Source organism: Henckelia pumila, chromosome 4 (genome assembly GCF_033568475.1).
Source record: "Henckelia pumila isolate YLH828 chromosome 4, ASM3356847v2, whole genome shotgun sequence".
In the NCBI taxonomy this organism is placed as follows: domain Eukaryota; kingdom Viridiplantae; phylum Streptophyta; class Magnoliopsida; order Lamiales; family Gesneriaceae; genus Henckelia; species Henckelia pumila.
Window position 1 is genome coordinate 181,756,873 of NC_133123.1, and position 72,089 is coordinate 181,828,961.

The 72,089-nt window shown below is 38.9% G+C and overlaps 2 long non-coding RNA genes across 2 annotated transcripts; both read left to right on the forward strand.

The window, feature by feature from the left end:
• Positions 1-30,795: 30,795 nt before the first annotated feature.
• On the forward strand, positions 30,796-32,118 carry LOC140860069 (uncharacterized). Its single transcript, XR_012143587.1, has 3 exons — positions 30,796-30,900; positions 31,286-31,376; positions 31,983-32,118. It is a non-coding gene; the product is annotated as an uncharacterized lncRNA (long non-coding RNA).
• A 3,227-nt stretch (positions 32,119-35,345) lies between these two features.
• Positions 35,346-36,671, forward strand: LOC140859945 (uncharacterized). Its single transcript, XR_012143561.1, has 3 exons — positions 35,346-35,454; positions 35,839-35,929; positions 36,536-36,671. It is a non-coding gene; the product is annotated as an uncharacterized lncRNA (long non-coding RNA).
• The last annotated feature ends 35,418 nt before the right edge of the window (positions 36,672-72,089 follow it).

Here is a 72,089-nt window from a genome sequence, read left to right on the forward strand (position 1 = left end):
ACCTGCGTCCGTCGTTAGCCCGCTGATGGCAATGGCCCCATAACTTGGGCACAACTCCGCTACTACCTTAGAAATGACTAGTTAACTCTTGGACCAGCCTAGGTGGCTAGAAACACCCTTAAACACCAACTAAAAGGAGAGTAGTGATGAGGCTCTCGAACCCCCTATATTTAGCCCACGATCAAGCGATCCGATCCCCCAATTCGGATCGTTCGATCTCGCCAGATCTCCATGTATCACAATACTTTGCCATCTGTTTGAACAAAATATCAGAAGGTCCGATCCCTGACTTCGGATCGTCCAATCTAGCCATGAAATCACTATGATGACCTCCTTTCTGACTTCATCTAGGACACTTGGCGGAAAAGGCTTCGGATCGTCCGATCTTCCCTTTGCCTCCAAACTCCAAAAGAGCAACTGAACTTACGCCGATCGGATCCTCTGATCCTGGTTTTGATCATTCGATCTTCCCGAGGTCTTGAGATCCTCCGGACCATTTTCGAGTATTTTGAATCCATTTTTCAACTTATTATACCCATTAGGAAATCGTTAATCATGTTTTACTCACTCTAACATGATTACAACATTAATCGCCAATTAATTATAAATTTTGGATTCTGGTCACTACATTCTCCCCTATTTGAAAAAAGATTTCGTCCTCGAAATCTAGAAAAATTCTTGAAAATGTAACACACCCCCTTTTTCAACCATCAGCCTTGAGAAGCAAAAAGAAGAGAAGAAGAAACCCACACCATTTTTTAGTTCTTGGAGCTCTGATCCGGCTTTATCCGACCGTTAGATTTTAAAGATATAACGCATATTTGGAATTCTAGCGTCGAGGGTTACATTATATGTAAGTTTGATAAGATTCTACCAAGTTCCAAATTTTGGGTTATGTTAGATTCGAGATTTTAATGTATAGATATGTTCTTGAGCTTATAGAGATGGTGTATCTAAGAGGACACAAATCCTCTACGGTTGGCTAATAACAGTATTCGGTACTGTTAGAGCAAAACGGTGACGTTTTGCTTGTGAGATATCAATTTATTTATTTACCTTTACTTTTGCTTTCCTTCTTTGTTTATTCCTTATTTTTTTTTTTAGGTTCTTTACCTATTTAAAAAAAAAAGTTTCAAAAGTAAATAAAAAATAAAAATTTATTCACACACAAAAGTAACAAATTAAAATTCATGAATAATTGATAAATTAACAAATTGATATATAAATTATTATAAATTACTTGAATATTGGTATATCCAAATAAACAATCAATTTTATTTTTGAATAAAATTGCTTTGTATCCACATATTTTTAATAAATAAATTCAATTAGTCATTTTATTTTTCAAAATTATTTTATGAATAAAAGTGTAAAAATAAACTTAAGTTTTTAAAATTATATTATGATAGATAATTGTTTTAGTCTTTGGATAACTATTATAGATTTACACAATATATTCTCAAAATATTTATAAAAATATAAAAAAATATATTTTTTCCTGCTATTTATATTGAAATTGTTATAATTATATAGTTATAAAATCATAGTCATAAATAAATCATATATACGTCTAAAATATATTTTAATAAACTGAAAAATACAATAAAATAAATATTTTTTATTTATATTTAAAACACAATCATGTACCAATTATTTATTTCTAAATGGTTCGTGTAAGAAACCGAATTTACAAACATTACAGTGTTTTTAAAATTTGACTGAAATGATATATAGGCTAAACTAGCTCAAGAATAGGCCTATTATCCTTGAATTGGTTTAAAACCGGTTCGATCAATTCACATTTTTTTAAAATAATTTCTAATTTAAAATCTTTAAAAATTAAAATATATATTATTATATTATAATTTATATATTCAACATTATTTCAATCTGTTGAACCAAACGTTCTGTTGAACTGTATTTTAAGAATTTAGAATTTTGATTATTAATCCAATTATAAAAACACTCACATTAATATAAATAAAGTGCAATATATTTAAATAGCATAAAAAGGAAGAAAGTAAACGATATTGTCAAATTACTGAAGGAAGTAACGTGAGTGCAATTGCATGAAGATGAAAAGCGCTTTTAGTGTTCAGCAAAAAGAAGAAAAACAGTGTTAAAAACAAAAGAAAAAAAAATTTAACTGCTCGCAAGTAAAACGGTGACGTTTTTATTAAACAACAGCAAATGCTGTTATTAGGTAACAGTAGAGGATCCCGGTCCGCATCTAAGAGGGTTTGGGAAAATACCATCGTTTGAGCATGTTTTTTTTTTTTTATTTTTATTTTTGGAAGCATTTTCGAAATTGTCCAGATTTTGGTTGAAGAGATTTCGAAATTATGGTGCATTATTTGTGATGTTTTGGAGTTGTTATTGAGTTGATTTTGATGTTGAGATTTTGGGAATATCCGATTTTTAGCCGTTATGCTGACGGTTTGATTTTTGAAAGAGTTTTTGATTTATTGTTGAACCGAGACAATTTGAGAAATGATTTTGGTATTTTATTATCCATTTCAGATTTGATTGGAGTTGATTTCGGTTCAAGTTTGCAAAATTTGAATTGTTGAGAAATTTGGTCGAGGTTTGTTTGGTTTTATGTATTTTAGAATGCCAAGTTGATCGAATGAATTTTTATTTGAGTTTGGTTGTATTGTTGCAGCTTTCAGAATTCGAGAGTTGCATTTGGAAGATTCGAAGGTATGATCAAACTATGAAAAGAATGGGTTTGAATCCTCGAGATGGAATGAGATTTCTCGAGCCCCTTAAACCACACTCTTACTTGATTATATATTATTTGATTATTTGATTCGATTCATAAGATTGATTGAATAGCATGAGTTTATGTTCATTGATTATTGCATGATGATTATCGATATTTGCATTCATGCTATTTATATGAATCGAAGATTTGATATATGAGATGAAATGATCAGATTGATCAGAGTTTTGGATATATTTGAATTGCATCATCTCATTCATATTGAGTCAGATTCCTTTGAGATTTGATGGTAGAATTGCCTTTATTGTAGCGAACGTTTGGGTCCATATTTGAGTGGCATGGGATGCAGAGCAGCTCCTATGGTCAGAATACTCTATATAGTAGCGCCAAAGTCTAGATGATACAACTACAAGATCCTTATGATCATTTGGAGCCAATTCCGTCAATCTGTGACACATTCAAATTTAGTGGAGTAACACCTAATGCAGTGTGACTGCGGTTATTCCCATTTTCCCTACAAGGAGGAGCAACTAAGTGACTTGATGATCTACCTGCTGGCTCTATTACCACATGGACAGAGCTTGTTCAAGCCTTTTTGAACAAGTACTTTCCACCTACTAAGATGGCGCAACTCTTTTATGATATTATCTCCTTCAAGCAGAAAGATTAAGAGTCTCTAAATGCAGCTTGGATCCATTTCAAGAAGATTTTGAGGATGTGTCCTTAGCATAATCTCACACAAAGCCAACAGACGCAGACATTTTATAATGGAGCCGACCCATCTGTGCATTCTATGCTGGATGTTGTAGCTAATGGAATTTTATTCAGAAAAAATCCAGAAGACGCATGGGAAATCATAGGGAATATGGCAGAGAGTAATATGGGATGGCCAGATTTCAAGAAGGAAAACAAAGCAGGAGTTTTGGAGGTTGATGCATTGACATTACTGACTACAAAGATTAAATCTCTTACTCATCAAATTTCATAGATGTAGTCCGCCCCTGTTAGTCAAGTTCAGGGGAATATGCTAGAGGAACAACATATATTTGAAGTTGATGTAGCAAATTATGCAGGAAATCAAGGAAGGCAGCAGTATAACCACTACATCAACACATATAATTTGAGATGGAAAAATCATCTTGATTTTTCATGGAAGGCCTCAAAAAATTCTGCAACACTTCTAAACCAGATGAGAAAAATCCCAGTTTTGAAGAAATTATGATGAATTATGTTGCTGGAACCAAAACAAGGCTGCAAAATCAAGAAGAAATATTGCAGAAATTGGAAACTCGGATGAGCCAAATAGCCACCCAGATTTCGACCAGAGCACCGGGAACGTTGCCTAGCAACACTGAAAAGAACCCGAGAGATATGAATGCTATCATGGTGGTTACAAGATTGCAAGCTGAAGGACTTGAAAAAGTGTTGAGGGAGAGGACACCATGAGGCCTAGAACTGATGAGAAACAATAGGACAAGCAAATTTTTGCAGATTTGTCTCCTACAGGTAAGAGAGGAAAGTCTACTAATTTTGATGTTAATGTGAATATTGATTTAAGTAAACTTTCTTTTCCCCAGAGAGCAAAACAACTGCAATTGGATAATCAATTTTTGAAATTCTTGGAAATTTTCAAAAGCTTCATATAAATATTCTGTTTGCAGATGCTTTGGCTCAAATGACCATTTATGCTAAGTTTTTAAAATAAATTTTATTAAACAAAAAAACTGGTTGATTTTGAAACTATTAAGTTTTCATAAAAATGCTCTGCTATTTTACAAAATAAACTTCCTCCGAAGCTTAAAGATCCGGGTATTTTTCAATTCCTTAGACTATAGGAAATTCTTTCTTTAGTAAGGCATTGTGTGATCTGGGAACTAGTATAAATCTGATGTCTTATTCATGTTTTCAAAAACTTGAAATTGGTGAAGTTAGACCAACCACAATTTTCCTATAGTTGGCAAATAGATCAATTAAATATCCTAGGGAAATTGTAGAAGATGTGTTGGTAAAGGTAAACAAGTTTATTTTTTCGATGGAGTTTGTTGTACTTGATACGGAAGAGAATCGTGAGTGATGTAGCCAAAAAAATATTTGTACCCAACAAGTTTCTTCCGCAAAATCCGAATTATAAAAAATTCCTTGTATGTTCTCAGTCGAAATCTTCAATGGGTTGTTTCTACGTCACAAAACAAAGTCAGAAGAGCCGGAAGGGTTTTTGGCGAAGGGTCCGATACTCAAGTCAGTGATTACTCAAGAAATAATAATCAAAAGTATAGCATTATAGTGCTAAAGAAAGTGTGTACCTTAATAATGAGGTGACTTGAGCTATTTATAGATTTTCGGAGAGTTTGACGGGTTTGAGCCTCTCATGGGCTTTTGTAGAATCAGGGCCTGCTTAAATTAAATATAAATAATACTTAAATAAGATTGTACCTCTAAAATATTTGGAATGGACCTTTATGACTGGGCCAGGCCCAGTGAAAGTTTTAGACGTAACCCATCATAGGCCCTCCACTCTCGGGCATGTCGCGTGTGTCGAGAGGACCGAGAGTGGGAAATTTTTTTAGAATATTTTTACAAATTTAGTTGCGGACAACGAATAATGTTTGTTCGAAATTTTTCCTCACAAATATGAAGATACCATGATGGAGTAAGTGTAGTAGAACTGTGAGGCAATGGAATTGCAAATAGTAGAAATTAAAGTCCTGACAGAATAATAATTATAGAATTGCAGTAGAACTCTGGCTGCTACTGTCATTATAAACTTAACATCGGAGTATGTTCATCACAACTTACTAACTCAATAATGTTTTTGAATTTTTTTATTGTTGTATTCGCACGAACGTGTTCCAAAATTAATCAGAGGAAGGATAATCAACGGATTTATATGGCAGGTACAAATCACTTTATCTTGGTGTACATTTCCTCTCTCCTCTCACCTATTATCCCACGTTACTTTTGTGCTTGGTGAATATTTATCAATATGTATATGTGCTATCTTCCATCCCTGTCCATGGGTTATCATCTTCTTGATCGTGACGACGAGTGGTCGGCGGCAAACGGGAGAGGCGGCGGTGGTGGGGTGGTGATGCTGAGGAGTCGAGTGCCAGCCATGGGACCTCTGTCGGCAAGGGACATGCAATAAATGCATGTCTATTAGTCAGCAAAGTTAGAGTACGTGGATTAAGGTAAGAGGTGCCAACATTGACGAATTGGATGCAAATTCACTTTTGAATTTGCATTCTCCACGCGTTTATACAGGGGGAAGAGCTCTATAAATAGAGCCCTTCCCTCCTCATTCTGAATATCCCATTCTCAAGTTCTCTTATCTGATTCTTGAGTGTTCTTCATCTCCCTTGTTTATTTCTATATATATTTGTGAGATAGGTTTTTCTCCTGTATAAAAGAGTGAGCGTCTTTTTGAAAACACAGAGAGAGGTTGTAATTCTCCAAATATTATAGTGGAATCTTTTGGTCTTGCCCGTGGTTTTTACCCTAATAATTTTTGGGGGTTTTCCACGTAAATCTTGGTGTCTATTTATTCTTCAATTTCCATAGTTTCTATCTCGTAATGCCACAGCTGGGACCAACAAGTGGTATCAGAGCCTTGGCATAAAATTTCTTAAAATTCTGAGTATGCTCTGTGGTTGCAGCTGTGACTGATCTTCCACATCAGAAAAGATTTTTTGAGATTTTATAAGGCAGGATTATTGTAGTCAAGATGACGGCAAAATACGAGATAGAAAAGTTCAATGGGAGCAATTTTTTGCTGTGGAAATTGAAGGTGCAAGCAATTCTAACAAAGGAGCGTTGCTTGGCAGCTATTGGAGATAGACCGGCGGATGTCATGGACGATCAAAAGTGGAATGAGATGAATCACAATGCTGTTGCCAATTTGCACTTGGCAATAGCGGATGAAGTTTTGTCAAGTATCTCGGAAATAAAAAGCGCAAGAGTTATTTGGGATACTCTGACAAAATTTTACGAGGTCAAGTCACTACACAACAAAATTTTCTTAAAGAGAAAGCTTTATACTCTTCGGATGGCGGAATCCTCATCGATGACCGAACATATCAACACACTGAATACTCTATTTTCCCGGCTAACCTCTATGGGGCATAAAATAGAGGAAAAAGAACGTGCGGATCTTCTACTTCAGAGTCTACCAGATTCATACGATCAGCTCATCATCAATGTTACCAACAATGTTCTTTCGGATAATTTAAATTTTGACGATGTCTTAACTGCGGTTCTTGGAGAAGAGAGTCGTCGAAGGAACAAGGAAGATAGGTTGGCAACGTCGAAGCAAGCAGAGGCTTTACCGATGACGAGAGGAAGATTGACGGAGCGTGACTCCAGTGGGAGCCACAGATATGGTAGATCCAAGTCAAGAAGTAAGAATAAGAATATTTACTGCTTTAAATGTGGCGGTAAAGGGCACTTCAAAAGAGAGTGTACGAAGAGCATCGAAAAGGGATCTCAAGGAAATGTGGCCAGTACTTCAGGCGGTGGTGAAATATTATTCAGCAAAGCAGCAACAGTTGCGGAAGGCAGACACAAATTTTGTGATGCATGGATTATGGATTCAGGAGCGACGTGGCATATGACGTCAAGGAGAGAATGGTTCGACCAGTATGAACCAGTCTCAGGAGGATCTGTATTCATGGGAAACAATCATGCCTTGGAAATCGCTGGGGTCGGTACCATTAAAATCAAAATGTTTGATGGTACTATTCGCACCATATAGGAGGTACGACATGTGAAGGGCCTGACAAAGAATCTTTTGTCTTTGGGGCAATTGGATGATATTGGGTGCAAAACCCATATCGAGAAAGGGATCATGAAGATTGTGAAAGGCGCGCTTGTGGTTATGAAGGCGGAAAAGGTTGATGCAAATCTGTATGTATTATTGGGAAAAACACACAAAGAGGCGGAACTAGCTGTTGCATCAATTGGTTCGGGGGAAGAATCAACAATGTTGTGGCATAGAAATCTTGGACATATGTCAGAACGAGGAATGAAGATTCTCTCAGAACGGAAGCTGTTGCCGGGACTTACAAAAGTGACTCTACCCTTTTGTGAGCATTGTGTTACCAGTAAACAACATAGATTGAAGTTTGGCACGTCTACTGCCAAAAGCAAAGGCATATTGGAGCTGATTCATTCTGATGTTTGGCAAGCACCGGTGGTGTCCCTAGGAGGAGCGAGATACTTTGTCTCGTTTATTGATGATTTCTCTAGGAGATGTTGGGTGTATCTAATCAAGAAGAAATCAGATGTTTTCGAAATCTTCAAAGTTTTCAAAGCGCGAGTTGAACTTGATTCTGATAAGAAAATCAAGTGTTTAAGGACTGACAATGGAGGAGAATATACCAGTGATGAGTTTGATGCATTTTGTCAGCATGAGGGCATCAAACGACAGTTCACGACGGCTTACACGCCTCAACAGAATGGAGTGGCAGAGCGGATGAACAGAACTTTGTTGGACAGAACAAGGGCCATGTTGAGTACTGCGGGTCTACCAAAGTCATTTTGGGTAGAAGCAGTTAAAACCGCTTCTTACATCATCAATTGTTCTCCTTCAGTGGCGATTGATTTGAAGACTCCGATGGAGGTGTGGACTGGCAAGCCAGCTGATTATTCTCGATTACATACATTTGGAAGTCCGGTGTACGTGTTGTACAATGTACAAGAAAGATCAAAGTTGGATTCCAAATCCAGAAAGTGCATCTTTTTGGGCTATGCTGATGGAGTAAAGGGGTTTCGCTTGTGGGATCCTACTGTCCACAAGCTTATCATCAGCAAAGATGTTATCTTTGAGGAAGATAAAGTGAAGGGAGACAAAGGCACACTGAATTCAGAAACTACTATCATTCAGGTGGAAAATAAGACCGACAAAGATCAAGTTTCTTGTGAAGCAGTACCAGAGCACGAGGAACAAGAACCAGTTGAGTCAGAGGTTTCCAAAGTGAGGCAGTCAACTCGAGAGAGAAGACCACCAGGTTGGATTTCAGATTATGTCACTGAAAGTAACATTGCATATTGTCTGTTAACAGAGGATGGTGAGCCATCGAGTTTCCATGAGGCTACTCAAAGCTCGGATGTATCCCTGTGGATGACAGCGATACAGGAAGAATTGGAAGCATTGGACAGAAATAAAACTTGGGATCTTGTTACACTACCACGAGGGAGGAAAGCTATAGGTAACAGATGGGTCTATAAGATCAAGCGTGATGGCAATAACCAAGTGGAGCGGTATCGTGCGAGATTGGTTGTTAAAGGGTATGCTCAGAAAGAAGGTATTGACTTCAATGAGATATTTTCTCCTGTGGTTCGACTTTCAACAGTCAGAGTAGTATTGGCATTGTGTGCGGTGTTTGACCTACATCTGGAACAACTAGATGTGAAAACAACATTTCTTCATGGCGATCTTGAAGAAGAAATCTATATGCTCCAGCCAGAAGGTTTTGCAGAAAAAGGCAAAGAGAACTTGGTTTGCAGGTTGAATAAATCTCTGTACGGTCTCAAACAGGCGCCGAGGTGTTGGTACAAGAGATTTGATTCCTATATCATGAGCCTTGGGTACAACAGACTCAGTGCAGACCCTTGTACGTATTTCAAGAGGTTTGGTGATGATGATTATATCATTTTGCTGTTGTACGTGGACGACATGTTGGTAGCAGGCCCCAACAAAGATCGGGTCCAAGAATTGAAGGCACAGTTGGCTAGGGAGTTTGATATGAAGGACTTGGGACCAGCAAACAAGATTCTAGGGATGCAAGTTCACTGAGACAGAAGTAAAAGGAAGATTTGTCTTTTCCAAAAAAATTATTTGAAGAAAGTCTTGCAGCGCTTCAACATGCAAGATAGTAAGACAGTTTCAACCCCTCTTCCTATTAACTTTAAGTTATCTTCTGAGATGTGTCCTAGCAGTGAAGCAGAGAAGAGGGAGATGTCTCGAGTACCGTATGCATCAGCAGTGGGAAGTTTAATGTTCGCTATGATTTGTACTAGACCAGACATTGCACAAGCAGTGGGAGCAGTCAGTCGGTATATGGCGAATCCTGGACAAGAGCATTGGAGCACGGTTAAGAGGATCCTTAGATACATTAAGGGTACCTCGGATGCTGCATTATGTTTTGGAGGATCTGATTTTACACTCAGGGGCTATGTGGATTCAGATTACGCAGGTGATCCAGATAAAAGAAAATCAACTACTGGTTATGTGTTTACAGTTGCAGGAGGTGCAGTCAGCTGGGTTTCAAAATTGCAAATAGTTGTGGCGTTATCTACAACGGAAGCAGAATACATGGCAGCTACTCAAGCTTGCAAGGAGGCAATATGGATTAAAAGGTTATTGGAGGAGCTTGGACACAAACAAGAAAAGATTCCTCTGTTTTGTGACAGTCAGAGTGCCTTGCACATTGCAAGGAATCCGGCCTTTCATTCCAGGACGAAACACATTGGAGTTCAATTTCACTTTGTACGAGAAGTAGTAGAGGAAGGAAGTGTGGACATGCTGAAGATCCATACGAAGGATAACATAGCTGATTTTCTGACCAAGCCAGTAAGCACAGAGAAATTTGAGTGGTGTAGATCCTCAAGTGGCCTCGCAGGAACGTAAGCAGTGGAAATGACAAGATTGAAAGGATGTGTGGAGATGTGTTTGATTCTCAATCAAATCTCCAAGTGGGAGAAATGTCGGCAAGGGACATGCAATAAATGCATGTCTATTAGTCAGCAAAGTTAGAGTGCGTGGATTAAGGTAAGAGGTGCCAACATTGACGAATTGGATGCAAATTCACTTTTGAATTTGCATTCTCCACGCGTTTATACAGGGGGAAGAGCTCTATAAATAGAGCCCTTCCCTCCTCATTCTGAATATCCCATTCTCAAGTTCTCTTATCTGATTCTTGAGTGTTCTTCATCTCCCTTGTTTATTTCTATATATATTTGTGAGATAGGTTTTTCTCCTGTATAAAAGAGTGAGCGTCTTTTTGGAAACATAGAGAGAGGTTGTAATTCTCCAAATATTATAGTGGAATCTTTTGGTCTTGCCCGTGGTTTTTACTCTAATAATTTTTGGGGGTTTTCCACGTAAATCTTGGTGTCTATTTATTCTTCAATTTCCATAGTTTCTATCTCGTAATGCCATAGCTGGGACCAACAACCTCATCCACTTCTTGTGGAGGCGCCCTGATCTGGACTCGAGAAAGGCTGGAAGAGGCAACGTTGAGGTATGACAACGGTGTTTTGGGCGGTTCACGGATGGAGATGGAGGTGTGTCTCGATTTACAGCCTTGAATTTACTTTCTCGAAAGCTTTTTTATCTGTAACCGAGAAGAAAACGGCGGCCCAAGTGGTGATCGGTGTTGAAGGGGTGGTTGCGTTGCTGATGGAGGTACAATGGGGCGCCAAGGATTAGCCATGGCTGCGTTTCTGGGTGGGAAACGAGGCCAGATCTGAGAGCGTAGATGGTGGCGCAGCCGTTTTCCATGCGAGGATGGCGGCGCGAGCATGTTGTCTCCAGGCTAGGATGGCGGTGCGGCCTTGTTGTCTTCGTGCAAGGATGGGGGTGATCAAAGAGCGAAGGTGACGAGCTTTGTGAGGCTAGTGGTCGCCCATGCCGGAGGTTGTGCGGCGGCCGACCGATGATGGAGATAGATACATATACATACATATATGTGTATACAAATAAATATATATATTATTACATATACATAAAGTGTTTGATTTTATTATTTTTATTTATTTAATTAATTTATGTGCAATAAATTTGAAAAATTTACCAACATTCGACTTGATAATGCGCAAAGAAATAATATTCCAAAAATTTATTATTTTTATATGTTCAAAAATTATTGCAGGTTTCCCTTTACGAGGTAAGGTACTCTCAGTATTTGTTGCTAACCGAGATACTTATCCCCCATCGCTAGCGAAGTCTGGCGATGATAGTGAAATTGACGAGTGTTTATCTCCCGTGAGTGATTTGAAAACGTTTGTATCATGTGAAAAACCTGTTTTAAAAATTGGCAGTGACTCAAATTCTAGTGATAATAGAGGTTCTCGAGGGTATTCGGGGGGAGTGATCGAGCGTATTTTGGATGATTTGGAGACTTTAAGTCAATGCCAAAAACTGGGATTATCATCTAGATATATTCTTAAAATTTCCAAAAATAGAGATTCAGACCACAAACCGCCTCCGGGTTATTTTACTGTATATTTGGAGTACTTTAATTTTGGTTTCTCGCTTCCTCCTCATGCCCTTCTTATAGAGATTGTTGGTAGTCTTGGGGTGAGCTTTAATCAATTAACACCAAGTGCAATCCTCATCTTTACCTGCTTCCTTCGTAGATTGAACGAAATTAAAAATCCCCCAACTATAGAGTTGCTTTATTTGCTTTTCTCGGTGCGTCGTTCCATGCCGGGTTCCTATATTTATTTTCAACCTCGGGGAGATTCTAAGTTTCTATCTCGGTATCCATCTTCGAATAACAGTTGGAAAACAAAGTTTTTTTTTTATGTCTGGGATTGTGATTTGGGGATTCCCATAGTGTGGAATCCGGGCCATAGGAGAATTAATTTTAGCAAAAACCACCATGAATTACAACTTGAATGTCGCTCCTTAGGTATTTTCAAAAAGATAATTGATCTAAAAAGTTTGCTTCCTGCCGGTATTTACCTTTTCATTTTCTTGCATGCTATTGTATTTTAGCTCCCATTGAATGTACCTTGCTCGGTGTAATTTGAGAATTTATTGCATTTATTTATGTATTATTCTCCTTGGTTCTTTGTAGGGAAAAAAATAAACTTGGCGGAGATCCGGGCGTGCATAGAGAAAAATGAGAAGGATACGTAAAAAATGCTAAGAAAAGATTCAACAAAGGTGCGGGCTATCGCTGGTTCTCAAGAGCTTCCATGGAGGAGGAAGTCTCCCGGGAATTATAATCGTGCTCACCGTTTTGGCCCACAATCCAAAAGATCTGATGGGTATGATAGAAAGAATGGTGGCAAAATGATAGGTGCTGCAGCCGGATCCAACATTGATGCACGTATGAGGGAGGTCGATGATATAAGAAATCCAAATAGAAAACGTGAAGACAAAATAGTAGTCCATCTTGACGCTCTCGAGGGTCGCCACTTGTTCGTGGAAGGAGTGAAGCATAAAAATAATTCTGGATCCTTTTGGGATTTGAAGGATCCGAAGATTGGTTGGAGAATGGGAGCTGACTTGATTGGAGATCATGATAGGTTGCATTTAATGCCTCAACCTACCGAAGTGTTAACTCGTTCTCTTGATTCGACCGCCTTCCAGGTATATTATTTTTTCTTGTTATTTATTTTGATTCTTACATAGTATATAATCCTCTTTACTTGTGGGTGTTTGCAGATTTTATTTCTTGCCCATACTTTTCAATTTCGAGAAGATAAATCTCAAAATTCCGATAAGAGATTGGATGAAAAAGTGGCATTATTAAGGGGAGAGTATAAAAGACTTGGCGAGGAAGACGCTAATGCTTGAGATGATTTCCTCAAGTCGCAAAAATAGCTTGAAGAAAAATCCAAAAGGTATGATGCCTTGTATAAGGACATGGAGCAACTGATGCAATCATAGATGGTTCGCATGTTGGACAAGCCATTAAGGGAGCTAAAGATCCATTGATGATGACATAAGGACCAATCACGAGGGGACGGAGCAAGAGGTTCAAAGATGTGCTTCAAAAGTTGATGGTTAATTATCAAGCAAGCAAAGGATTGTCTGGAGTTCATTTTTGGGGAAGTTGTATGTGTTGGAAGCATGTAAAAGCCTAGAATAAATCATGGAGATAACTAAATGAAGCTACAACAAGTACGAGGCGCGCTCGAGCGAATCCCAATCTCCCTTGAGATATAAAATCAATTCCAAAAACTACGTCATTGAGGCGCGCTCGAGCGAACATATTTCTCGCTCGAGCGCAAGAGCTATTTCCAGAACCTAAGACTTTTGGGCGTGTGATATTTGCATTTTGTGTGCATTATTTCATGTTATTTTTATGTCTATTTTGTGTGCATTCATTTTGTTTTATGCTTGTGTTTATGTGTTTTAGTTTTGTGTGTGTATTTCACTCCTCAGGTTAATTTTGTAGGAAAATGAATTGTTGAAGAGTGAATTACGGAGCAGCTTTGCTAAAAAAATCAAATTTAATTTTAGAGAGATCCAAATCCGATTTCCATTGTTCCGAATGAATTTCAAAATGTTTTTAAGCTACTGTCTAAATTTCAGCTCGATCCGATGGCTAGATCTCGAGATATGAATTTTTCAAAATCGTCGCACGTAGCAGAAAATACATGGCGCGCGCGCGAGTCGGAGGTCCAGAATTCTGTGTTTTTGTTCAACGCGCATGCGCGCGTGTTTCGGCGTCAGATTTATGCAAAAAGTCCTTGTATTGGAATGAATTTAATTGGTAAGCATTCCGGACCATATATATAGAAGATATAACATATTTTTGAGGGATCCGAAGTACCAGAACGCAGACAACGCAAAAGAAGTGGCTACAAGGTTTGGGAGAGAAGATTTCTATTTTCTTTTATTCTTATTTATTTATTTTATTTTTTAATTCTAGTTTCATTTATTGAGTAGTTTATTTTCAACCAAGACGGCGTGAATGGGCCGAACAAATTCATGTAAAAACTTGGATGTTTGTTTGAGATTTTTCAGACTTGATTTTATTTTATTGATTGTCAGATTTATATTTGTCTTGTGAATAAGCTAATCAACTGTTTGCTTGAATGTTAATCGATTCCAAGTCGATAGAGGAGGTTTTGATTTTGATTACTCTGATAATTAACACATGGTAAAACCGACTAGAAAAAGAATTCGGTTTCAGTGTGCGGTTTGGGTATAAACTGAATTTTCACAAATATTTAATGCATTCAAATTTGATTAGAATTACGAAAGATTAATCCGTCAATATTTGAATAGGTTTGATTGTTCTAGAAATAGACATTTGAACAAGATAGGAGAATTCCCGTGATCTAAGATTAAATCTGAGTCCTGAATCAACTACATGTTACATGATTTGTTTGGTACCTACATGTGTCTTGGTTTTCTTGTTTTAATTATTTTTATCTTCAGTTAATTTTATTCTTATTTTTTTAGAAGTTTTTATTTTAAATTCTTATTTAATTAAATCAAATTGCTTTTATGATTTTTTTCTAGATTAAGCTAAATAATTAATTCTTGAGAATTGACTACAGTCCCTGTGGGATCGATACTTGGACTCTCAGTCCACTTTACTATTACTTGACCTGGTGCGCTTGCCAGTAGATTTTTATCAAACCGATTTAGCCGGTCAAGTTTTTGGCGCCGTTGCCGGGGGATTGTTTAGTTAATATTAGGATAGATTATTTGCTTGAGACTAGACTTTTTTTTTTCCTTTCTATATTTTTGTTATTTTTAATTTTAATTTTGATTTTTTATTTTGTTTGTGAGGTACTTGGAGATGGATTATCGATAGGTGTTCACAAGATTTGGCCAACAATACTCAGAGCCATTCTATGCTGTTTGGGGGAGATTCAATGAATTGACGAACAATTTTCGATGTCATCAGTTTTCGAGCTACACCCTAACTCAGATTTTTTATGGTGGTTTGGATGAGATAACAAGACATTGGGTAGATGATGGTGCTTTTGCAACTGGCATTCACTTGTTCAACAGAGATGAAAATAGTGCGATGCACTTGTTAAATGATATGGCAGATTTCGAATACCATTGGCATTGTGATCCTTCACTGCAGGGTTGGAGTCACCAATATTCTCCAGATATCAACTCTAAAAATTTTGCGAACCAACCGCCTGAGCATCAAGAAGAGTGTATAGGGCATTATGAGGATCATGTGGCTCAGTTGGAGAACATTGTGCGACAACAGACAGAGATAAATCAGTTCTTCGGAAGCCGCATCAAACCTTTGAGTATTTTGGATGAACAGATTGCGCTTCTTAGAGAACATATTTCTGAAATCTGCCAAGAGAATGAAGAAATTGAGCCAGATCAAGAAGAACTATCAATTGAGGAATCATCTTGTGATGATGAGCCAACAGTGAAATTGGAGGAGGAAGACACATACAAGGCTACAGATTTTACCTCGTCAATGGTCGTTCCATGTACACCGTTAGAAGATTCTTTCTTGCCATTGACGCCACCTCCAACATATTCCATTCTCTATGAGCTTCAGCCTAGATTCGGAGTCTCCTTACAAAAGAAAAAGTTCATACCGAGTGTTGTTGGACCGACGAGCTTCCCATGCATATATCACGTCAAACTTGAGGGTGTACACAATCAAGACCCATACGTAGAGTCGCATGATTCTTACTATGGGCGGCAGCCGCTCTTTGATGGTTGCTAATGCATATGCGGGCATTAGACTATAAATTTAGCGCTGACTGGGAGGCAACCCAGTGTTCTTTCCCTTTTTTTATTTTATTTTTGGTTTTTGGTTTTTTTTATTTAATTTTTACTTCTTTTCCATTCCAGTTTGCCAAGCCTGTCGATATACACAGTCTGGTGCTACCGTCCTAGCTGATACTGTCAAGAAGGAAGAGGATGAATCGAAAACCAGGGGGAATAAAAATAACTGAAGATAAAAATAATTAAAACGAGACAACCAAGAAGTTTTTATTTTAAATTTTTATTTTATTTAAATCAAATTGCTTTTATGATTTTGTCTAGATTAAGTTAAATAATTAATTCTTGAGAATTGACTGCAGTTCTTGTGAGATCGATACTTGGACTCTCAGTCCATTTTACTATTACTTGACTTGGTGCACTTGCCAGTAGATTTTTATCAAACCGATTTAGCCGGTCAGCATGCTTGAGCGCGAGTCGCCGAAGGCCACACATTCGATGTGTGTGTGTGTGCGCGGAATTTTATTCTATTTTGATATTTTTACTTGTTAAGCATTTTAATTATTTTGGAAACTTTTATTTGAAATCTTGTGATATCTTTGATTTTATTTTGCATTATTTGGGATGTAATATAAATACAATACATTCATTATTTTTAATTATAGCTCAAGTTCATTTCAGATTTTGATATTTTATAAATTAAAATTCTCTTTAGAATTTTGTTCAAAGCTTTGATTTGTTTTCAAATAAAACTTATCAAAGTTTAATTACTTTGTGGCATTTGTCGATTGATTATCTTCGCGGATTGTCAGAAACAAGTTTTCTGAAGGTTCTGTTGTAATTAATTGTTATCTTGTGAATTTTTGTTTCTAGTTTCATTGTAAGCTAGAGGTGGATTTTTCAAAATTCTTATTTGTTTCGAAGATCAAAAAATTACATTGATTTTCTTTTGTTATTTAATTAAGGATACGATTCTTATAGTCGTGTTTGTTCTTCATGCAGTTAGAAATCATATCAAGTGGTATCAAAGAGAAAAGTTTAGATTTAAGTAAATTTTTCACTATCTTTATCCTTTAATCTTATTAATCTTTGTGTTCGTCGTTCTTCATTTTTATCCGTTCTTCGTTCGTTGTTCCTGTCAATTTGTTCCCAAATTTCTTGTATTGCGCTACAAGCTATTTCGAAAAAAAAAAGAATGAAAAGGACCAAAAAATTTTTTAGTAAAAAAAAAGAATAGAGAATCAAATACCTTGTGGCATAATTATTGAGTTTGTGTTAATTTTTGGGCATCAATTCTTATCAAAATTTCCGAAATCCCTTTCCACTGGTTTTTGTCAATATTCAAGAGTCACTCTTCAAGTGTCAATAAGTTTTTGGACTTGTGAGTTTGAAACACTTCAACAAAAGAAAAGCTTTCTACATAAAATTGAGTGAAAAAAGAGAGTGATCGAGTGGATTCTTTGGAGTGACTTGTAAGGTTTTGTGTGAGAAAGATTTTTGTTACTAACCATTTTCTTGCAGGTACAATGAATCCTATTAAAGAAGTAGGTGATAGCTCGAGCCAAGGATTTTCTAAGGCTCAAGCGGAGGAGTTTTCTAGGATAATGAGGGTAGCGATGAGGGCAGAGTTGGAATCGGTGAATGAGAGAATTAGGAAGCTTGAAGTTGGTAGGTGTGGAGATAAAAAAAATAGAATTTTTGAGAAAGAAGATGATGGCGGTGATGATGATGAGAGATTTGGTGATAATTGGGGTAGGAATAGGCGAGGGCAAGAGATGGAAAGAAATATAAGAGGATAGGTGCGTGAGAGATATGTTGATGGGGGTAGAGAGGATGAAAATATTAGTGAGATTAAGATGAAAATTTCTTCGTTTTATGGGAAATTTGATCCGGAAGCTTATTTGGAGTGGGAGATGAGGGTGGAATCGGTGTTCGATTTCCGCAACTACACTGATTTAAAAAAAGTTAAGTTGGCGGTGGTTGAGTTTTTGGATTATGCTTTATTTGGTGGGATCAACTAGTTATTTCTAGGAGGAGAAATCGTGAGAGACCTATTGAGACGTTGGATGAGATGAAGCAAATCATGAGAAAGGGATTTATGCTTAATCTATTATCATGACATGTTTAAGCGATTACAGAATTTGAAGCAAGGTTCGAGGAGTGTAGAAGATTACTTCAAGGAGTATGAAGTTACAATTATTCGAGCAAACATTGAGGAGGATCATGAAGCAATTGGAGCTTCGACGTTGTGTGGACCTTGCGGAGATAGTGCAATTGGCTATGAAAGTGGAGCAACAGCTCATGAGGCGGGGCATGGGGAGAAATCCTTCAGCTGGAGGTTCTTCGACTCCTTGGTGTCCAAACGTTGTTAAACGAGAGGATGTCAAGCCGGTGTCTATGCCAAAAGTCGACACCAAACCAGAGACACCAAAACAAGGGGTAAAAGGTAAATCTAAAACTCCTATTAATCATTCTAAAGATATTAAATGATTTAGATGTCAAGGTGTTGGCCATATTGTTAGCCAATGCCCAAATAAGAAGTTGATGATTATGAATGTTTGTGGTGAAATTGAATCGGAGAGTGAGGAGGATGTGAAAAATTATGATGATATGCCTGCGTTGGAGGATGCTGATGATGATGGATATGGGGTTGTTGTTGGAGAGTTGTTGGTGACTAAGAAAATTTAAATGTGCAACAAAAAGAAGAGGAGAAAATCAAAGAGAGAATTTGTTTCATACTAAATGCTTTGTGAATAAAAAAGTGTGTAGTGTTATTATTTATGGTGGAAGTTGCACGAATGTGGCGAGTTGTGAACTTGTTGAGAAGTTGAGTTTGCCTACTTTAAAGCATCCTCAACCTTATCGACTACAGTGGTTCAATGATAGTTCGGAGGTGAAAGTGTCAAAACAAGTATTGGTGTCATTCTCTATTGGCAAGTATGTGGATGAGGTATTGTGTGAGTGGTGCCTATGCAAGTTTGTCATATTTTATTGGGTAGACTATGATAATTTGATATGAGGGTGGTACATGATGGCTTCAAAAACCGTTATTCTTTTACTTTGAAAAATGAGCCTATTGTATTGTTGTCTATGACTCGAAAACAAGTGTTGGAGGATCATTTGAAAAAGAAAAAGAGAGAAGAGACCGAACAAAAAAGTGATCAAAAAAGTGAGATGACATTAAAAAAAATAATGAGAAGGAAAAGATGAAAAAGAGAATGAAAGAAAAAAAGATGAAAAAAGAATTGAGAAAAAAGAGGCTAAAAAAATATACATGGCCCAAAGAGTGAGTTGCGAGAGATTTTACATACACTTACTCCACTTGTGTTTATATTTTATAATTAGGTATTCCTAAACACTAGTGATATAGTCGTAAATCCCGAGCAACGTTGTTTCCCTTTTGTAGAAATTTGAAGAATTATTTTCGGAGGACTTACCTCAAGGATTACCACCTTTGAGGGGAATCGAACATCAAATTGATCTTTTACCCGGAAGTGTGTTGCCAAATCGTCCAGCTTATAGAAGCAACCCGAAGGAGACTAAAGAGCTACAACGGAAAGAAAGTGAGCTTTTAGATAAAGGATTTGTGCGTGAGTCTATGTCACCCTATGCCATGCCTGTTTTTTAGTTCCTAAGAAATATGGGTCATGGAGAATGTGTGTGGATTGTAGAGCCATAAATAACATTACCATCAAGTATAGGCATCCCATACCTAGGCTAGATGATTTGTTAAATGAGTTGCATGGTTCTAGCATATTTAGTAAAATTGATCTTAAAAGTGGTTGCCATAAAATTAGGATGAGAGAGGGTGATGAGTGAAAAACTGCTTTTAAAACAAAATATGGTTTGTATGAGTGGTTAGTTATGCCTTTTGGACTGACTAATGCACCTAATAATTTTATGAGACTGATGAATCATGTCTTGCGTGCCCATATTGGAAAATTTGTTGTGGTTTATTTTTGATGATATATATATTGGTGTATAGCAAAAATTTGGATGATCATGTGTAACATTTGAGAATTGTGCTAATCACACTAAAAGCTGAACATTTGCATGCTAACTTGAAAAATTGTGTGTTTTGTACAAAAGAACTTGTGTTTCTTGGTTATGTTGCGAGTGCTCAAGGTGTAAAGGTTGATGAGGAGAAGGTAAGCACCATTCAAGATTGGCCGAAGCCTACTTCTATTGATCAAGTTCGGAGTTTTCATGGTCTTGCGAGTTTTTATAGGAGATTTGTGAAATATTTCAGCACTTTGGCGGCACCTATGACTGCGGTGATCAAGAAGAACATTCCATTCCATTGGGGCGAGGAGCAAGAGAAGTCTTTCAATATTATTAAGCAAAAATTAATTAATTCTCATTTACTTGTATTAACTTATTTTTCTAATACTTCTGAAATTGAATGTGATGCGATGCGTCAGGTGTAGGGATTGGAGGTGTCCTGATGCAAAGTGAACGACCGATTGCATACTTCAGTGAGAAGCTTAATGGGTTATCTTTGAATTATCCTACCTACGGAAAAGAGTTTTATGCGTTGGTGAGGGTACTCGATACATGACAACAATACTTGAGGCCAAATGAATTCGTGATTTATACGGATCATGAATCTTTAAAGCATCTCAATGGACAACAAAAGTTGAACAAGCGACATGCCTAGTGGGTAGAGTTTGTGTAGACTTTTTTCTACGTTATCAAGTACAAGCAAGGTAAAGAGAATGTGGTAGCGGATGCTCTATCATGAGGGTATGTCCTTTTGTTTACTTTAGATTAAAATTTTTTGGGTTTTGAGCATGTGAAAGAGTCATATGCTAGTGATGTTGATTTTGGTGAGATCTACGAGTCGTGTTTGTGTGGTCCAAATGATAAATTTTATATGCATGATGATTATTTGTTTAAGAAGATAAGGTGTGTATTCCTAAGTCTTCAATTCGTGAATTTCTTGTTAGAGAATCACATGGGGGTGGTTTTATATGACACTTTTGCAAGGCTAAAACATATCAAACTTTGCATGAACACTTTTATTGGCCACATATGAAGCATGATGTTGAGAAAATTTTTTGAAAGGTGTGTAACTTGTAGGAAAGCTAAGTCTAGACAACAACCACATGAATTGTATACTCCACTTCCTGTTCCTAGTCAACTGTGGGTAGATATCTCTATGGATTTTGTTCTTGGACTACTGAGATCTAAGAAGGAGAGGGACTCTATTTATGTTGTGGTTGATAGATTTTAAAAACTGGCTCATTTAATTGTGTGTCATAAATCTGACGATGCTTCTCATGTTGCAGATTTATTCTTTAATGAAATTGTTAGATTGCATGGCATTCCTAGGAGCATTGTGTCTGATAGGGATACTCATTTCTTGAGCTACTTTTGGAAAACATTATGGTGCAAACTTGGTAATAAATTGCTATTTTCTACTACATGTCATCCTCGAACGGATGGTCAAACTGAAGTCATTAATAGAACGTTAGGAACTTTGTTGCGTACTATAATCAAAAATAATTTGAAGAGTTGGGAGGAATGTTTGCCTTTTGTTGAGTTTGCGTATAATCGTAGTGTACATTCACCTTTTAAAATTGTGTATGGTTTTAATCCTTTAACTTCATTAGATTTGATGTCTTTGCCTATGAGTGAAAGGGTTAACATGGATGGTAAGAAAAAGGAGGAGTTTGTGAGAAATTTGCATGAAAAAGTGAAGGAGAATATTGAGAAGAAGGACTTGCAATATACCAAGCAAGCCAATTTGTGTTTGAACCGGGTGATTGGGTATGGTTGCATCTGTAGAAGGAGCGTTTTTCGGAAAAGTGGCGTTTGAAGCTTCTACTTAGAGGCGATGGACCATTTCAAGTTCTTGAAAGGATCAATGATAATGTCTACAAGCTAGATCTGCCAGGTGAATACAATGTGAGTACAACTTTTAATGTTTATGAATTTTTGTTGTTTGATGCAGGTAATCGAGATTTGAGGACAAATTCTTTTCAAGAATGGGAGGATGATGTGATCATGGATGGTTCGCATGTTGGAAAAGCCATTAAGGAAGCTAAAGATCCATTGGTGATGCCGCAAGGACCAATCACAAGGGGATGGAGCAAGAGGTTCAAAGATACGTGATAAATGCATTTTGTGTGCATTATTTCACGTTATTTTTATGTCTATTTTGTGTGCATTCATATTTTTTTATGTTTGAGTTTATGTGTTTTAGTTTATGTGTGTGTATTTCACTCCTCGGGTTAATTTTGTAGAAAAATAAATTGTTGAAGAATGAATTACGGAGCAGTTATGGTCAAAAATTTATTTTTAATGATAGAGAGATCTAAATCCGATCTCTACCGTTCAAAATCAATTTCAAGATGTTTTAAAACTGCTGTCCAAATTTCGGCTCGATCCGACGGCTAGAACTTAATATATTATTTTTTCAAAAAAACTGCGCGATGACACATATGTATGCACGGACCCATGAACGGAGGAGGCATGGGGTCCGGACATGTCGCGAGGAAAAAAATAATTTGAGGTAGAGGGCACCCGGAGGTGGGCACGGACCCTTATCCAGGGTCCGTGCATGTCGCAGAATCAGAAAAATAAGATTTTTGAAAATTAAAATTCTTAACTTTCCGGACTTTATTTTATGGGCTTTCAAAGACATATAAATAAGAGATAAAATATCATATGAGGGGCTTCGAAGACACACGCAAAGATCAAGGCGGCTAGGGTGAGATTGAAGATTTGAAGAACGCTCCATCTTAGTTTCTTCTTTCTTCTTCTTTATTTTGTTTGAATATTGTTTTTAATTATTGAGTAGTTTTTCTTCAACCAAGACGGCGAGATTGGGCCGAATAAATTTTTGTTAAACTGTGGATTTTAATTTGGGATTTTTAGATCTTTCTTTGAATTATTGATTATTGGATTTAAATTCTTTCTTGTGAATAACTTGATCAATTATTTACTTACTTGTTAATTAATTCCGAGTCGAAAGGTTAGGAATTGATTTTGACCACTTCAATAATTGACATATGGTTAAATCGACTAGAAATAGTATTCGGTTTCAGTATGCGGCTTCAGATGAAAACTGGATTCTCATAATTCCTAATGCATATGAATTTGATTAGAATTATGAAAATTAATCCGTCAATATTTGAATAGGTTTAACTGTTCTAGAAATAGACTGTTAAATAAATTAGGAGAATTCGCCTTGATTTAAGATTAAATTTGGATCCTGGATTTGCCACTTGTTTGCATGATTTGTTTGGTACCAGCGTGTGTCTTGGTTGTCTCGTTTTAATTGAATTTATTCTTCTTATATTTAATTCTTATTTTATTTTAGTAATTAAATTTTTATTTAATTCTTAGTCCTCTTATTTTATTATTCTGTCTAGATTAAGCTAAATAATTAATTCTTGAGAATTGACAACAGTTCCTGTGAGATCGATACTTGGACTCTCTGTCCAATTTACTATTACTTGACCTAGTGCACTTGCTAGTTGATACGAATTAAGCAGTCAATGCGCTTCAAAAGTTAATGGTTAATTATCAAGCGAGCAAAGGATTGCTTGGAGTTAATTTTCGGGGAATTTGTATTGTGTTGGAAGCATGTGAAAGCCTAGAAGAAATCATGGAGATAATTAAAAGAGGCTGCAAAAAGTACGAGACGCGCTCGAGCGAATCCCAATCTCGCTCGAGCGAGAAAATCAATTCCAAAAACTACGTCATTGAGGCGCGCTCAAGCAAACATATTTCTCGCTCGAGCGCGAGAGCTGTTTCCAGAACCTGAGATTTTGGGCGCGCTCGAGCGAATGCATTTCTTTCTTGAGCGCGAGTCACCGAAGGCCACATATTCTATGTGTGTGTGGGCGCAGGATTTTATTCTATTTTGATATTTTTACTTGTTTTAAGTGTTTTAATTATTTTGGAAACTTTTATTTGATATATTGTGATATCTTTGATTTTATTTTGCATTATTTGGGATGTAATATAAATACAATACATTCATTATTTTTAATGATAGTTCAAGTTCAATTCATATTTTGATATTTTAATTCTCTTTAAAATTTTGTTCAAAGCTTTTATTTGTTTTCAAATCAATCTTATCAAACTTTAATTACTTTGTGCCACTTCTAGATTGATTATCTTTGTGGATTTTCAGAAACAAGTTTTCTGAAGGTTCCGTTGTAATTAATTGTTATCTCGTGAATTTTTGTTGCTAGTTTCATTGTAAGCTAGATGTGAATGTTTCAAAATTCTTACTTGTTTCAAAGATAAAAAAAATTACATTAATTTTATTTTGTTATTTAATTAAGGAAACGATTTGTTATATTCGTGTTTGTTCTTCATGAAATTAGAAATCATATCAGCAACTTAGGGGGAAATATTCCCATGAATCAAAGATCGGTGAAAATTTTCTCAATTCATCTGTAGGCAAGAATATCTTGATAAATACTGAAGAAAAAACGATTGAAGGCTATCGAGAGTCCTCAGCTTTTAAAGATGAAGTAATTCAGCGAGCGATTGTTATTCATGATGACGTTGTGGTGGATTGTTGCAAAGAACTACAAAAAAACTAAACTAGTTTCGGAGAAAATTAATATGATGATTCACCCTAATATTCTAGAGCCTAATAGTGTAGAAATTGAAGATGGCTCGGGCCTTCCCTTATGAGATTCATTAGGAGGTTTGGGTAAAAAGGAGATGATCGAATCTTTGCGCTTGAATTTCTAGTTGGAGTAATCAATAACGACAAAAGGTGCGTGCCGTAGCTGAGTGGAGACTACTCTTTGGATCCGTTGAACAATTTAGTTTTTACTATTTCTTGCCACTTTTGGAAAAAAAATTTTATTTGTAATAATGACTTTGGAGTCTTCGACTTGGTTTGCTCTTTTTGCGTGTGTAAGCAGTTGGTGATGGTACAAAAGAAGAACAACTATTCTTTTTTCTATATATATATATATATATATATATATATATAGAAATTTTCAGCTGCCCAACCAATGATGCCCAACTCATCCCCGACAACTAAAACCCGATCGGGGATGAGGTGGGAAAATATTGTTGGGTAGCTGAAAATTCCTCTATATATATATATATATATTCAATTCTGTCGATTATCATATATCTTTGCGTTTTGGAGTCTCTATTGTATACTTGTTTGATTAATAAAATACTATCGCTTTAATATTAGAGTACTTGGGAGAGGATCAGTCTCCCAAGATTTTGTCTCATAGGAAAGTCCTAAACCCACTTGATATGTGGTGAGGTATCCCGAGACTTTTAATATTTTTTCGTCCTGACCTCTTACAGCGTCATAAGTTAAAATATCCCGTGGGGCTGGCCAAACCTCTTATTTTTTATGAGCTTTTTTATGACTGTTAGGGTTTATGACATTTAAGTCATGATTAAGCGTTAGTATAGGAGAGGAGATATGATATGCTTTTGACAAAGTATTCTATTTGTATAACAAAATAATCATATTAGTTAAAAACTTCACCACAAAATTGTAATAGAAAAACTTAAAGAAAATTTGCTAATAACAAAAAAGGTAAATATAGCCTATTATTGGCGAGAGTTGCAGTTTATGCATAAAACTTCTTCATGTTGGCCACGTTCTAAGGTCTAAGAAGTATTCTTCCATCTGAATGTTGGAGGCAATATGTTCCCATCTTTACAATCTCAATTATTTTGTACGGGCCTTCCCATTTTGGGTCCAATTTACCCACAGACTTCAAGATATCAGATTTTCTCAAGATCAGGTCTCCTACTTGAAAGGACCTTGGTTTGACTCTGTCATTGTATGCTTTAGTCATGCAAGCTTGATATCTTTCAGCTCGTGTTGAAGCTTCATCTGTTAGTTCATCCACCAATTCCAATGAAACTCGGAGGGCTTTGGTCATTCCCAGATGAAGTGTATTGTGTTACTCTCCATGATTGTTCTCCTATTTCTGCAGGAGCCACAACTTCCGCTCTGTAGGCTAGGTTGAAAGAAGATTCTCCAGTTTAAGAACGTGGAGTGGTTCGATGTAAGGCCCTAAAATATGAATTTTTTAATTTTCGGAATTAGAGATTTAATTTCCGAGTCGAAAATATTTAATTTGAGAATTTATGTATATTAAAACTTAAATCCAGAATTATTAAATTAAAATAATAAAATATTTAAATTGATTATTTTTGGAAATTAAGATTTTAATTATGAGTTTTGATATAAAAAGGATGTAATTACAAACAAAGAATTGATAAAGGACTGAATTGCAAATAGTAAGAAGTTGAGGGACCAAAGTGCAATTTCCCTTGCAAGTGGGAAATCACACGTGTGTGTGCATGTGTATTAGTGTAAATACATGTCATTCACATCAGATTCAGCAAAAGAGAAGCCGTGGGAAAGGAAAATAAAATGGTTTCTTCATTTCAAAGTTCGGATTAAATTTGATCTGCTCGGTAGAATTCAAGATTGATTGTATATTTGCAATCACGACTTCGAAAGCTATACTTTGACGTAAGTTTGATGAAGTTATATGATGTTTTAATTTTTAAGATGTTGTTAGAATTAAGATTTGATTGTATAAACGTGTTCTACTATATACGGCGATAGCATATCTAAGACGGATCGAGAAAAGATCGTCGTTTGAACATGTTTACGAATTTTTGAAGATTTTTGGAAATTTTAAAATTATGAGCTGCTGATTTTCGAGATTATGTTATGGAATTTACGATGATATTGGTTTTAGATGATAGAAATGATGATGTTTATGTGTTAGCAATTATCGATTTTGAATCGTTACGCCGTCGGTTTAAATTTCGGTCACTTATTATAGTGAGATTGAAAGTTGATATTTGAAAATGTATAAACTTCATTTCAGATTGGATTCGAAGTTATCGAGTTCGAATCGAAGAATTAAAGTCGGAAAGAAGTTGAATCAAGAATTGAATCAACTAGAAGTTGAACTATCAAGATTTAACTAGCAAAGAAGAATGAGCAGAATTTTGAAGAGTAAAACTTGAAGGATTCAAGAAGTTTAGATCAAGATGAGAGGTATGAATAGACATTAGACAATAGAGAAACGATAACTCGAGATCAAATACGACTTCGAGTTTCCTAAATCACATACGTGCATGAATTCCTTGTTATGATTTGATGTCTTGATTTAGATGAATATACTATTTCTTGAATGGTATATATGATGATATATCTTGATGCATATAGATTACTTATGCATTTATATTCTATGATGATATATCTTGATGCATATATAGTAATTATGCATTTATATGATTGTGGTAAAATGCTTATAGATTGTGTTTGCATTCATGTTGAGCCACAATCCCTTCGAGCCTTTGAAAGCAGACTAGAAAGATTATATTGGACGTTTGGACTTATATACGAGTGGCTAGTAGACAGATTGACTCCTATTGCCAGAGTTCCCAGTATAATGTTGAAAGTCCGAGAATAAGAGCGCAACGCCACCTCGAGCGGGAGAGTAGATGGGAGATTTGTTGGCTTTTTATTCCCTGGGATCCCAAAGAAAAGAATTTCAGAGATAAGAATTTCAGAGATGAGCTTGAGATATTGAAATCCCTTTTCTTCCTAATCGCATTGCATTTATGTGGTAGACTAGAGATTTCTATGGTGTTAGATTATGTTTATGAAGATGCTAGAAGATTGTGATATGTATTCAAGAAATAAAGATTGATTATGAGATTACTATGATTGCCTTTTTGATTAGCTATGGCATAATATGCATGAATTGCTATTATAATTCAAGAGTCTTCAAAGCATGAGATTTTGCATGCTATGATGAATTTCTTTATATGTATGCCGTTCATATTGAGATATATTTTTCACCGGAGTTATCCGGTTATTTCATTGTTTTTGTATGTGTGCATTGCAATAGGTGGGGCAGAAATGAGTCAGACAGGACTTGGATAGCTCGAGATTGAAAGATATAGAAGTGGAGACTCGGGTTAAGAACTAGAAATGTATATTTGTTGTCAAACTCATGTGTAGCATGTATTAGAATGAATTGAGAATTAGAAAACCAGATTTGAGTTATTGTTTTGTATTTCAAGAATCCTGTATAAAATGAGAATGTTCAAAACTTTATGTTTATAATGAATGAGATGAGTTTAGATCATTTTAGAATGGATTTGATGTGTTTTAAGGTTCAAATACACCTTAGAACTACATTTGACATCAAAAAGATCAGATTTAGCATTTTTGGGCAGTGCAGGGCTCACCCGAGCGCACTCAGGCACGCTCGAGCGAGGCCGAGCAAGCTCGACCAGAACTTGGATTGCTCAAGCACACATAGGCGCGCTCGAGCGAGGCCACCTGTAACGACCCACTGTATCAAGACGAGTCTTTTCAGCGTGCTTTTGTCCTCACTCACATGCACCCTGAGAAACTTCCCAGGGGATCACCCATCCTATAATTTCCCCAAGTCAAGCACGCTTAACTTTAGAGTTCTTATGTGATGAGCTTCCGAAAAGAAGATGCACCTTCTTGATATGAATAGTACATATGAAATCTTTTAAGCCCTCCTCAACCATGTAGTCCCATACCTACACAGTCTCAGAATCCCCTCTCATTCCAGCACGGGATCGGTTCATTCATGTCTCCCTCCGCCTAGAAGCCTACCAGGAGCCGCTCATTGTCCGTGCAACCTCTTGACACCGGCGATCACTCCCTGCCTCTTCAGCCCCGGGCGTCACATCCCCACCAGCTTCCGCTTGGTTCGTCCCCGAACCATACCGTACTAAGAGAGATCGGCTCTGATACCATTTGCAATGACCCATGTATCAAGACGGGTCTTTTCAACGTGCTTTTGTCCTCACTCACACGCACCCTGAGAAACTTCCCAGGGGATCACCCATCCTATAATTTCCTCAAGTCAAGCACGCTTAACTTTGGAGTTCTTATGTGATGAGCTTCCGAAAAGAAGATGCACCTTCTTGATATGAATAGTACATATGAAATCTTTTAAGCCCTCCTCAACCATATTGTCCCATACCTACACAGTCTCAGAATCCCCTCTCATTCCGGCACGGGATTGGTTCATTCATGTCTCCCTCCGCCTAGAAGCCTACCAGGAGCCACTCATTGTCCGTGCAACCTCTTGACACCGGCGATCACTCCCTGCCTCTTCAGCCCCGGGCATCACACCACCTTTTTAAAAAAAATAAAAAGCCCTTTTTTGTAATGGACTGGACCCGCACTCTTTGCACTCTGGCCACATCAGGCCTCAGCTCTGGTCCGGCCCAGCCATATTCAACTCGTGGGCCTTCTCCCACCTGAAAAAGGGAGTTTCATGCCCTCCACAGGGATGATAAGAATTTGCACTTGAGCCTGGTATCCCTAGGGAGGGCATGAAACTCCATTTTCAGGTGGGAGAAGGCCCATGAGTTGAATATGGCTGGGCCGGCCTAGAGCTGAGGCCCGATGTGGCCAGAGTGCAGAGGGTGCGGGCCCAGTCCATTACAAATTTTTTTTTTATGTATTAATCTTTTGAATACTTGATCAGATTGGTTAATTTTAATTCATGTTTCTTAAATATCGGATTGATATTAATTGTGTTTAAGAATTGAGATTAGCACCCAAGGCCTCCACAACAGGTGGTATCAGAGCGTAAGTTTCTTGGACTGAGATAGAAGTGTGTGAGCGAGGTAGATCGAGTCGCATGCATTTATTGTATTGCATAGATTAATGCATTACTTGATGTTACATGAATTACATGAGAGTATGATCTACTGTTTAAAGAAATGCACGTCTTATTGATTTAAGAATTACATGCTTAGTTGATTAAGTGTTTACATGATTATGTGAATACTTTATAAGCATGTTTATTTTTGATGCATGAGGTTATTAAACTAAGATTATAAGTGTGCTATACTGAGTGTATGTATAATTTTTGCGTTTCTTATATATTTTGTTATAAAGAAAGATAGGTTTTTCGGGTGAATTAAGCACCCCAGACTGAACAGAACAGATTTCTCAGGTGAAGTAAAAACCTCAGATTGAACAGAAAAGTATACCATTGAACCAATGGATGCTATGCTCACACCGATGGAGGTATGTTAATTACTTGGCAAGTGTTTAGAACAGAATTTTATCAGCGGTTCCTTTCCGCAGCAGATAGAGAAGATGAGAAACCAGACTATGCCTAGAAAGAAGAATATGCCAATAAGAAGCAGAGCAATTTGAGTATCAAGGAATACGTTACTAGATTCTTATGCTTGCTATGATTTGTTCCTCGAGTTGCTGATGATAAAGAAGCTCAAGTTGAGCTGTTTATTAATGGCATGAACCCAGAGATTTATGCCTGGGTAAATGTTTGCAACCGAAGATTTTGTGGAAGCCATAGACAGGGCGAAGAGAACTGAAGCTGGTTTTATGAATCGGAAGGAAAATTTAGACATGCCACAGTACGTGAGACAATCACAAACTCAGCCGTAATTTCCACAACAGAGCAGATATGAGGTAAGATGTAACACCCCGATTTTATCTTAATCGACTTTATTTGAGATAATCGGAGATTCCAGAGTTCAAGAGCCAACTTGATTTTGATCATGGTCCTTTTTGCAAATTTCGGATTTTTCAGGGACTAAAGTGCAAATATTGAGATTATTAGATATTTAAGCTTGAGTTGACTTACCTTTTCACTTCATCCCCTTCCCCAACACGCCTCCTCCCTCTCTAGATGCCATGGACGTCTCCTTGAGCTCCCAGATTTCACCCCGAGCACGATCCGTCCGTTAGAATTTATTTCTGAAGGCAGATTAGCGATCACGGCTGCGAGAGCTTCGTTCTACCGTAAGTATTTCTCCGATCGGATATGTTTTGTTTTTCGGAGGTTGTTAGAATCGATTTAGATTCTAGTATGTTGTTCTTGGCGGAGTTCTGATCGTTTATTATCTGTCAGTTTTGAATTAGAGCGACGTTCGGATTTGTTATGATTTTTGGAAGCCATTTTCGAAAACTTGGATTTTGAGATTGATGGGTTGCCTTGTTATTGTTGTTTTGGGCATTGATATGAGGTTATATCGTTATTGAACTGCTGTCTGCATTTTCGGTTTGATCAGATTATAGCCGTTATGCCGTCGGTTTGAGTTTTGGATTGTTTACCGGTTCGAATTGTTGAGCCAAGCCTTTGTTTGAGTTGTATGTTAATCTCGAGCCTTTATTACTTCTTGCACAGATTGATTTGAGGCCAGTGGAATTGCGAGATTTCAGCTTTGTTCGACTTGGAGATTGTAGCAGGTTTGGAGCATCGAAGTTGTTGAAAAGAGGTATAAGATGACTTAGATTGGAATGGAACGTGTGACTCGAATCCGACTTGATTCGAGTGTTCCGAAGAATCACATACTTGCATGTTATTTGATTATTTGAATTATTTGAGTTATGTTTTGAATTTCATTCATCTTGAACATGAATCCTTGATTTGAGTAGCGGGCAGGACGGCCCTTTTGATGATAGACGTTTTGGGGATTATATTATGAGTGGACTGGGTGTAGCCGTTTCACCTAGTGCTAGCATACTCCTTATAGTCGCACCAAAGTCTAGAGGATGGAGATACGTAGCACCACCTCGATCGGGAGAGTCGGTGAGTCGTTTACGTGATCTCGTCCTCGGGATCCCAAAAGCAAAAGCAGAAATGTTTTGATTATCCGACTTGATAATCCCAGATTTTAAAGACATGCATTGCATTTATTCATATGAATTGAGTTTTAGACATTCTTGTGGAATTTCATGGTTGTTTTATGAATATCTAGAAGATGATGCATTTCGTTTGAGATGTTTTTATGATATTGCATGTTTGTCTCTTTTACTGGGAATATTATTCTCACCGGATTATCCGGCTGTTGTCTTGTCTTTGTATGTGTGCTTGGCAACAGGTGGGGCAGGACCGAGTCAGAGATCGCATGGCTAGGTGGATGAGTTGATAGAGTGAGGCCTTGTTATTGTAGAAGTCGAATTTGAAATCGAACTTAGATTGTATTCGAACTCGATTTGTATTTTGGATTTTGGAACTTAGAATTGATGCATGTTCTACTCTTTCTTGTAATTGAATACTTCGTTGTTGGAAAAGTGTTAGTTGGATCATGTCGGAGCCTTTCCGGGTGTTAGATTGCACTTTTGGAGCCTTATTTTGAGCTAAAACAGCAGGCCATGCGCGCCCGCGCGTTCTGCTCCCTTTCTCGGAGGCCCGGGCAGGGCTGTATGCGCGCCCGTGCCTCGGGTGGCGCGCCCGCGCGTCACCCTGTGTAAAAAAAAAAAAAACTTTGCTTTTAATCTTAGATCTTGTATGCGTAATTATTGTTTATTCTGAGATTAGATGATTAGAATCGAGGTCTCACATTAAGTGGTATCAGAGCGATAAGATTCTTTGGACTGAATTTAGAAGTGAGCGGGGTAGATCGAGTCCGCATGAATTGATTCTCGCATGTGGTTGAGTTTTTTAAATTGATTTATTTAAATACCATGCGAGCATGCTTTGTTGTTGAGAATTACTTGATTTACATGATTGTGTGATTTGAAATATGAAGCATGAATTATTTGAGATATGAACTGTATTTCACCTGTATCCGGAAGTCTGAGAGGTTGCAATGGCACCGAATTGCAGCGATTGAGATATCTTGTGTCCTAACCTTTGATTATCAGATGGGTCCTCGAAGAGTTATTAATACGAATCCACCGCCAGTTATTCCTACAACTGAGCAAGCTAGTACTGAAACGGTAGAGATGGATGCTTCAGCGACGCCTATGGAAACCTTGCTGAAAAGGTTTCAGTCATTCAATCCGCCATTGTTGATGGGTTCAGAAAATCCAGTTGACTGTGAGAGTTGGTTGGATGATATCGATCAGTTGTTCGATTCCATCGATTACACAGATGACCGTCGAATCAGGTTAGTCATTCATCAGCTTCGTGGGGTTGCTAAGAGTTGGTGGATCATGACAAAGAAAGCAATGGAGAATAGAGGTACGGAAGTTACTTGGACTCTTTTCAAATCGGAATTTTTTAAGCGGTTGTTCCCTATCTCGTATCGCAAAGATAAGGGAGCAGAGTTTGCCAACCTGAGGCAAGGGAATCTGAACATTGAAGAGTACGTGGCTAAGTTCGATAGTCTGTTGCGTTTTGCACCGCTAATTGCCGGAGATGAAGAAGCTAAGGCAGATCAGTTCATCAATGGTTTGAACCCTGACGTCTTCACGTTGGTAAATACCAACAGGCCTAATAACTTTGCGGATGCCATGAATCACGCAAAGGGAGCAGAAGCAGGTTTGTGGAGACAGAGAGGAAATCAGTTTGTGCCTCAGCAGCAGCAGGGACAGTTTCAGGCACAATCTTCTCAATACCAAAACCAACCGTTCCATTACCAGAATCAATCCTTTCAGTTTCAGAACCAACCACCGAGTTCTGAGGGTGGTAGCAGTGGAGGTAACAGGAAGGATTACTATCTCCCGAAGGGAAAGCAGTTTAAGAAGCACGGAACCAGTTCTTCGAGCTCGAGTGGTTCGAGGCAGTATGGATCGGGACAGAGTTCGGGACAGTCAGGCATGTCTTGTGCCAACTGCGGAGGTCGTCACTCCAGTGATCAGTGTAGAGGTATTTTTGGAAGGTGTCATATTTGTAACCAGGCGGGGCATTTTGCGAGAACATGTCCTCAGCGTGTTCCTCAGCAAGCTCAAAGTGGAATTTTCCCGAGACAGACAGCTCAGCCTCAGCAGCAAGCACCTACTGTCCACTCTTTCCAACCTCAGCAACAGAATGTGTAGGAAGGTAATCAGTATGCAAGCCAGCCTCCCAGACAGCAGGCACGAGTTTTTGCTCTGTCTGAGGATCCGCAGACTCAGGCTGCAACCGATAATGACAGATCAGGTAACGTTCGATATTGAGTTTCCTATTCTTATTGGACTGTTAGATACTGGCGAATCTCTTGCCTTCTTATTGAAGAATCTGTATATGTTTAACGTGCCTCTTTTAAATTGTTGAATCGTTCGAATTGATGAATACTCCAGTAGTGTTGTTAACTTCTGTTAACCGGATCTTTTAGAATAATTAGTTGAGACTAGGAATTTTTATCGTTGATTTCTTATCTTTTTGGAATGAGAATTGTACTGATCTTTCAGAGCTTTTGAGAATCGTATAGCAGATGTTTGTGCCGAGCAGTTGTATGTTTTTCTTCGATGTCTGAATTCTTTTGGATCGAATGGTCTTCTTCGATTGTATGATTTGATGATGGAATTTATGCCGATCAGCGATCTTTTCTTATCGAGATTTTGGAGATGTATTCTTATTAAGTGGAATTGCGCTATAGTCTAGACGTCGAGACAGTTGAAGACGCTCGAGACTCAATGTCTGAATCTGGACTTTGAGCTCGTAGCGATCTTATTGATTTGAAGACCTGTTCTTCTATTTGTCTTATGCGGAAATTCACGTGATCTGTTCTAATCTTAAGAGTTGGAGTAATTATTTTAGCAGACGAAACTGATTTGAAAGCAGAGGAGAGGATTAGATTGTATGAGATTTCTTACTGCGAATTTTATCTGAGGAATTGTATGCAGCAACCGATGTTTTGAGCTGTTCTTATTTTATCTACTGTCTGATTTGATTGACCTATTGTTGGAATCTGCTACCGTTTTCCGTACAGAATGACTTTCATTCAAGATTAGAGGATTGAGATCTTGTCAGAGGTCGTCAGATGTCATGTTTGGCCGAAGTCGGTTAGTTTAGACAGAGATCCTTGATGCGCTCATTCTTTCGGCAAGGACTTCGATGAGATTTTGTTGCCTGATTTCAACTTTTTCAGTTCGATATCCTCAGAACGACGGACAGCCAGATTAGACGAGTCGAACTTTGGATGTTATTCCTTGAGTTGAAACCAAAGATGATTCGATTGTGACTGAGCTTAGGAGGATTTTCTATAGAAAAGGAGTCGACTTTTGATGGACAAACTTGAAGGAGTAGTTTGGAGAACAGAGTTCGTGTTGGAACCGTGTCGATTTCGAGGACGAAATCTTTTCTTAGTGGGGGAGAATTGTAACGCCCCGATTTTATCTTAATCGACTTTATTTGAGATAATCGGAGATTCCAGAGTTCAAGAGCCGACTTGATTTTGATCAGGGTCCTTTTTGCAAATTTCGGATTTTTCAGGGACTAAAGTGCAAATATTGAGATTATTAGATATTTAAGCTTGAGTTGACTTACCTTTTCACTTCATCCCCTTTCCCAACACGCCTCCTCCCTCTCTAGACGCCATGGACGTCTCCTTGAGCTCCCAGATTTCACCCCGAGCACGATCCGTCCGTTAGAATTTATTTCTGAAGGCAGATTAGCGATCACGGCTGCGAGAGCTTCGTTCTACCGTAAGTATTTCTCCGATCGGATATGTTTGTTTTTCGGAGGTTGTTAGAATCGATTTAGATTCTAGTATGTTGTTCTTGGCGGAGTTCTGATCGTTTATTATCTGTCAGTTTTGAATTAGAGCGACGTTCGGATTTGTTATGATTTTTGGAAGCCATTTTCGAAAACTTGGATTTTGAGATTGATGGGTTGCCTTGTTATTGTTGTTTTGGGCATTGATATGAGGTTATATCGTTATTGAACTGTTGTCTGCATTTTTGGTTTGATCAGATTATAGCCGTTATGCCGTCGGTTTGAGTTTTGGATTGTTTACCGGTTCGAATTGTTGAGCCAAGCCTTTGTTTGAGTTGTATGTTAATCTCGAGCCTTTATTACTTCTTGCACAGATTGATTTGAGGCCAGTGGAATTGCGAGATTTCAGCTTTGTTCGACTTGGATATTGTAGCCGGTTTGGAGCATCGAAGTTGTTGAAAAGAGGTATAAGATGACTTAGATTGGAATGGAACGTGTGACTCGAATCCGACTTGATTCGAGTGTTCCGAAAAATCACATACTTGCATGTTATTTGATTATTTGAATTATTTGAGTTATGTTTTGAATTTCATTCATCTTGAACATGAATCCTTGATTTGAGTAGCGGGCAGGACGACCCTTTTGATGATAGACGTTTTGGGGATTATATTGTGAGTGGCCTGGGTGTAGCCGTTTCACCTAGTGCTAGCATACTCCTTATAGTCGCACCAAAGTCTAGAGGATGGAGATACGTAGCACCACCTCGATCGGGAGAGTCGGTGAGTCGTTTACGTGATCTCGTCCTCGGGATCCCAAAAGCAAAAGCAGAAATGTTTTGATTATCCGACTTGATAATCCTAGATTTTAAAGACATGCATTGCATTTATGCATATGAATTGAGTTTTAGACATTCTTGTGGAATTTCATGGTTGTTTTATGAATATCTAGAAGATGATGCATTTCGTTTGAGATGTTTTTATGATATTGCATGTTTGTCTCTTTTACTGGGAATATTATTCTCACCGGATTATTCGGCTGTTGTCTTGTCTTTGTATGTGTGCTTGGCAACAGGTGGGGCAGGACCGAGTCAGAGATCGCATGGCTAGGTGGATGAGTTGATAGAGTGAGGCCTTGTTATTGTAGAAGTCGAATTTGAAATCGAACTTAGATTGTATTCGAACTCGATTTGTATTTTGGATTTTGGAACTTAGAATTGATGCATGTTCTACTCTTTCTTGTAATTGAATACTTCGTTGTTGGAAAAGTGTTAGTTGGATCATGTCGGAGCCTTTCCAAGTGTTAGATTGCACTTTTGGAGCCTTATTTTGAGCTAAAACAGCAGGCCATGCGCGCCCGCGCGTTCTGCTCCCTTTCTCGGAGGCCTGGGCAGGGCTGTATGCGCGCCCGCGCCTCGGGTGGCGCGCCCGCGCGTCACCCTGTGTAAAAAAAAAAAAAAAACTTTGCTTTTAATCTTAGATCTTGTATGCGTAATTATTGTTTATTCTGAGATTAGATGATTAGAATCGAGGTCTCATATAAGAGGTAGTGGCAGCAGCAGCAAACATCAACTTAATCCAAAGAGTTAACAATTTAAGATGAGAGTGGTTTCTCTAGCTTTAGCGGATCGAGATAGAGTAATTTGGGTCAGAATGCAAAGCATGCTAGTGGTTTTTGCACTAATTGTGGAGGGAGACATTCTAGCAATCAGTGTAGAGAAATTTCAGGCAGATGTACTAGATACAAGAGAGACATTTTGCTCAAATGTGTCCTAATCAAAGCAGATTAAGAAGAAATCAGAATGAAGATCAATACTAGAGGCATACAGAGGATCAAACATAAGTTGCACCTAAGAATAAGATTGCAGGTAACAAACTTATTTTTCTTTAACCTGTTTAGGTTATGGGTGCAAAATATATATTACTAGCTGAATAAATTGATGTGTTATAACCTCTGTATAAGAAGAGAGAATCAATAATTTGAATTAGAGGAGTTGAGCCACAAGTTTAAAGAAATAAGATTGAACAATATTTTGTAGTACTTGGGATATCTATTTATGATAGCATTATAGATGATGATGCACTAACCAAGTACATGATAACAACATATTGGTTCCAAGAAGCGATTAAGCTAGATCAGCGAGAGCATAAAGTGCATATGAATATGATGATATGGTATGAGATTTAGAACTTAAATTTTATTTATTTCAGTACGGTGTATATTAAGTTTGACTACAGAAAAGTTCCGAAATAAGTATATTCTATGCACAAGATATATTAAGAACTATATTAGCATTGATAGATATGCCAGCAGTTAGAATTTGCAGATATGTTCCAGGTGAGATTTCAGATTTTACTTTAAGTTATGAACTGAAATTCAATAGGGAATTGATAAGATTATGAATTGAGTATTGCTATTAAGAGTTTATAAATTTGATGAATATAAGAGAATCAGTTACAGTTGAGCTTTATCTTTGATTATGCTGAAGCCATCACATCGAACTGGAGAGATGATTCTTGAATTTCTTGATATCGATTTTGGGGTTATTATTATTCAACCTCAAACGATATTGATTGGCTCTCATTTTTTTATTCATAGAGCCAGATTATAGGTTTATTGTGTGATTTTCCAGTACTTGGGAAACAGAAAGAGAATCAGATGGGCACATGACTAATTGATTACAGATTTCTGGGTCTTCTGGCTTGAATTTTCAGATAATGCACAATCAACCAGAAATTTTCAATCGAAGATGAGCAAGAATTGCTTAAGAAAATTGAAAAATCACAGAAATCAGATCAAAGCAGTTAGAATTCAATAGAGAATGTCAGATCAAGACATGAGTTGAAGCCTCGGATCTAAGTGGATGGACTCTGTTGTGAATAATGATAAGAGTGTGTCAGATGCTTCAGAAATGAGATATCAGATTCTAAAAGAGAGACACAACAATAAGTCCAATATCCATTCAATAGTTTTTTTGTCAGAAGAGAAAGAAAGCAGATGTGACAGAATTCATGCGTTTCAGAGCTTAAACATAACGAGAATTAAGTTGAAAGAGTTGTAAAGCATTGACCAGATGGGTTAAGTGATAGATTAGCGACTCCAGAATCAAAATGAGATCGTATTTCGAAAGATTATCTCACTAAACTACCAAGATAAGTAAGAATTTGTGATGCAGACTATGGTAGTTATTGTTATATTAATTAGCTTTGCTAGATAAGATGACAGATAGAGGTGACCAGTTAGCTGATATGTAGGTCAGAACTGTTATAAGATTGCGTAGTAAGCCAAGATTTATAGTTCAGATTGGAACGTTAGGTTTAATATTTATATATGATACAGACTGTCAGAAGCTTTGAGTACTCTTATATGTGATAGTACAACATATTATCCTAAGACTTATGGATAGTCATAGGAGACTAACCAGATTTCTAGGATATGCTCAGAATTGTCATGCTAGATATGGGCACTAGTTGTGTAGTGACCTGCGCCGTGATCACCTACTAAACATAAGCTTAAGCATGCATTTAACTTAAATAAACATAATCAGAGAAATAAGAGCGAAAAATATTAAAAATATACAATTTCAAGATAAATAAATCTTAATACAACCAAATCAAATATACACCAAATAAAATCTTAATCTAGAACCCCTCTGATGACCCTTGCTACCATGCCCTAGTCACCGATCAACCACTGATCTCGCTCCTGGTCCACCTGCAAACCTGCCCCGTCGAATGGGGTGTCCGAGATAAAAGCAGGGAAATGAGCGCTAACGCCCAGTACATAAAGTATTGAATATACAAGTCTATATGATGCATGCAACATGAACTATGAATGCTCTGGGTAAACTGGGATCATATCTGGAAAATCATGTTCAGTACGTAGGCGACTCCAATATGCGCACGCTTCTCCAAAGATCTAGTGGGTGCGACACATACTAAACTCGATCTTGGACTATCACCATCCTGGGTAGACCGCACACGCTGTCCCATCGGCCTAGTGGGTGTCACACGGTACCCGATCGTATAATAACAACAATCTTAGGGCTGAGCGACCCTACAAAAACTCGCTATCTTGAAAAGATAACATGCTCAACATGGTATGGAAATGCCGCATATAAATCATGAACAATATATCATGCATATCATGACAGATAATAATGCAACAAATAATTATTCAACACATAAACATGTATATTCAGCTGACTATCTCAGTCTGTACCTACGTACCTTAATTCTACTAGGCAAGCTACACCAGTTCTAAGATCCAAGCCTATAGTCCACACTACAATGGAAAGTACTCATGAATTATAACCTTATTCTAAAAGCCTTAACTACTCTATAGCATATTCCCTATTTACTATAAGGAGCCAGAGCTATACCTGCGTCCGTCGACATCCCGCTGATGACGATTGCCCCAAAACTTAGGCACCTCTCCGCCGCAATCCCGGAGCACCTCACCAACCTCCAGACCAAGCCTAGGAAAGCTGGAATCACCCCTAAACCCCTAAAATCGAGCTGGAACCGAGAGAGAGAGGATGAAATTTTGGTGTGAAATTCTGAAATTCGGAGGGCCTATTTATAGGCGGAGTTCGGACGGTCCGAACTGGGTTCGGATGGTCCGAACTGCCACTTGTCTGAGCCACTTTGACACCTGGGCTCTGCTGAGTTCGGAATGTCCGAACTGGTTCGAAAGATCCGAACTCGGTACGGATGGTCCGAACTGGTCTGCATGCTCCGAACTATTTTGGTATTTTCGAACTCATTTTGGACCTCGCGGACCCTCGGGACCTACCCTAACATTTTCGAACGTTATAGATCTGATTTTCTGCTTATTTTCACCAAATAATGACATCTTAAACATGTTTTGACACTTTTAAAATTATATATCATTTTCTAACATGTTTAAAATCACTTAATCTTGTGAAATGGAATCGGGCTACTACATTCTCCCCATACTTAAGATATTTCATCCTCAAACAATCTTAAGTACTGAATGCAGCAAAATACTGAATACGCATCTTTTTATTCAAATTGGAAAATTTACAAAATCTATCTGAAATGCAACACTTCCAAATTGCCAAGGCCTGCGCTTAACATTCGCATAAATATCCTATCGATCCTGTGCAGTCTTGATTCTTTTCTTGACCCGTCCAACAATATTAATTGCTTGTTGGACTAACTCTAATCTCTCTAACTATCTCTACCCCATTTCTCTCCAGAATATTGGAGTACGACACCGTCACTCATACAATGCCTCAAACGAAGCCATTCCACTACTGTGATGGTAACTGTTGTTGTTCGCGAAATCAATCAATGGAAATTGATCTAGCCATGCTGGACCAAAATCCAAAAAACACGCTCGCAGCGTGCCTTCAAGAGTACTAAGCGTGTGCTCTGAAGACTCCCCCTGAATTTGGAAGTAAACCTGGGGTCTCGTTCGGTGACAATGCTTAAAGGAACTCCGTGCAATCAAAATATTTCTTGGGAACACAAACTTGTCATCCTGTCAAAACTGTAGTCCTGATGCTGCCTTGGTGAGTCGGTCCACCACAACCCGGATAACATCACAATTTCCTTGAGTACACCGGTAAATGGGTCACGAATTCCATCGTGATCAACTCCCATTTTCACTCAGGAATAGATAAATTGTGAAGCAATCCCTCCAGGTTGTCGGTTCTCTGACTTGACCTGCTGATACACCAAACATCTCAAAGCCTACTGATACACACATAATTATACCTCTTGAAATAACTGTGCAAAATGTCAAGACTCAGGTAGCCTCCCCCAATAGTCTATCTGGAATAAACCTCCCAGAAAACACCAGTGCAGGTCGCGCTTCCTGTCTTGTCTTGATCAACCCAACATAGTCCCCAGCACCTGGTCACTGAATCTATGAAGAAAATCCATCATCAATAACCAATGATTCTAACACTGAGTCTCTGAAACAATTCAATTCTGGCACCATGTCAAATCACTGACTTTCTGAATCATTCCAGGAAAAATCCTAGAACTGATCATTGGAAGCCAGCACACTCTAACCCCTAGTTATGCAAATATCTGTCAATTCATCACTGCTGAATATTAAATATAAAATGCTTGAAATTAACTCTAGAAAATCCCAAATCATAATTTCACATTATTGTCAAAATACAACTTATTACCATTCTTTTATTGCAAAACAGAACTATCAAACCAACTACTCAAATACATCATACGTCAAAATCATCATGAGTGCCATCATTCTTATCTGAGTGCATCTGAGCTCCCTGCAACGCATATATCTGACCATGCATCTGAGACTGCTGACCATCTCCATGATGCCTACCATGGGTCCTCTGCTGCACTGACGCCTTAGACTGTCTACTAACCTGAGATCCCATCCTAGATTCTTGCCTGCTTTTTACACTACGCTTAGGACAATCTCTCTTGAAGTGATAAAAAATTCCACAGATGAAACAAGCTCCAGAAGCTGCTCTAAAATTCTCAGTGCAACAGCTCAAAGAACTTCTGCTGGTACTTGTAAATAGACATCGAGCCCTGCCTCAAACTCAACAGCTCACTAGCCTTTGCCTGTCGGAGTGCTGGAGAAAATTATAGCTTCTAAAAAGCTGTGCAAAAATCTGCCTAGGTAACAACTCCTTGCGATGCGATGATAGGTGCAGAATTCCACCAATTCTGTGCTCTTCCCTCCAAGAGGAAATCGAGAGTCTTCATCTTCTGCTCCTCGGTGCATCTGAACTCACGAAAACAAACCTCCATACGCCGCAACCAGATCTTTGCATCCTCCGGTGACTCTCCTCCGACCAAAGGTTTCAGACCCATCTGCATAAACCTATGCATACTAAACGTCTATGATCATCATGACGATGTTGATGATGTCCTCGACGATAATCTCGATCACCCTGATCGCCCCAGCGTCCACCTACGCTACTATGACTACTTTCGTCACCATGTTCCGCCATCTATACGATGATCAAAAGGATTAAACCCAAATCAAATATACACCAAATAAAATCTTAATATAGAACCCCTCTGATGACCCTTGCTACGAAGCCCTAGTCACCGATCTACCACTGATCTCGCTCCTGGTCCACCTGCAAAACCTTCCCCGTCGAATGGGGTGTCCAAGATAAAAGCAGGGATGTGAGCGCTAACGCCCAGTACGTAAAGTATTGAATATACAAGTCTATATGATGCATGCAACATGAACTATGAATGCTCTGGGTAAACTGGGATCATGTCTGGAAAATCATGCTCAGTACGTAGGCGCCTCCAGTATGCACACGCTTCTCCTAATATCTAGTAGGTGCCACATATACTGAAATCGATCTTGGACTATCACCGTCCTGGGTAGATCGTACACGCTGCCCCGTCGGTCCAGTGGGTGTCACACGGTACCCGTTCATATAATAACAACAACCCTAGGGCTGAGCGACCCTAGAACAACTGGCTATCTCGAAAGGATAACAGACTCAACATGGTATGCAAATGCCGCATATAAATCATGAACATTATATCATGCATATCATGACAGATAATAATGCAACACATAATTATGCAAGACATAAACATGTATATTCAGCTGGCTATCTCAGTCTGTACTTGAGTACCTTTGTTCTTGTAGTGACCCTTACCGAGATCACCTACTAATCAGAATTATAAGCATGCAATTAACTTAAATAAAACAAAATACCCGATAAATTGCGGAAGCAAATCAAACTTATGCAATCCTCAAATAATTATACAACCATATCGAATACTGTATTAATCCCAAATACATCAAAAAATAAAGATCAAGGCAATCCCAGCTGGACGTCCACTATCTATCCCTTCTTGGATCCACCCGCCTCCTCCAAATGCAAATATGCCCCATGGAATAGGGTGCCCAGATACACAAAGTACGAGACGTGAGCATAAAATGCTCAGCACGAGAGTATGAGTATACCGTATTATATGAATGCATGAATGCTAGTGAACTGCCTACTGAAACTAGAGGCCAAAGGATCAGATTACAAATACAGACTGGTCCCTGGTATTTAGCACTCTGTGCCATCGCTTCAGGAGGTGGCTCCCATAACAAATATCAGTGGATACTCCAGACCCAAATCGATAGAAGTCCATCCACTAATAGGATAGGGTAAAACCCTATAATATCCCAAGGATATAGCTCGATATGGAACATACCTGCAACATATAATCATGTCATAAAATTATGCATATAAAATCATATTAGATCATGCAATGCACATAATACATACATACTCATTCATGATATCTCAAACAGTACTTTCGTACCTCAACTAATAGCAAGCTCTACGAGCTCTAAGTCTACGCCTATAGTCTGCGCTACAAAGACAAATGATACTAATATCATTAAATTATTCTAAAATTCTTAACTAGACTATAGCATACTCCTTATTTACTATAGGGAGCCAAAGCTATACCTACGTCTGTCGTCAGCCCTTTGCTGTCGCTTGCCTCAAAACTAAGCCACAGCTCCGCTACGACGCCTGGACCACGCTGCCGCTTCCGGATTCCCAAAAGGGAGCCTAGAACGCCCTAGATCTACGATAAAAGGCTAAAGGAACGAGAGGAGAGGGAAGTTGGTGCACTCAAAAGAGAGCTCGGCACCCCTTATTTATAGACGGAGTTTGGACCGTCAGATCCACGATCGGATCCTTCGAACACGTTCGGATCCTCCGAACTCGACTTCGGAGCATCCGAAGTCCCATCAACACATCAGCTATGATTTCATCTTGCTAACGTAATCAATGACGTAATACTTGATCTCGATCGGACCGTCCGAACCTACCGACGGAGCATCCGAACATGTTCGGAGCCTCCGATCCTGGCTTCAGATCGTTTGATCTCGTTCGGAGCCTCCGATCTTCCCTTCAAAGCGTCCGACTTAGGAAATTAAATTGCATTTAATTCCTTAATCACATTACTTGGTTACGGGCTACTACATTCTCCCCCACTTAAGATATTTCGTCCTCGAAATCAGATCTTAAGTACCGAAAGTAGAAACAACATGCAGAAACATTCTTTATTTAGATGAAACTTTTTACAAAGTACAACTCAATAAAATACTGAAATAAAATCAGAATAACTCAGGATGTTCTGAACGCATCCTGCTCTCAAGCTCCCAAGTGGCTTCTTCAATGCCTCGGCGCTGCCACTACACTAGAACTAGAGGAATAACTTTATTCCACAACACCTTATCCTTATTATCTAGGATACGGAATGGTCTCTCTACATAAGTCAAATCAGTATCCACCTTAACTTCAAACAGCTACATAATATAAGACTGATCCTCCATGTATTGTCGCAACAATGATACGTGGAACACGTCATGGATACTGGACAAATACGGTGGCAAGGCTAGCCAATAATCCAAATCGCCAATGCTCTCTAAGATATCAAACGGACCAATGAATCTAGGAGACAACTTTCCTTTGAGACCAAATCCGAGAATCCTGCGGAAAGGTGAGAGTCTCAGAAACACTTTTCCCCAACATCAAACTGCAAAGGCCTACGCATAGTATTAGCATAGCTGGCCTGACGATCATGTGCAGTCTTAATCCGTTTCTTTATCTGATCAACAATATATGCGGCCTGCTGGACTAAATCTGGTCCCTCGGCCTGTATCTCCCCCATTTCTTTCCAAAAGAGTGGAGTACGACAATGTCGCCCGTACAATACCTCAAAAGGTGCCATCCCAATGCTACGATGGTAGCTATTGTTGTACGTGAACTCAATCAATGATAGATGATCCTGCCAGGCTGAACCAAAATCCATAGCACACGCCTGAAGTATATCCTCCAAGGTACGGATAGTACGCTCCGTCTGACCATCTATCTTCGGATGATAGGCAGTACTCAAACTGAGAGTAGTGCCCATGGCACACTGAACACTCCCCAAAATCTAGAAGTAAACCTGAGGTCTCGGTCGCTGACAATGCTCACAGGCACTCCATGAAGTAGAACGATCTCTTGAATGTACAACCGATCCATACGATCAATAGTGTACTCTCGGCTATAGGGAATTAAATGTGCTGACTTGGTGAGTCGGTCCACCACAACCCAGATAGAATCACAATTCCTCGAGGATACGACTAATGATAAACTCCCATTTCCATTCAAGAATAGGTAGACTGTGAAGCAAACCTCCAGGTCGTTGGTGCTCTGCCTTGACCTGCTGACATACCAAAAATTTTGGAACATACTGATACACGCTGCATTTCATTCCCTTCCACCAAAACCAAGTACGCAGATCCTTGTATATTTTTTTGCTCCCTGGATGAATACTTAACTTAGTGCGATGCGCCAGAGACAAAATCTCCCCCCGTAGATCCTTATCCTCCGGAATCACAAGTCGGCCGAACAAACACAGAAAACCATCTAACTGATAGTGAAATCCAGACGTACTACCCTCGTTGGCTAAACGAGCCAAACGCTGGGTCTTCGGATCGGACATCTGAGCATCCCGAATTAGTGAATACAAAGCTGGCTCAGATAATATCGCAAACATCTGGATACCCTGCATACCTTTCTTCTGCTTGAAGGTATATTTTGAAGAACCACAATCCTCTATCACACGAGATATCGAACAATTTTGAAGTGCGAACAATCGCACCTTGCGGCTCAAGGCATCAGCAGTGAGATTAGCAGCTCCCGGATGGTACTTAATCTCGCAATCATAGTCCTTCAGCAAGTCCATCCAAAGCCTCTGTCTCATGTTCAACTCCGCCTGAGTGAACAAATATTTGAGGCTCTTGTGGTTTGTGAAGATCTCAAATCTCTCACCATATAGATAATGATGCCAGATATTCAAAGATAACACAATAGTTGCCAACTCAAAATCATGAAATGGATAATTGTCCTCGTGGACCTTCAACTGTCTAGAAGCTTATGCGATCACATGTATATTATGAGTCAGAACACAACCTAGCTCCTGAAGAGAAGCATCTGTGTAAACCACATACCCTCCAGATCCTGACGGTAATTCCAAAACAGGCGCAAAAGTCAACCGTCGTCGAAGTTCACAAAAACTCTCCTCACTTTCTGAGGACCACTTGAAATCAACACCCTTGCAAGTAAGCTGAGTCATCGGTCGTGCCAGCTGTGAGAAATTTGCAATGAAGCGAAGATAATATCCTGCTAGACCCAAAAAACTGCGGATCTCAGCAACCGTTGTCGGCCGCTACCAGTTATGTGAGACCTCAGTGCTAAACGACTAATCTTGAATTAACTACACTAAAGCATGCAATATCCAAGACTAAAAGAAAACTGAAATATTTTTTTTAAAAGGGGGTGCGCTCGGTCTGCTAAAAAGTGCAGACCGTGCGCCTCCAACACAACAACCTGCTGTTTTTCTCGATGCGGTGTGCGCTCGGTCTGCTAAAAAGTGCCGACCGAGCGCTCCCTGCTGCAGAACAAAGAAACAGCAGAATTCAACAAGGCTCATCCCAACATTTCCAAATCAACATCATGCACTACAAATCCAATGATACAACATGCATACATCCATTACAAGGTAGTTCTAAAGTTATACAATCTCAACTAGTAGAACATTGCTTCAATATAACTTATTCAAAATAATACAACAACAAGAGTTCGAATACAATCTAAGTTCGATTACAATTCGACTCCCAAAACACCAAGTCTCACTTCTAGTCAACTCAACCCTTAGCCATGCTGCCTCTGATTCGGTCCTGCCCCACCTGTTGCCAAGCACACAAACAAAGACAAGACAACAGCCGGATAATCCGGTGAGAATAATATTCCCAGTAAAAGAGACTAACATACAATATCACATAATATATCAAAACATGATATAAAATCAAATTCCACATAATCTTCAAGTAGTTCATTTCGCTGCGGAATAAAATGATATGCATGGCTTTAAAACTTCTGGATTATCAGACTCATATAATCAAAAGGAATTCTTCTTTCTTTCTTTCTTAGGTTTGGGATCCCGAGGTTAAAATATCCAACAATCACACCGAACTCCCCTTTCGAGGTGGACGAGGTATATTTTAGTCCTCTAGACTCCAGAGCATTATAGTGAGTTAATCGACGCCCGTAGTAAATCGCCTACCAAGGCCACTCAACTATAATCTCCAGATCATCTAATTCAAAATGAATAATCAATCGGCTCAATATGAATGCATATGAAATCTCATGCATTCAAATATCAATTCAATCAAGTTCAAATAAGGATAGAAACATGCAAGTATGTGATTTCTATTAGGACACTCGAATCAATCCGGATTCGAGTTAATCGTCCTTATTCCATTCCAAAATCGTCTTATACCTTCTCGTCATTTCACAATCTTCAATCTGTAAAACAACAATTCTCAATTCAATATCTATTCAAGTTCTAAGGTCGGTAAGTAAGAAAGTCGATACTATACCGGCTCAAATCTTCCAAACTGATCAAAGTTGCAGTCTCGCAACTCCACGGACTTCGAATAAATCTAACAGAAGAAGTCACAAGATCAATATCGATAGTGAAACCTCATCAAACTCGGTATAATCAAATCAATAGAAATGATATCCCGAAACTCAAACTGACGGTATAACGACTATATTCTGACAAATCGAAAACGCAGACATCATAATATCAATCCAAACAAATCATATCAATCATCATTCAAACATTCAAACTCAAATCCAACACATCTCAAAATCCATAATTTCGAAATATGCTTCCAAAAATAAAAATAATTCCGAACGACACTCAAATTCAAAACCGACTGAGAATAAACGATCAGAACTCTGTCAAGAACAATATACTCGAAACTCAATCGATTCTAACAACATCCGAAAAACAAAACGTATCTGATCGGAGAGAAACTTACGATAGAATGAAGCTCTCGCTGCAGTGATCGCTAAACTACCTTCAGAAATAATTTCCAACAGACGGATCGAGCTCGGGGTGAAATTCCAAAGCTTGGAATCTCAAATGGCGTCTTCAATGGAGGAGAGGCGATGGAGAGGATGAAGATGAAGTGTTCCAAAAGTCAAAATCCCTTATAAATATCTAACAAAACCAACATTTGCATTTTAGTCCCTGAAAATTCCGAAAATTGCAAAATAGTACCTATCAATAAAAAGTCCGATCTCGAATTCTGAAATCACTGATTATCTCAAATAAAGTCAATTAAGATAGAAACGGGGCATTACAATTCTCCCCCACTAAGAATAGATTTCGTCCTCGAAATCAGTAATATCAACTCATAAGAAAGAAATAAGAATTCAAGAACAGAATTAAGGACTTACGTCAAATAAATAAGTCAGGGAATATCTGTCTAATATCAGATTCTGTCTCCCAAGTTGCTTCTTCGACTCCGTGATGACTCCACTGAACTTTCACCAAAGGAATCGATTTGGTTCTGAGATGTTTTTCCTTTCTGTCAAGGATTTGAATCGGTCTCTCAAAATAACTCAGAGTTTCATCAAGTTCGGCTTCGTCAGGTTGAAGAACATGAGAAGAATCGGGATGGTATTTCCTCAACATCGATACGTGAAATACGTCGTGAATACCAGATAAATAAGGAGGAAGTGCTAATCTGTAGGCTAGATCGCCTATCTTCTGCAAAATCTCATACGGACCGATGAATCTCGGTGACAACTTCCCTCTCTTTCCAAATCTAACAGTACCTCTAAATGGAGAAATCTTCAAGAATACCATGTCTCCCTGATCGAAATATAGAGGTCTGCGACGGATATTCGCATACTTCGCTTATCGATCCTGAGCAGCCTTCATTCTCAATCGAATAATCTTCACCTGCTCAGCCATATCACGTAACATATCTGGTCCCAAGTCTGGGGACTCAGACATCTCATCCCAGTACAGAGGAGATCTGCACTTTTTTCCGTACAACGCTTCGAATGGTGCCATTCCTATACTCGTCTGGAAGCTGTTGTTGTACGAAAACTCAACGAGAGGCAACGAATCTTGCCAAGCAGTGCCAAAGTCAAGAACCACCGCTCATAAAATATCTTCCAGAGTCTGAATTGTCCGCTCAGACTGACCGTCGGCCTGAGGATGATAAGTTGTACTCAAGTGCAAACGAGTACCAAGAGCTTCCTGTAGACTATGCCAGAAATGAGAAGTAAACCGAGGATCTTGGTCTCAAACAATCGATCTCGGCACACCGTGCAATCTGACAATCTCTCTGACATACAACTCGGTCATCTGATCATGACAATATGCCATCCGATACAGAATAAAAACAAGCAAACTTCGTCAAACGGTCAATCACTACCCAAATGGCATCGCATCCTCGAACAGATCGGGGTAGCTTCGTGACAAAATCCATCTAGATATGATCCCACTTCCATTCCGGAATATATAAACTGTGCAGAAGACCACCCGGCCTCTTTCTCTCAGCTTTCACCTGATGGCAGTTCAAACAACGGGATACAAACCTCGCAACATCACTCTTCATCTTCTTCTACCAAAACTGACTCTTTAGGTCGTTATACATATTTCGGCCTCCTGGATGAACACTGAACCAACTGCAATGTGCCTCTCACAGAATACGCTGTCTCATCTTAAAAATATCAGGCACAACAATACAGTTATTCACAAATAAAACATCATCCCTGACCTGAAATTCAGACTGGTGTCCAGATCTCACCTTCTGTATCGATTGCTGAATACACTCATCGGATTTCTGTGCTTCTCTGATCGACACAAACAACACTGGCTTGGCCTGGATAACACAAACTCTGATAGGATTCCTATCTGATTCAAAATCCAATCCAGAATTGCAACAATCGTCAACCAAACGAGACACACCGATGGTTGAAAGAGATAAGGAACAAAGCTTACGACTCAAAGTATCCGCAGCTGCATACGACTTCCATGGATAGTACTTAATCTCACAGTCAAAATAATTCAGCAAATCTAACCATATTCTCTGTCTCATATACAACTCGGACTGTGAAAACAAATACTTCAGGCTCTTATGATCAGAAAAGATCTCAAAAGACTCATCGTACAGATAGTGACGCCAGATCTTCAAGGCAAAAACAATAGCAGCGAGTTCAAGATCATGAACTGGATAGCGAGTCTCGTGCGGTTTCAACTGCCTCGACGCATACGCTTTCACGTGCTTCCTCTACATAAGTACGCAACCAAGACCTGAAAGAGAAGCATCACAATACACCGTAAAACCTCCAGAACCTGATGGAATAGAAAGTATCGGAGCGCTAGTCAATCTCTTCTTCAATTCAATGAAACTGATCTCACACTCTTCAGTCCAAACAAAAGGCGTGTTTTTCTGAGTCAGCTGGGTAATCGGCTTCGCAATAGAAGAGAAACCCTGAATAAATCTGTGATAATAACCCGCTTAACCCATAAAACTCCGAATTTCAGGCACAGAAGTTGGCCTTCGCCAGTTCATAACTGCCTCGATCTTGCAGGGATCGACAGAAATCCCATCTCCAGAGATAATGTGACCAAGAAAAACGACTCGGTCCAACCAAAACTCACACTTCGACAGTTTGGCAAACAACTGTTCAGTTCTCAAAATCTGCAAAACAATCCTTAGATGCTCTGCATGATCAACATGGATCTTCGAATAGATCAGGATATCATCAATGAAAATAATAACAAACTCATCTAGAAAGCGCTGAAATATTCGGTTCATCAACTCCATAAAGACTTCGGGGCGTTAGTCAAACCGAACGGCATGACAAGAAATTCAAAATGGCCATACCTCGTCCTAAATGAAGTCTTAGGAACATCCTCTTCTCGCACTCTCAGCTGATGATACCCAGACCTCAAATCTATCTTCGAATTAATACACGAATCCTGCAATTGATCAAAAAGATCATCTATACGAGGTAAATGATACATGTTATTAACCGTCGCCTGGTTCAGTTGGCAGTAGTCAATGCAGAGACGCATAGAGCCATCTTTCTTTCTAACAAACAGAATAGGAGCACCCCAAGGTGATACACTAGGTCAAATGTATCCCTTGTCAATCAATTCCTCCAACTGCTCCTTCAATTCCTTCAATTCAATCGGGGCCATTCTATACAGATCTTTAGAAATCGGTTGAGTACCTGATGTCAGTTTGATGCCAAATTCAACCTCATGAATAGGCGGTAATCCCAGAATCTCATCCGAGAACACATCAGGAAACTCTCCAACCACTGGTATGTCAATCAACACCGGGCTAGACTTCAAAACATCCACTTCATAGATCAGAAAACCCTCTGCTCCTCTCTGCAACAGTCTAGTCATAGACAAAACAGAAATCAAAGGAATTCTAGATGGAGAACCCTTACCAAAGAATCTTCACTCATCTGTCATCTTTGTTCTGAAATGGACTTCCTTCTAAAAACAATCCACTCTAGCCCTGTACTCAGTCAAAACATCTATACCAACTATGCAGTCAAAGTCAGACAAACCAAGTATAACACAGTCGAACTCTAACAAATTCCCTTCACTACTCAATTCACAATTCCTAACAAAATTCCTCGAAACAATTCCTCCACCCAAAAGTGAAGTAACAGAAACCACGGCAGGCAATGGCTCAAAAGGTAAGGCATGCATCAATACAAATTTCTCAGATATGAAAGAGTGAGTCGCACCCGTATCTATCAAAATATAAGCAGGATAACCAAAGATTGTACAGTTACCTGCAATCACATTATCAGGTGCTGCCTGAGCGTGATCCTCTCAGAGCAAAAACTATCGCCTGCTGACGAGGAGGTTGGTTTGAATTCTGGCTACCTCCTTGACGATTCTGCTGCTGTGGCTGGAAAGAGTGAACTGCATTCACTTGCCTCTGAGGCGGTGTAGACTGTCTAGAAGCATTACCACTCTGTGCTTGCTTCGAGCCTCTCTGGGGACAAAGTCTAGCATAATGTCCCGTTTGCTGACAGATGTAGCAATTCCCAAAAATCCCTCTACACTGGTCGCTGGAGTGACGACCTCCAAACTTGTTGCAAGAAGCTCTAGAGGAACCTAAACCTTGTCCAGAATGGAACTGATTCGAGCCACCAGAGCTCGAAGAACTGCTTCCTGATTTCTTAAACTATTTTCCTTTTGGACGATAGTAATCCTTTCTGTTGCCTCCACTTCTACCACCTTTGGATTTTTGAGGCGGATTCTGATATTGAGACGACTGGTTCTGAAACTGCCTCTGTTGCTGCTGAGATGCAATCTGATTCCCTCTCTGCCTCATCAACCCTGCCTCAACACCCTTGGCCTGATCCATTGCATCAGCAAAATTATTGGGCCTTCCAGTATTCACCAGAGTGAAAATATCAGGATTCAAGCCATTGATGAATTGATCAGCTTTAGCTTCTTTGTTGTCGGCAATGTGAGGTGCGAACCTCAACAAGCTGTCAAACTTGGCAACATAGTCCTCGATATTCAAGTTTCCTTACTTTAGATTTGCGAATTCGGCACCTTTATCCTTTCGGTACGAAACTAGAATGAACCACTTATAGAACTCAGATTTAAAAAGATTCCAGTCAATAGTTGTACCTCGATTCTTAAAAGCCATCTTTGTCACAATCCATCAGTTCTTCGCAACTCCTCTCAATTGATGGATGACTAACCTGATTCTGCGGTCATCAGAATAGTCGAGAGAATCAAAAAGCTGGTCTATGTCGTCTAACCAACTCTCGCAGTCAACTGGATTCTCCATACCCTTCAAAATCGGGGGTCAAAAAGATTAGAACCTCTTCAGTAAGGTTTCCATAGGAGTAGCGGTTGCATCCATCTGATCTGTCACCGTACTGCCTTGTTCGTTCGGAGGAGTGACTGCAGGAGGATTCTCATTCTGAGGAACAACTGGCGGTGGGTTCCTATTCAACACTCTTCGAGGACCCATAATCTGATATAATCCTATTCCCATAATTCCATAAGGTCCAAAACCTTCTATGAATAATAGTACCACTTCGAGAATATTCGCATTCGATCCAGAAACCATCAATTGATATCTCAAGTAATTTCATGCTTTATAATTTAGATCACATAATCATGTAATTCAAATAATTCTCAATCAGTAAAGCATGATCGTATCGTATTTAATAAATCAATTAAATATCTCAAACACATGCGAGAAACCAGTACCAGCGGATTCGATCTACCCCGCTCACTTTTAAATTCAGTCCAAGATCTTATCACTCTGATACCACTTAATGTGAGACCTCGGTGCTAAACAACTAATCTTGGATTAACTACACTAAAGAATGCAAGATCCAAGACTAAAAGAAAACTGAAATATTTTTTTCCAAAAGGGGGCGCGCTTGGTCTGCTAAAAAGTGCAGACCGTGCGCCTCCAACACAACAACCTGCTGTTTTTCTCGATGGGGTGTGCGCTCGGTCTGCTAAAAAGTGCCGACCGAGCGCCCCCTGCTGCAGAACAAAGAAACAACAGAATTCAACAAGGCTCATCCCAACATTTCCAAATCAACATCGTGCACTATAAATCCAATGATACAACATGCATACATCAATTACAAGGTAGTTCTAAAGTTATACAATCTCAACTAGTAGAACATGCTTCAATCTAACTTATTCAAAATAATACAACAAAAAGAGTTCGAATACAATCTAAGTTCGATTACAATTCGACTCCCAAAACACCAAGTCTCACTTCTAATCAACTCAACCCTTAGCCATGCTACCTCTGACTCGGTCCTGCCCCACCTGTTGCCAAGCACACAAACAAAGACAAGACAACAGCCGGATAATCCGGTGAGAATAATATTCTCAGTAAAAAAGACTAACATAAAATATCACATAATATATCAAAACATGATATAAAATCAAATTCCACATAATCTTCAAGTAGTTCATTTCTCTGCGGAATAAAATGATATGCATGACTTTAAAACTTCTGGATTATCAAACTTAGATAATCAAAAGGAATTCTTCTTTCTTTCTTTCTTCGGTTTGGGATCCCGAGGTTAAAATATCCAACAATCACACCGAACTCCCCTTTCGAGGTGGACGAGGTATATTTTAGTCCTCTAGACTCCAGAGCATTATAGTGAGTTAATCGACGCTCGTAGTAAATCGCCCACCAAGGCCACTCAACTATAATCTCCAGGTCGTCTAATTCAAAATGAATAATCAATCGGCTCAATATTAATGCATATGAAATCTCATGCATTCAAATATCAATTAAATCAAGTTCAAATAAGCATAGAAACATGCAAGTATGTGATTTCTACTAGGACACTTGATTCAATCCGAATTTGAGTTAATCGTCCTTATTCCATTCCAAATTTGTCTTATACCTTCTCGTCGTTTCACAATCTTCAATCTGTAAAACAACAGTTCTCAATTCAATATCTATTAAAGTTCTACGGTCGATAAGTAAGAAAGTCGATACTATACCGGCTCAAATCTTCCAAACTGATCAAAGCTGCAGTCTCGCAACTCCACGGACTTCGAATCAATCTAAGAGAAGAAGTCACAAGATCAATATCGATAGTGAAACCTCAACAAACTCGGTATAATCAAATCAATAGAAATGATATCCCGAAACTCAAACTGACGGCATAACGGCTATATTCTGACAAACCGGAAACGGAGACAACATAATATCAATCCAAACAACTCATATCAATCATCATTCAAACATTCAAACTCAAATCCAACACATCTCAAAATCCATAATTTCGAAATATGCTTCCAAAAATCAAAACAATTCCGAACGACGCTCAAATTCAAAACCGACTGAGAATAAACGATCAGAACTCTGTCAAGAACAACATACTCGAAACTCAATCGATTCTAACAACATTCGAAAAACAAAACGTATCTGATCGGATAGAAACTTACGATAGAATGAAGCTCTCGCTGCAGTGATCGCTAAACTGCCTTCAGAAATAATTTCCAACGGACGGATCAAGCTCGGGGTGAAATCCCAAAGCTTGGAATCTCAAATGGTGTCTTCAATGGAGGAAAGGCGATGGAAGGGATGAAGATGAAGTGTTCCAAAAGTCAAAATCCCTTATAAATATCTAACAAAACCAATATTTGTATTTTAGTCCCTAAAAATTCTGAAAATTGCAAAATAGTCTCTGATCAATAAAAAGTCCGATCTCGAATTTTGAAATCACTGATTATCTCAAATAAAGTCAATTAAGATAGAAACGGGGCGTTACAAGTTAAGCATAGCCTCAATCTTGATCAGATCAACAAATTCCATCCCTGGATATGATATGGCCAAGAAAGACACTCGATCCATCAAGAATTTGCACTTACTCAGTTTGGCGTACAACTGCTCATCCTGAAGAGTCTGCAACACCAACCACATGTGAGAAGCATGCTCATTCGCATCACGTGAATATACCAGAATGTCGTCAATGAAAACCACGACAAACTTATCCAAAAACTCCCTGAAAACACGGTTCATCAAATCCATAAATATAGCCGAAGCATTCGTCAAACCGAAAGGCATCACTAGAAACTCGTAATGCCCATAGCGGAGTGCGGAACGCAGTCTTGGCTATATCCTGATCTCGGACTCTCATTTGATGATACCCAGATCTAAAGTCAATCTTGGAGTAAACCGAAGTACCCTGCAACTGATCAAATATGTCATCAATACGAGGCAAGAGATACTTGTTCTTCATAGTAACTCGATTCAAGTGTCGATAGTCAATGTACAACCGCATAGACCCATCATTCTTCTTGACAAAGAAAACAGGAGCTCCCCAAGGAGATACACTGTTGGAGAACGGCGATCAGATCAATCAGAATTGATACCTGGTGCAGCGGAAGTTTAAAATTTTATATGGAACGATTCCATAATGGGTATCAAAACTTTACGATTAAATTGTGTGTGTAAAATTAAATAACAATTATAAATTTTTACCTCAAATCTCGAATCGATATTATGGACACCAACAGATTGCTCTGCTCTTGTTGTATTTCCCAGGAACTGATGGACGAATTGTTCTTCAATCAGGTCCACGAATAGAGATTTAATCCCTCTGATAGATTGCACTAGAAAATCTATCAGAAGTTTCTACGAAGAGAATTAACGAATTTGATCCGTTAAACCAGACTGTAATTCAAAATTCACTGGCTGGATTTTTCCTGAGCAGAGGGGAGGGGGGCGGCCACTGTTAGAGAGAAAAATAGGGTTTTTTCGAAAATTGTGACCTGTTGTGTCTAATTTCTGTACTGCAATAACTTATTTATAATGTAGGCCGCTAACAGCTTAGGGCCCATTAGTCATAAGTTCAAGCCCGACAAGCAAAGCCCGTATGTTCAGAAATTAATATAAAATTCATCATGACTCCGATTGATAAACCGATTTCACCAATGTGCACAGAAACCATTTCTGCACCTTTTAAAGTCAAGATAAATTTTTCTGAATCCGAATTCAGTGATTTCCAAAAATGCCCATCCCTATGTCATTTTAGGAAATCTTACTCTTCTACTCTTAAATAAGAAGTCCAACTTCTTTGTTCATTAAATTTAACTCTTTAAATTTAACTATCTCAACGGGGATTAAAAATCCATTACTCTGTGTGACCCTCAATGGTTCAGGGATACAGCTAGCCATGGGCTCACAACTCCTTGTGACTCGGAACAACAATTTCCGACTTGCCCATCGAATCATGGTAAGAGCGCCTAGCAACATCGCCCCATGATTCCCTAGGTATCACTGATAGTGCCTGCAAGAACCAATAGATTTTGGTTAGCGTACAGTACGGTCCCTTCATCCATATATCCCGATCGAATCAACAACCATTGGTAAATCGAGAGTCGTTTGAGATTCGATAACTATGCAATACATCTTGAAGATCAAATAGTGACATCGCATGTGCTACTAAGAAACCATTTCTTAACACACATCATGTACTCTGGCCAGAGATTCGTCACACTAATATCTCCTCAGATCGCATAGGATATCCACACTCGCAAGTATGTGGTGAATCCTTGACAACAAAACATCGACTCCTATATGTGTTGTAACTGTACCCAATCCCGACACCTGATGACCCCAATAGAGTTGGTAAACGAGTCAAAGCACAGTACTAGCATATAGAGTCTCAATGATGTTTCAAGTAGTAAGGACTAATGGTGTACAACCAAAACCGCGGACTTTATCCACTCGATAAGTGATAACCACTTGGAAAGTCCGGATAGGGTAGTTTGATCATTCATCATATGAATATCCATTTGCATGCTTCGAACATCTCTATGTTCCCTACCAATGAAACGTGGTACTCTGCATCGCAAATGCTAGTCTCAATCTCGAGCGATCCTTATCCTTATTATCGGACGGCTCAATCGACTAGGAACAGTTTAGAATATACAATGACTATAAGATGTGTTTCATGATAGACATCCCCATGTTCTACCACTTCTTACATACACTATAGTATATTCAAGGTCTTTATCAAAACAACAATAGTATATCACAATATCACAATATGAAGAAAGATAAAGTCATTGCCATTAATAAAAGTGTAAATTATATTAAACAAAAGATTGTTTATACAAAGAGTCATCAAAGCCCTTAGTCACAAGTTGGCTCACCGGGCACCCACTCTTTCATACACTAGGACAAATGTACCCCTTATCCAAAAAATCCTGCAACTTCTTCTTCAACTCTCGCATCTCTGATGGAGCCAGATGATACGGTGCTCGATAAAAAGGCAAAGTACTTGGCATCAACTCTATGCCAAAATTGACTTCCCTAACAGGTGGAAAACCCAGAATCTCATATGGAAACACATTTGGGAATTCATTCACAACTGGTATGCCTTCTATATCAACGCTCTCAATGGACAAATCAACTGCATAGATGAGGTAGCTTTCCCCGCCAGACTTTAGAGCTCGACAGACTCTCAAAGCTGATACCAACGGCATTGGAGGTCGCGCTCCCTCACCATAGAAAAACCAGCTATCACCCCCAACAAGATGAAAGCGCACTAATCTCTGATAGCAGTCCACTGAAGCTCGGTAGGTAGTCAATATATCAATCCCCAGAATGCAATCAAAATCTTCCATTTCAAGAACCATGAGATTCGCTTCCAGACTATTCCCTTCAAACTCTAAAGGGAAACCCATCACTAGACTCTTAGCCAACACAGATAGACCCGTCAGAGTAGAAACAGAAATCACTACGTCTAGTGCAATGCATGGTAACTTATGCCTCTTAAAAAAACGTGCAGAGATAAAGGAATGAGATGCACCAGTGTCAATGAGTACAAGAGCAGGTATGCAATATAACATAAATGTACCTGCGATAACCTTCTCATTCTCCTCCACTGCATGATCGTGCCTTAGGGAAAACACCTGACTAGAAGTCCGCGGCCTCAGATGAGAACTCCCAGTAGACTGTCCTTGCAATCTCTACTGAACAGTAGCATGAGAACCCAATCCTGAACCAGAACCAGAACCGCCTCCCCCAGCTAGTGGACAATCCCTCCAAAGATGACCAATCTCTCCACAAAGAAAGCATGCTCCAGAAGCTCTACGACATCTGTTGTGGGGACCTCAGGTTGCTAATCTCATCTTAGGGCAATTAATGAACAATTAAACATTCATTAATCATCAATTAAGAAACCAAGAGCAAAGTAAATTTTTTTTTTTTTTTTAAATCAGTGTCTAGCTCGATCGGTGAAAAACACCCGATCGAGCGAGCACAATTGCTCAGCTCTCGGATGGAACACAATTTTGGCCTCGCTCGATCTGTCGACTTCTGCGGATCGAGCGAGCCAAAAACTAAAATTCTCTGTTTGCAAAATTACAAGTCTCGCTCGATCCGTCAACTTCTGCGGATCGAGCGGCCTCCAAATTCCAGAAATTCTGCAGAAGAGTTTTTGCTATCAAGGCTTGGTTCAAAGCATATATCTTCAACAACATGGATTCTACACATGCTGTAAAATCTGGAAATATGCATACATACATAATTGAAATTTTGAACATCAATACATGCATTTATTACATCAAACAAGTCGCTAAAGATCGATAAACGACACAAATTATCTCAAGTGTCATACATGTAATCCAAAACCAACATAACTAAAGTGTAGTACTTCTAAAGTTCAAGACATCATCTACAACCCGAGTCCTCACGTGCTAGACTCTCTCCCAGTTGTCATGCACACATACAAAACAAGACAACAGCCGGATAAACTACGATGAGAAAACATTCTCAGTATAACCAACATATAGAAAACGTTAAATAAATCATCTTGACTCTATTTAAACTCGACTCAACAAATAGAGTACGTACGCTTTACATACGAATTGATTCACATAACTTCAAAGCCATCAAGATTCATAACTGATCTTGACATGGATATCCATCTAACGAGTTTGTAACCGACTTGCAAATAAGGTTAACAGCAACCTTGGCATAGAATCAATTCAATATAGCATCATATCAACTCGAATATAAAGATCCACTACCTAAGATGGATCGACAACATCACAATAAAATCAAAAACATAAACAAGTATGTGGTTTTTGCGGGCCAACTCAAGATTAGTTGTTTTTGAGTTTCAAAGTCCCTACTTCGCGATGTCGTCATTATACCTTCGTTTATCTCGATTCTGAACTCTTCAAATCTGAAAGATACAATCATAACACATATATCAAACTTCATTTCAATTTATCATTTCAGAACGAGTCAAAACCATCAAGAATTCATCAATCAATCGCATTTCAAACCTCAACTCTTTCTTCGTTAGTTCAAGTCGGCGTCTTGTGTCGTTTAGCCTTCAAACTCAACTGAAACTGAATAAGAAAAATACTATAACATTCAAAACATCTCAACAACAACTTAAACTCAAATATCGGCTATCAAAACAGTTCCAAAACTCGATTAAACGACGTAGCGATTCAAAATCGATAACCGACGTAATCCCGACTTCGAAACTTGTAACTCAAATTCATATACCAGCATATATCTTATAAAACTGAGTCACATAACATCATATCAGCAGCTAAACTCATCGATATACATGCTAGAAGTTATAACCAATCCATTCCATAATCCAAAGTTGATTCGGTTTTGAAAATAGAAGCGATACAAATGCAAGAACATAATCAATAACTCAAAATCTGATATCTGCTCCAAACTGATTTTGAAATCCAAATAATACAACATAAAACTTACACGAGATCGAAGCCCTTGTCGTAAGGATTCCAGAACACTTTTCGGAATCGAAATCGGATAACCGGAGCAAAAGTTACGGCAATTCGAAAATCATGAAATCAAACCAAAGCGAAGGAAATCGACTTCTCTGCTCAAATTCTGAATTCCTTAGATAAGAACATGTATTCATGCTGAGTGTTAGAATTAGAATCTGATAACTTTCAAGCATACTTGCAGTTTAGTCCCTTAAGTCTTCAATAATTGCAATTCGGTCCTCGGCCCTTATTTTAATTCAATTTCAATCCTAAATAATTTAAGAATATTATAATTTAAATCGAAACTCTAGATATTCCCAAATTAAATATACTCGGATTAAAATTAAATAAATTCGGATTAATATTAATTAATCCCGGGCCTTACATTTCTTCCCCACTAAGACATGAGTTCGTCCTCGAATTCATAAACAGTATAGATATGCAATCTGCATGCTCATAAGAATAAAGAATACTGAAAACGAAATAAGAACTCACATCAGTGAAATAGATAAGGAAATCGTTGCTTCATATCTTCTTCGACTTCCCAAGTTGCTTCTTCAACTCCGTGTCGACTCCATTGAATCTTCACCAATGGAATTGTATTCGTTTGGAGTTTCTTTGTCTTCCTATCAAGAATCAGAATAGGTCGCTCGAAGTAGCAAAGAGTATCATCCAACTCAGCTTCATCAGATCGAATCACATGAGACGCATCAGATATATACTTCCTCAACATCGATACATGAAAGACATCATGTATCCCAGATAAAGACATAGGAAGAGCGAGTCGATAAGTTATATTGCCTATCTTCTCGAGAATCTCATACGGCCCAATATACCTCGGAGATAATTTTCCTCGTTTGCCAAATCGAACTGTGCCCCTGAACGGTGAAATCTTCAGAAACACTCTATCTCCCTGATCAAAAGATAATGGCCATCGTCGTACATTTTCATATCTCGTCTGTCTATGCTGCGCTGTTCTCATTCTCTGCTGTATCAATTTCACTTTCTTAGTCATCTGTCTGATCATATCTGGCCCTAACTCAGGTACTTCAGAAACATCATCCCAATACAAAGGCGATCGACACTTCTTTCCATATAATGCTTCAAATGGTGCCATCTCTATACTCGTCTGATAACTATTGTTATAAGAAAATTCCACAAGTGGTATAGAATTTTGCCATGTAACACCAAAATCAAGTACTACAGCTATGAGCCATATCCTCAAGCGTCTGAATAGTTCGTTCAGATTGACCGTCAGTTTGAGGATGATAAGCGGTACTCAAATGTAAGCGCGTACCTAGAGCTTCATGTAGGCTATGCCAAAAGTGTGAAATAAACCTCGGATCTCGATCAAATACAATCAACTTTGGCATACCGTGTAGTCTTACCACTTCTCGAATATAGAGATCCGCCATTTGATCATGACGATAAGTCATTCGGTAAGGAATAAAGCATGCAGATTTTGTCAATCTGTCGATGATCACCCAAACAGCATCGCATCCTCGAGATGATCGTGGCAACTTCGTTACAAAGTCCATGGAAATGTGATCCCATTTCCATTCAGAAATTGATAAACTCTGTAATAAGCCACCCAGTTTCTTTCTTTCAGCCTTCACCAGTTGGCAATTCAAACATTTAGATACAAATTCAGTCACATCAGACTTCATTTGTTTCCACCAGTACTGACTCTTCAAGTCATTGTACATCTTTCTGCCTCCAGGGTGAACACTATAGCGATTGCAATGGGCTTCTTTCAAAATATTCTGTCTCAAGTCTGCAATATCCGGAATAACTATTCGATTATTCACATACAAGATATCATCGTCACTAACCTTGTACTCAGACTGATGTTCTGATCGGATCATTTCAATCGATTTTTGCACATTCTGATCGGCTTTTTGTGCTTCTTTGATACGAATCAATAACTCTGGCTCAGCACTGTTTGCATACACTCTCATCGGCCTTCTATCTGTCTCAAATACATACCCAAAACTACAACAATCTTCAATCAAATTAGATACACCTACCGTAGACAAGGATAAAGCACATACCTTTCTACTCAGGGCATCTGCTGCTGCATTAGATTTCCCCGGATAGTATTTGATTTCACAATCAAAATCCTTCAATAAATCAAGCCATCGTCGTTGTCTCATATTCAATTCAGATTGTGAGAACAGATACTTCAAACTTTTGTGGTCAGAAAAGATTTCAAACTTCTCGCCGTATAAGTAATGTCTCCAGATCTTCAATGCAAAGACAATTGCAGCCAATTCAAGATCATGAATCGGATACCTGACTTCATGTGGTTTCAGTTGTCGAGAAGCATAAGCGACAACATGTCCTTTTTGCATTAAAATACATCCTTTGACCCTGGTGAGAAGCATCATAATAAACAACAAAATCACCAGTACCTGTAGGGATTATTAAAATCGGCGATGTCGTCAATCTCTTCTTAAGTTCGATAAAACTTCTTTCACACGCCTCAGACCAAAGAAATGGTGCATTCTTTTGTGTAAGCTGTGTAATAGGCTTCGCTATCGATGAAAAATCTCGAATAAAACGACGGTAATAACCAGCTAAGTCCATAAAACTTCAAATTTCTGGCACAGATGTCGGTCTCTGCCAACTGATCACAACTTCAACCTTACTCGGATCCACCGAAATGCCATCTCCTGAAATTACATGACCAAGAAAAACAACTCGCTGCAACCAAAACTCACATTTGGATAACTTGGCATACAATTTCTCTTCTCTTAATATTCTCAATACAGTTCGGAGATGATCAGCATGTTCACACAGATTCTTTGAGTATATCAAAATATCATCGATAAAGATAATCACAAAGTCGTCTAAATATCTTTGAAATACTCCAATCCCATAAAAACTACTGGTGCATTCGTTAGACCAAAAGGCATGACTATGAATTCATAATGGCCATACCTGGTCCTAAACGCAGTCTTAGGAATGTTTTCGTCTCTAAACCTCAGTTGATGATATCCAAATCGTAGATCAATTTTCGAATATACCGACGAACCCTGCAATTGATCAAACAAATCATCGATACGAGGTAAAGGATAGCGATTCTTTACCGTTGCCTTGTTCAATTGCCGGTATTCAATACATAATCTCATCGATCCGTCCTTCTTTCTAACAAATAATACCGAAGCACCCCATGGGGATTCACTCGGTCTGATATATCCTTTGGCCAACAAATCTTCAAGTTGGTCCTTCAATTCTTTCAGTTCGATCGGTGCCATACGGTAAGGTGCTTTCGATATTGGCTGTATACCTGGCATCAATTCAATACCAAAATCTACCTCTCTGTATGGTGGCAATCCTGGAATCTCATCAGGGAATACATCTGCAAACTCACTCACCACCGGTATATCAGTCAATTTTTTGGACTAGACTTCAGTATATCAACTGCATAGATCAAAAATCCCTCTGCTCCCTTCTGTAACAAATCAGTCATAGCAATAACAGATATCAAAGGAATTCTGGCTCGTGATCACTTACCATAGAACTTCCATTCATCAGTCATATCAGGTTTGAACTTCACAATCTTCTGAAAACAGTCAACTGTTGCTCTGTACTTGGTTAGCATATCGATACCGATTATACAGTCAAAATCAGATAAACCAAGAACGATACAGTCAAGCTCAACTTCATTACCTTCGTACTGTAGTACACAGTTTCTCACAGACTTCACTGATACTATACATTTTTCCAACGGTGAAGATATAGACACTACAGTAGTTAATGACTCAACAGGCAATGAATACAACGTAACAAATTGTTCAGATATGAAGGTATGCGATGCACCAGTATCGAATAAGACATAAGCAGGATAACCAAAAAGAAAACAGTTACCTGCAATCACATCGTCTGGTGCCGCTTTTGCTTGCTCTTCTGTCAATGCAAACACTCGTGCTTGTTGCCTCGGAGGTTGATTCACCGTCTGACCTCCTCCACTACTTGGTACTGCAGGCTGTGGTTGAAAAGAGCGAACAGAAGACACTTGTCTTTCAGCCTGAGCCACTGGTCTAAACGATCCAGTACCCTGAGCACCTTTAGAACCTCGCTGTGGACACACCTCGAAAAGTGTCCCATCTTATTGCAAATGTGGCAGCTTCCAAATACACCTCGGCACTGTTCATTGGCATGACGTCCACCACACTTGGTGCAATATACATCAGACTTTTGTCTAGTTCTAGACTGTCGGGAACTACTTGAACTCGAAGAGTTACTACCACCAGATCTCTTTAACTGTTTACTCTTGCCTTTGAAGAAGTTCTTCTTTCCACTACTGCTACCTCCAGCTTCAAATCGAGGTGGCGGTGGAATCTGTGACTGTTCTTGGGACTGTCTCACTGGCTGTGGCACAAACGATGCTCCTCGTTGTTTCAATATCCCTGATTTTGCACCCTTTGCTCGATTTAGAGCATCAGAAAAGGTATTCGGTCTTCCCGAATTCACAAGTGTAAATACATCAGGATTCAAGCCATTGATGAATTGATCGGCTTGAGCTTCATCACTAACATCAATATGTGGAGCAAACTTCAACAAGTTGGTGAATTTGGCAACATATTCTTTGATATTTAACTGCCCCTGTTGCAGACTTGCAAACTCTGCTCCTTTGTCCTTATGATAAGACATAGGAAAGAAACGCTGATAGAAAGCAGTTCGAAATACAGACCAGGTAATAACAGTACCTTGGTTCTCCAATGCTTTCTTCGTCGCTATCCACCAACTCTTGGCAAGGCCATGCAGTTGATGAATCACCAGTCTCACACGACGATCATCTGAATAGTCAATAGACTCGAATAACTGCTCAATATCTTCCAACCAGTTCTCGCACTCTAAAGAATTCTCAGTTCCTTGCAACTTCGGTGGTTGGAATGACTGGAATCGTTTCAGAAGTTTCTCCATTGGATTAGCATCACTGAACTCATCAGTAGAAGTACTACCCTATCCATGTTCAGACACTGTCACTGGGACCTGTGCAGCATTTGTCTGTTCAGGATGATTCGTAGCCAACGTCTATCTAACTCTCGGTGCTGGTCGGGGAGGCATATCTGATAATCAAAAATATTAGTGTACAGTTCAATCTCAATTACAACAAGTCTGTTGCAGTCCACATTGCCTTCATAAAAGATCGAGTTTCGATTCATCCTCATAATACATGCTAGTACTTCAATCAAATAACCAGATAGCATGTAATTCAAACCATTGTATAGCATATTCTTCGCAAATTATCACAGCATCATATGATAATTTAATATCTGTAATCAATCAATCATATACCATACAATTATGAAAGAAATAAATAAATCAGAATAGAAGACTCGATCTACCCCGCTCATCTAATCTCAGTCCAAGAAACTTAGTGCTTTGATACCACCTGTTGTGGGGACCTCGGGTTGCTAATCTCATCTTAGGGCAATTAATGAACAATTAAACATTCATTAATCATCAATTAAGAAACCAAGAGCAAAGTAAATTTTTTTTTTTTTTAAAATCAGTGTCTCGCTCGATCGGTGAAAAACACCCGATCGAGCGAGCACAATTGCTCAGCTCTCGAATGAAACACAATTTTGGCCTCGCTCGATCCGTCAACTTCTGCGGATCGAGCAAGCCAAAAACTAAAAAACTCTGTTTGCAAAATTACAAGGCTCGCTCGATCCGTCAACTTCTGCGGATCGAGCGGCCTCCAAATTCCAGAAATTCTGCAGAAGAGTTTTTGCTGTCAAGGCTTGGTTCAAAGCATAAATCTTCAACAACATGGATTCTACACATGCTATAAAATCTGGAAATATGCATACATACATAATTGAAATCTTGAACATCAATACATGCATTTAATACATCAAACAAGTCGCTAAAGATCGATAAATGACACAAATTATCTCAAGTGTCATACATGTAATCCAAAACCAACATAACTAAAGTGTAGTACTTCTAAAGTTCAAGACATCATCTACAACCCGAGTCCTCACGTGCTAGACTCTCTCCCAGCTGTCAATGATGTCGATGACTATCTCCTGCCCCATCTGTTGTCATGCACACATACAAAACAAGACAACAGCCGGATAAACTCCGGTGAGAAAACATTCTCAGTATAACCAACATATAAAAAGCGTTAAATAAATCATCTTGACTCTATTTAAACTCGACTCAACAAATAGAGTACGTAAACTCTTTACATACGATTTGATTCACATAACTTCAAAGCCATCAAGATTCATAACTGATCTTGACATGGATATCCATCTAACGAGTTCGTAACCGACTCGCAAATACGGTTAACAGCAACCTTGGCATAGAATCAATTCAATATAGCATCATATCAACTCAAATATAAAGATCCACTACCTGAGATGGATCAACAACATCACAATCAAATAAAAAACATAAACAAGTATGTGGTTTTTGCGGGCCAACTCAAGATTAGTCATTCTTGAGTTTCAAAGTCCCTACTTCGCGATGTCGTCATTATACCTTCGTTTATCTCGATTCTGAACTCTTCAAATCTGAAAGATACAATCATAACACATATATCAAACTTCATTTCAATTTATCATTTCAGAAACGAGTCAAAGCCATCAGGAATTCATCAATCAATCGCATTTCAAACCTCAACTCTTTCTTCATTAGTTCAAGTCGGCGTCTTGTGTCGTTTAGCCTTCAAACTCAACTGAAACTGAATAAGAAAAATACTATAACATTCAAAACATATCAACAACAACTTCAACTCAAATATCGGCTATCAAAACAGTTCCAAAACTCGATTAAACGACGTAGCGATTCAAAATCGGTAACCGACATAATCCCGACTTCGAAACTTGTAACTCAAATTCATATATCAGCATATATATTATAAAACTCAGTCACATAACATCATATCAGAATCTAAACTCATCGATATACATGCTAGAAGTTATAACCAATCCATTCCATAATCCAACGTTGATCCGGTTTCGAAAATGGAAGCGATACAAATGCAAGAACATAATCAATAAATCAAAATCTGATATCTGCTCCAAACTGATTTCGAAATCAAAATAATACAACATAAAACTTACATGAGATCGAAGCCCTCGTTGTAAGGATTCCAAAACACTTTTCGGAATCAAAATCGGATAACCGGAGCAAAAGTTACGGCAATTCAAAAATCATGAAATCAAACCAAAGCGAAGGAAATCGACTTCTCTGCTCAAATTCTGAATTCCTTAGATAAGAACATGTATTCATGCTGAGTGTTAGAATTAGAATATGATAACTTTCAAGCATAATTGCAGTTTAGTCCCTTAAGTCTTCAATAATTTCAATTCGGTCCTCGGCCCTTATTTTAATTCAATTTCAATCCTAAATAATTTAAGAATATTAGATTTTAAATTGAAACTCTAGATATTCCCAAATTAAATATACTCGGATTAAAATTAAATAAATTCGGATTAATATTAATTAATTCCAGGCCTTACATATGTCTGTCGGATGATTCTTCCCACAATGATCGCACTTATCTTTCTTTCCAAAACGCACAACGCCACCGGAACTAGAGGAAGAAGAAGTAGATCCAGACTTCTTGAAAGACTGAGCACGGGGACACAAGGAACTCGCATGCCTAGACTGAGAAAAAGACCGGTTACGCCGAATGCTATCCTCTGCCTAGTGACATAGGCTAACCAATCCCTCATAAGTCATATCGTCACAAACCGCTACCCTCTCATGAATCTCCGGATTAAGGCCTTGAAGAAACAGATTATACTTCATCTCGAAGCTGTCAGCAATCTCAGGGAAATACGACAACAAAACAAAAAACTTTTGCTGATACTCATCAATCAACATTGATCCCTGGAGCAAACCCAGCAACTTGCTCGCCTTTGCCTGGCGAAGTGCAGGATGAAAATACAACTTCTGAAGAGCTGTGCGGAACTCGGCCCAAGTGGCAACTCTTCTCGCCACAATGAATGGTAAAGAAGTGGACCTCCACCACTTACGGGGCTCGTCCCTCCAAGAGATAACCAAGTGCCTCCATCTTCTGCTCCTCAGTACAGCGGAATGTCTGAAAACAATTCTCCATGCGCTCTAGTCAGTTCTCAGCATCCTTAGGAGTCTCACCTCCAACCAAGGACTTAGGACCCATCTGCATAAACCGATGCATACTAAAATGACGATGGTCATCACGATGACGATGATGGCGCTCCCGACGGCGATCACGATCACCATCTCCCCAACGTCCATCTCAACTACCATGGATACTCTGATCATCGAAGTTTGCCATCTACAAAATTACCTCACGGTTCTCTTATGCAGAGTCTAAATCACAAGATTACTATGCATGCTCTGATACCAAAAATGTAGTGACCTTTACCGAGATCACCTACTAATCAGAACTCTATGCATGAAAATTAACTTAAATAAAACAAAATACCAGATAAACTGCGGAAGCAAATAAAACTTATACAATCCCCAAATAATTATACAACCATATCAAATATTGTATTAATCCCAAATAAATCAGAAAATAAAGATCAAGAAAATCCCAGCTGGGCGTCCACTGTCTAGCCCTTCTTGGATCCAACTGCCTCGTCCAAACGCAAACCTACCCCATGGAATAGGGTTCTCAGATACACAAAGTAAGAGACGTGAGCATAAAATGCTCAGCACGAGAGCATGAGTATACCGTATTATATGAATGCATGAATCCTAGTGAACCACCTACTGAAACTATAGGCCAAAGGATCAGATGACAAAGACAGACTGGGCCCTGGTATGTAGCACTCTGTGACGTCGTTTCAGGAGGTGGCTCCCAAACCAAATACCAGTGGATACTCCGGACCCAAATCGATGGAAGTCCATCCACTAATAGGATAAGGTAAAACCCTATAATATCCCAAGGATATAGCTCGATATGGAACATGCATGCAGCATATAATCATGTCATAAAATTATGCATATAAAATCATGTCAGATCATGCAATGCACATAATACATACATACTCAGCCAGGATATCTCGAACAGTACTTTCGTACCTCAACTAAAGGCAAGCTCTACCAGCTCTAAGTCCACGCCTATAGTCCGTGCTACAAAGCCAAATGATACTAATATCATTATATTATTCTAAAAGCCTTAACTAGACTATATCAAACTCCCTATTTACTATATGGAGCAAAAGCTATAGGTGCGTTCGTCGTCAGCCCTTTGTTGTCGCTTGCCTCAAAACTAAGCCACAGCTCCGCTACGACGCCTCGACCGCACTGCTGCTTCCGGATTCCCAAAAGGGAGCCTAGAACGCCCTAGATTTATTATAGAAGGATAAAGTAACTAGAGGAGAGGGAAGTTGGTGTGCTCAAATGAGAGCTCGGCACCCATTATTTATAGACGGAGTTCGGACCATCTGATCCACGATCGGATCCTACGAACTCGACTTCGGAGCGTCCAAAGTCCCATAAACACGTCAGCCGTGAAATCATCTTGCTGACGTAATACTTGATCCCGATCGGATCGTCCAAACCTGCCGACGGAGTGTCCGAACACGTTCAGAGCCTCCGATCCTGGCTTCGGATCGTCCGATCTCTTCGGAGCCTCCGATCTTCCCTTCGGAGCGTCCGACTTAGGAAATTAAATTGCATTTAATTCCTTAATCACCTTACTTGGTTACGGGCTACTATAGTTCTACTAGGCAAGCTACACTAGTTCTAAGATCCAAGCCTATAGTCCACACTACAATGCAAAGTACTCATGCATTATAACCTTATTCTAAAAGCCTTAACTACTATATAGCATACTCCATATTTACTATAAGGAGCCAGAGCTATACCTGCATCCGTCGTCAACTCGCTGATGTCGACTGCCCCATAACTTAGGCACCTCTCCGCCGCAATCCCGGAGCGCCTCGCCAACCTCCAGACCAAGCATAGGAAAGCTGTAATCACCCCTAAACCCCTAAAACTGAGCTGGAACCGAGAGAGAGGATGAAGTTTTGGTGTGAAATTCTAAAATTCGGGGGCCTATTATAGGCGGAGTTCGGACGGTCCAAACTGGGTTCGGATGGTCCAAAATGCCACTTGTCCGAGCCACTTTGACACCTGGGCTTTTCTTAGTTCGTATGGTCCGAACTGGGTTTGGATGGTGTGAGACCTCGGTTCTAAACAACTAATCTCGGATTAAACAACAATAATCAAACCAGAACCCAGGATTAAAAGCAAGTCAAAGTTTTTTTTTTAAAGGAACGCCTCGTGCCTGCGCGGGCTTCTCAACTCGAGCCCAACCAAGGGCAAAGCTCGCGTGCGCGCGGGCCAACAAAGCCGAGGCCCTTGGAATGCCTCGCGCGCACGCGAGGCACCACCTCGCTCGCGCGCGGAAGGCCTGGGCAGAGTGCTCAGGCTACAAAACAAAGATTCCGCGCTTGCTTCCGACGTGCATTTGAATACAACCATTAACACAGGGTATAGAGAATACACAAAAATCAAACATGCTTTCATCAAGCCTAAGATAAACAAGAATCTAAATCGATACAACCCACATGCTTCGATTCTAGATTACAATCCGAATACAAAACAAATTCGAATAACAAACATAACAAGTTTGAGTTCTAACATGCTTCAATCTTAAACTAGATAAACATGCTAATTCGACTTCTAAACCGAGTCCCACTAATAATTCTCCCTCTTGTTGTTAACCAGGTCTTCACTGACTCGATCCTGCCCCACATGTTGCGAAGTACACAAACAAAACAAAGCAACAGCCGGATAAACCGGTGAGAATGATAATCCCAGTAAAAGCAACATAACAAGTAATACAACAACAAACATGCTTTCAAGGTAACAACATAACCAATATCAACGTAATGAAATACATGTCTTTAAATCGGGATATCAATTTTCATAAAAGAAGGATTGCTTCTATGCTTTTTGGGATCCCGAGGATGTGACCACATAACGACTCACCGACTCTCCCAATCGAGGTGGTGTCACGTATCCCAATCCCCTAGACTTTGGTGCGACTATGAGAAGTATGCTGACACTAGGTGAACTTCTACAACCCAGGTCACTCGCAACATAGCCCCCAAAACGTCTAAACAAAAAGGGCTGTTTTGCCCGTTGAAATCAAAGTTGGCTCAAGATGAATGCATAACAAAACATAAAACATAAGCCACATAACAAAAGCTCAATCAATAAGCAAATTACAAGTTCCACATGCTAGAACAAGTATTGATGCAAGAATGTGATTTTAAGGGAAACTCGAGAACCAACTGTCTCGATTATGTTATCCCGCTAACGATGACTGCTTTTACCTTTCAATGCAAGTAGTTCCAACTTTGGATAAGCTACAACAAAAGATTGTATCAAAGACTACACAATCTAAACAACAACTACGGTTCAAGGTAAATCTCTTTACCGTTCTTCGTCCAATATCTTGACGATCAATGCTGCTAACACAGGGCTCGACAACTCCAACAAATCTGTATGAAGACAAGAGA